This window comes from Lampris incognitus, chromosome 18, assembly GCF_029633865.1.
Source record: "Lampris incognitus isolate fLamInc1 chromosome 18, fLamInc1.hap2, whole genome shotgun sequence".
In the NCBI taxonomy this organism is placed as follows: Eukaryota; Metazoa; Chordata; class Actinopteri; order Lampriformes; family Lampridae; genus Lampris; species Lampris incognitus.
Genome location: NC_079228.1, coordinates 36,266,553 through 36,338,641, shown reverse-complemented (window position 1 = coordinate 36,338,641; position 72,089 = coordinate 36,266,553). Strand labels below are relative to the sequence as shown.

At 44.4% G+C, this 72,089-nt stretch overlaps 2 protein-coding genes across 2 annotated transcripts in view; both read left to right on the top strand.

Annotated features, from left to right (window-relative positions):
* enpp2l (ectonucleotide pyrophosphatase/phosphodiesterase 2-like) overlaps positions 1 to 21,258 on the top strand; it is a 56,223-nt gene extending 34,965 nt beyond the window's left edge. The window contains exons 17-25 of the mRNA XM_056298961.1: positions 1,661 to 1,748; positions 3,645 to 3,817; positions 5,944 to 6,004; positions 7,852 to 7,991; positions 8,455 to 8,596; positions 9,493 to 9,570; positions 15,428 to 15,560; positions 15,828 to 15,981; positions 18,390 to 21,258. Of these exons, the coding sequence (XP_056154936.1) occupies positions 1,661 to 1,748; positions 3,645 to 3,817; positions 5,944 to 6,004; positions 7,852 to 7,991; positions 8,455 to 8,596; positions 9,493 to 9,570; positions 15,428 to 15,560; positions 15,828 to 15,981; positions 18,390 to 18,560 (1,140 nt within the window). The 3' untranslated portion in view covers positions 18,561 to 21,258. The remainder of the gene's footprint in view (positions 1 to 1,660; positions 1,749 to 3,644; positions 3,818 to 5,943; positions 6,005 to 7,851; positions 7,992 to 8,454; positions 8,597 to 9,492; positions 9,571 to 15,427; positions 15,561 to 15,827; positions 15,982 to 18,389) is intronic.
* A 7,250-nt stretch (positions 21,259 to 28,508) lies between these two features.
* Positions 28,509 to 71,616, top strand: LOC130128297 (venom phosphodiesterase 1). The gene is made up of 25 exons (XM_056297937.1): positions 28,509 to 28,551; positions 31,786 to 31,873; positions 35,341 to 35,472; positions 35,582 to 35,707; positions 35,992 to 36,052; positions 37,089 to 37,186; positions 37,895 to 37,974; positions 39,077 to 39,196; positions 40,079 to 40,188; positions 44,377 to 44,442; positions 45,585 to 45,657; positions 50,845 to 50,953; positions 51,941 to 52,063; positions 53,026 to 53,057; positions 54,041 to 54,168; positions 54,787 to 54,856; positions 60,699 to 60,786; positions 61,663 to 61,835; positions 63,030 to 63,075; positions 65,065 to 65,219; positions 65,639 to 65,777; positions 67,819 to 67,896; positions 68,042 to 68,174; positions 69,664 to 69,820; positions 71,073 to 71,616. Exons 1-25 carry the CDS (start codon positions 28,516 to 28,518, stop codon positions 71,247 to 71,249), a joined length of 2,598 nt encoding a protein of 865 aa, XP_056153912.1. The 5' UTR covers positions 28,509 to 28,515; the 3' UTR covers positions 71,250 to 71,616.
* The last annotated feature ends 473 nt before the right edge of the window (positions 71,617 to 72,089 follow it).

Here is a 72,089-nt window from a genome sequence, read left to right as displayed (position 1 = left end):
GAAAGAAAAGAAAGCACTGGTGGCTGGACTTTACTGATATGTTCTGATCAATCAGTCAAACTTTATTTATACAGCACAAGTCATACATCAGATGCAACTCCAAGTGCTGAACATAAAATGAGGAAATAAGTAAGTTAAAAAAGAAAAAAACATGAAGATGAATAAATTAAATATAATAAAGCTAATAATAAAATAACAAAATAAAAGTAAAAGTGCATGCCAAAATAAACACACACCAGATCTTTTAAGTTTTCGTTTGAGGAGATCCTCAGTCTCTGCCACCCTCAGGTCCTCCACAGGCCGGGGCCATAGTGGCTAAAAGCAGCCTTGCCGTGGGTCTTAGATTGGACCCCAGGAGCATGCAAGAGATGACTACCGGAGGACCTGAGGGATCTAGTGGGTACATATCTTAAAACCATGTCAGACAAGTAGTCAGGAGCAAGACCATGTAGTGGTTTGTAGACCAATAAACGAATCTTAAAATCAATTCTACAACTGACAGGTAGCCAAAGCAGCGATTTTAAAATGGGTGTAATGTGTGCTCTCTCTGTGGTCCTGGTCAACACACGAGAAGCTGAATTTTGTGTAAGTTGGAGTTGATCTATGTCTTTTTTGGGAGACAAGGAAGGGGAGTATTACAATAGTCCAGCCTACTGGTGGTGAAAGTGTGCACTAGTGTGTCAGTATTGGCATGGGAGAGAAACGGATGCACTCTGTTAGTATTGTTTAAGTGATAAAAGGCAGATTTGATCTCATGCCAGATGTGGGCATTGAAAATTGAATTAGAATCTACGATGACATCTAGATTTTTGGCCTTGGCCCTGGGAAAGAGTCCAGTTTCATTCTCTGTGCCTCTGCTCCAATGATGAGTACCTCTCTAAAATACACTTATTGGGGGCACCAATGGGGCTTGTGTCATCAGGAAGACACAGCAATATAGAGTTGAGTGTCATTAGCGTGGCTTTTTGTTTTTAATATTTATTGTGTGTTATTTGTTTTTCTGCGGCACTGAGGTCCTTGTGAAATGTCATTTTGTTCCCTGGTATGTATGAGACATGCATATAAGGCAATGACAAATAAAAGCAGTCTAAGTCTAGGTTCATTTTTACAGCAGAGATTCAAGCAGCTACTGATATTGTCCTCTTTGACCATCTACCTAAATCCTCAGTAACGGATTTAGAAGGCTTTTTATAATTCTTTGTCACAATTTTGTCCAAAGAAGAATAAATCTCAATCCCAGGTATCTAAAATGTGAAACTTTTGGTAAACCTGAATAAACATGCCATGTGTCCTGGTGACACTGCCAAGGGGCAGCATATATAGACTGAGAAGGATTGGACCTAGGATCGAGCCTTGTGGTATGCCACAGTTTATATCATAGTTCTTAGAGGAGTGTTCTCTAACTGTAGGGTAATATTTAAGAATAATGACAGAGAGGCCAACACATTAAAAAAGTCTGTCTATGAGAATATTGTGGTTGACTGTATCAAAGGCTGCAGTAAGGACAAGGAGAACAAGGACGGAGAGTTTCTGGTGTCCAAGTTGATTCTCAGGTCATTCACAGCCTTGACCTAGGCCGTTTCTGTGCTGTGATGGCTGAAAACCTGACTGCAATTTTTCAATAATGCTGAACAATGTCTTTCTTTGTCTCGTGATGCAGACTATCTTCATGGGCCACGGACCGAGCTTTAAATTCCAGAAACTTGTGCCAGAGTTTGAAAACATCGAGCTCTATAACATCATGTGTGGTAGGAAGGCTTCAGTTTTCCTCTAATTGTGTTTTTGGTTTGAACAAATACACGCTTCAGGAAACACACAAAGGTCACATGTTGTTCTAGCCTTTAGCCTGGTATCCTATTCAACTTCCTTTTCCGCCAAATTTCATTCATCGAAGGTTCTGTGTGTTAGTCTGTTTAAGGCCTGACCTCCATTGTTTAGAGATGTGAAGAACCACAATTATTTAAAAAAGACAAAACAAACTAATTGAAATAGTTTGTCTTGTCTTGAGTAAAAATCAGTTTACTGTGATGGCTGTATAGTTTACTAAGACAGACAGCAACAGAGCCAGTCAGCCGGTCTGGCTCCTGTGTTTTAAAATGGACAAATCTGACTCATTTACTTTGTTTTAATCAGTACCACTCAGTAACACGTACTGATATTTACCAGTCACATTATATTTACCAGTCACGTTATGATATTTGCTAACCAGGTAATGATATTAGTCACATATATACTATATTAGTCATTTTATAATATCTACTAGTTACTAATTTCGCAAACTACTGGATGTATCGGCCTAAATTCTTTTGTGCACAGTTATGACTGTATGACGAAGAACCTCTCATGGTTGTGGTGCTTAAAAACCTTTGAAAAACGTTTGTTTTTGCTATGTCCACTCCCTCTCTTCATTCACTCTCTAGCTACTTGACCAACGCTGCTCTTGGTCTTTTCCATGCGAGGGTCCACCTAGCAGGCTGCACATTCACAATCTGACAGGCAAAACGTTTCATTTGGTAGAATTTTAAGCCTTAGCACTGCATATTAACAACCCCCCCCTATTTCCTGTTCAGTCAACTTGGGTGCTGCGTATGAGTCTATTAATGACAGAACCCCCCCCCACACACACACACACTTTTTTCTGGCCATGTGTGCGTGTATTTCCCTTCTCCCAGTAGGCAACAAAAGGATTTGTCACCAATTCCGAGCATCAGAGACAGGGAGATACACCTAGCAGAAATGTGCACTCTTGAGTGCACTCTTCTAGTAACTAGTCATGTTATGATATTTACCAGTTTTATTATGATATTTGCTAGTCATACCATTACATCTTCTGGTCGTATTATGTTATTAATGGAGGTTTCTTCCTATTTCTTCTCCGTTAAAGGGGTTTTTGAGAGTTGATCCTTATCCGATGCGAGGGTCTAAGGACAGGAATCAAATCAAATCAAATCAATTTTATTTGTATAGCTCAATATCACAAATTACAAATTTGCCTCAGTGGGCTTAGCAGCAACACAACATCCTGTCCTTAGACCCTCTCATCGGATAAGGAAAAACTCCCTAAAAAACCCCTTTAACAGGGAGCAAAAATAGGAAGAAACCTCAGGGAGAGCAACAGAGGAGGGATCTCTCTCCCAAGACGGACAGCGTGCAATGGATGTTGTGTTCATGCAATTTACATAACACAACATTGAAAGAGGATAACAGAATCATAATGGACATAACATTTATGAAGAACATGATGCGCAGGATGCACAGGAAGTTGTGTTGCTGTAAAGCCCCTTGAGGCAAATTTGTAATTTGTGATATTGGGCTATACAAATAAATTGACTTGACTTAACTAGTCATATTATGATGTTTACTAGTTATATTATGATGTTTACCAGTCATATTATGATGTTTACTGGGCATATTAGGATATTCCTTATTTGTTAGCAACTGTTAAGCTTTAGCCAAGCCGAAATAGTACACATAGTACCTTTTAGTTATTGTCTATTTACCGATGGTTAATCAACAGTTTACTGTTTGGTCTCATTTTCTGTGGTTTTGGTCTCACCACATGGCCCACGGTCCTGTTCACTCCGTAGCTTCTGTCCCTGTCCACACTCCCAAACAAACTACCTCCTCTGTGCCACGGCTTTCAGATTTGCTGGGGTTGAAGCCGGCGCCCAACAACGGGACCTACGGCAGTCTGAACGACATGCTCAGAGAGCCGCCCTACCAGCCCACCATGCCACAGGAAGTGACCCCACCATCGCCTGCGTCTGACGCGGAGGCCACCGTGACCCATGACCTGGGCTGTAGCTGTGATGATGAGGTCAGTGGAAAACAAAAGAAAAGATTTTGAAAAAAGTGAAATGAAGTTGAATACCACACTGTCTCAGTGAGAGAGACATTTTCGCACTGTTCCTCTCAGCTTCATATTCCACGCCCCAGTTTACATTAGCCTCAGACAACCAATGGCAGTTTAATATTGACATTTCTGTGACAATGTTAAATGTCCCATTAAACTGCATTTAGAGGATCATAAACTTCCACCATTTAAAGAGGTACGAAACACTTAAACGTGTTTTTTTTCCAGCTGTAAACTGGATGATATGACTCTATGGTGGTGAATTACATCAATGCTGGTGTTAATATTGACATTTCTTACCAAATTTACAAAAATCGGCATTTCACGGGTTGAAAATGGCTCAAAACGACATCTGCTGTTTTCGATCAACCCTGTTCCTTGCAAGTCCGATGCTGACGTTGACCGGTTGGGACTTAGTATCTACGTCATGAATTTTAAAAAAAAAAAGAAGAAGAATTTTTAGTGGAGGGGACCACGGCGACGTGCAGCAGCGACTCTGGACGCGTGCCGGGCCCTTTTTGCAGATCTCCCCAGCTACTCCTGCCTCACACAACCATGCCCCCACCCTGCCTCCCTCCTCAGCCCCTTGCCCACTTTTTAGCATTTTTTTTCTTTTTTAATTATGCAGTGGGTGGAGTTAGGCTCACACCCGGGGGAGAAATTACACTAACATTTTGTCTTGTCTTGACTGACAGCCAGTCGCTGCCCGCCGTTTTTATAATGTGGACATCAATACACTATTAGCTAGTAGCTTCAGTTTGGTGGAAGAAGATCTCTCATCTTCTCTCGATCTCATTCCGTTTATTGGAAATGTTTCTTCGTGCAGGTTAACATTACTAAAAATGATTGTATTTGTCATGAAGACAAAAACATTCTCATAAAAATAAATATCATTTGTGCATTTCTAGAGCATAGTGTTGAATAGATTTAAAAAATCCAGATAAAAGAAACAGCCAGCAATACTGGAAATACATTTTCATTTGTTTCATGGTACATTTAATATAATTTAATGTAATTGTTGTTTTATTGTTTTTAGTTTTTATTGCTTTTATTGTTTTTTTATTGAGTCATTGTGAGCTAGATATTGAGAATGACATACGCCGACGTGCAAAAAACTAATTGATTATTTAGGTTTATTAATTGAGCATTGGGGGGGGGCAGGAAATTATATGTATTAACTTCCTCCTGCTCCTTTTCAAACATATAATATTTGCTGAATTCTCAATTGGAAATTCTTTTGTTGAATTCTTTTGGTTTTATTTTTATCATTTGTTGCTTTTGTTTGTTTTATTTATGCATGGTCATTTTGTCTTATATTTTGCATGTTGGCAATAAAGACATTTGATTTGATTTGATTTGATTTGATTTGATAAAGGTTTCATGTTGCGATAAGTGCATAAATAATCTTTCATCTTTTTGGGTGTTTTTAAAAAAAATTATTTGTTAAATTTATTATGTAGCTCTATACGTACACACCACTTAATTATTACTGACGTCTGTCAAATTTATCATAATGTACAGCAGGATAATATGCAGTCATCTATTATCAGACAAATGTGATTCAGCATCAAAGAAACACCATGATAAACTGCTCTCAGATCAGTAAATCCCAGTTTTCAGATTTCAGAATAAAATCCTGGTTGCCGTGTGGTTTTTACCATGGCCACAGAGAATACTGGTCTCTGATTGGCTAGAGGGTGTGTGTTAAAACCATATAATACACACGTAGTTCAGCCCAAGGTTAATCTCTGTTCTAAGTTCCTACACTGGACACCAAGTCTCTATGTAACCATAACAGCACACCGTTCCATGTAACCGTAGCAACACTTGATTCAGCACCAAGACCAGTGAACATTCAAAACTGGTTTAGTGGCTAACGTTTGCTTCATAGCCGTTAAATTCTGAGTTTAAAACACTAAACCAAAGTAAGTGAATGTTTTTATTATAATTCTTCGGTAAGTTACCCTGGTATAAGTGCGATACTGTACACTCTGTGGAGGCGACCGCTTTCCTTTGCGTCATGTGCGTGCGTACCTTGTCGTGAAGGAGCCCTTAATGCTACGTATTTATTGTGTGCTTTTCTGTCGTAGAACAAAGTGGAGGGGGTGATGGAGATTTTCAGCCCTGCACCAGATGGAGTCTACTCCTACAGTATGTACACACCAAACCAGTCAGGATCTGAATTAACAATGATGAATGCTTTCCACTGTGAAACCTCTGTGCTGGATACTGCGCCAGTGTTACAAACTCCTACTTTTAATACATTTACAATTATTTTTACTCAATGTCAATTCACTCATTTAACAGATACTTTTATCCAAAGTGAGTTTCAACACAGTCGGTAGTTAACAGATAAATTGAAGTGTTTCCAACAAGTAGTAGTAGTACATTTGTTACATAGTAATTATGTCATAGTAGTACTATATGCAGTAGTAGTAATAGTAATAGTGGTAGTAGTACACTTGTTTCTAGACACCCAAAGCGCCTATATATATACTATTGATACTAGGATCCCAAGGATTCTATTGCTCACGCCATCTTGGTTGAACGTTTAAATAAGTGGGTTGGTATCTCAGGCTCTGCTTTCAGTTGGCTCTTGTCCTATCTGTCTAACAGGAAGTTTGAGGTTGCCATAGACAACTTTGTGTCCTCAACTGCCCCTATACTCTGTGGAGTTCTGCAGGGTTCAACCCTTGGTCCCATCCTTTTCTCAATTTACACGTTACCTCTTGGCAATCTGGTTAGCCAGTTCAGTTGCATCTCTCACCACTGCTATGTTGATGACATGCAGCTGTATTTATCAGTTAAGCCAAATGATATGGGTAATATTGGTACCCTTTATGACTGCCTTGCTGCTATTAAGGAATGTATGTCACTGTATCAGCCTTCTGGCCCCAATGTTAAACCCTCCTCAACAAATCTGGGTGTATACTTTGACCAAAATCTGAATTTTGACCTACACATAAAAGAGCTTTTTCCAACTCGAGAACATTGCAAAAATCAAATCAATGCTATCAACCAGAGATCTTGATTCACTAATCTATACACTAATTTTCTCATGCCTTGACTACTGCAGTGCTCTTTTCTCCTGTCTCAGCCAAGCAGCCCTGTCTCATCTGCAACTCATGCAAAACACTTGCAGCCAGCTGCTAACCAATACCAATCTCAGATCCCACATCACACCAATTCTCACATTTCTTCACTGGCTCCTAGTAAATTATAGAATAGACTTAAAGATTTTGCTTATCACATAGTATAAGGCCCTACATGGTCTTACCCCTTGATACATTTCCAAACTTTTTGGTTCCTTATTCCACCTCTAGGCCACTCGGATCTATCAACCAGGGTCTCTTATCTATGGCCCATTCCCTCCGCAAATCCAAGGGTGACTCTGCTTTTGCCGTAAGGGCCTTGTCCCTCCGGAACATTCTCCCCGCACTCTTAGATCAGTTGAGTCTGTAAGCAGCTTTAAAAAACTTCTCAAAACCCATCTCTACCGACTTGCCTTCCCCGGACCATAACAGCCTTACTGTTACTGGACTAGTACTAGTACTGCAGACAGTTGCTCATTGTTGACATCAGTTATATTGTACAAATAATTTTGTGTATTTTGACACAAAATGTTTAGTTAAAACATTTTAAAAAGTTTGACATTCTTAATTTAAGGACATTCTGCCTGAATCCATCTCCATTTGAACTTTTTAACTCGACACCAGTTCTGTGGGGGAAAAAACTGTTTGAATTTTAAGTTTGGATTTAAAGAATGACTAAAAACTGAGGATTTTACCTTTTCTTAGCTGCTTTTACTTCTCCAGATTCATACTCTCAAAATTAATTCCCCAAAAATGAGATTCAGTGGCATCAAATGTAATTTTTATTGAGTGTGTGTTTACCGCCCCGTCTTTCCTCACCTCAGTATAACTCAGTTCCGTTTCTGCCCCATGGTGTCATCATCATCGTCGTCATCATTTCTCCACCTTCAATCATGTTCCCCACAGACACCACCCAGCTGCCGTTCAGCCGGCCGGCGGTGATGTTTGAGACGCAGTACAACCTCCTCCATCACGTGGACTTTATCAGTGCCTACAGCAGGGAGCTGTCTATGCCTCTGTGGACCGCTTTCACACTGCACAAACAAGTGAGTGTGTTTGTTGTTGTTGTTGTTGTTGTTGTCGTCGGTAAGGGTGTATGTGTCGGTACACACGATATCCAGCCATGTAAACATCCAAACAGAAACTCGTTCAACAACGCCATTAAACATTCCGGCCTCGCTCCTGAAAGTCTCAACTCACGTATTTGTCATAACACGTAAACTCCAGCTTTATGAGGTGCAGCAGGTCACGTATCACTCTATCACACACAGACACACACACACACACACACACACCTGTTCTTGGTGAAAGAGACTTTTTGGAGACAGGCGAGCCTGGAGACTTTCAAAAACACTCAGATATTAATAATATGGACACACGGACACACACTCTCACTCATCTTTCCCTTTCAATCTTACCCCTCTCTTTCTCGTGTGTTTCACCCTTCACCTCCTCCCCTCTCTCCTCCATCTCTCCTCTCCGCTCGGGTCTGATGTCATGGTTTCTCAGGAGGTCACCAGCCCGGTGCCGGAGGTCTCTGCTGGAGGCGAATGTGTCCGGGCCGACCCCCGGGTGGCGCCGCGTCACAGCCAGAGCTGCAGGGCCTACGCCCAGAACCCCCATCTGACCCCCGGCTTCCTGTTCCCCCCCGGTGAGACGCACGCACCAGCGGGATGGCCCTCCACATGGAAGTCTAGTTCATCCAAGCAACATAAGAAATGGATAACACGGGCATACGGGTGGCGTGGCGGTCTATTCCAACACGGGGATCGCCGGTTCGAATCCCCGTGTTGCCTCTGGCTTGGTCGGGTGTCCCTACAGACACAATTGCCTGTGTCTGCAGGTGGGAAGCCGGATGTGGGTATGGGTCCTGGTCGCTGCTCTAGCACCTCCTCTGGTCGGTCGGGGTGCCTGTTCGGGGGGGGGAGGGGGAGCTGGGGGGAATAGCGTGATCCTCCCACGTACTACGTCCCCCCGGCGAAACTCCTCACTGTCAGGTGAAAAGAAGCGGCTGGCAACTCCACATGTATGGGAGGAGGCATGTGGTAGTCTGCAGCCCGCGCCGGATCGGCAGAGGGGGCGGAGCAGCGACCGGGACGGCTCGGAGGAGTGGGGTAATTGGCCGGATACAGTTGGGGAGAAAAAGGGGGGGAGAAGTGGTCTGTTGTCAGGGGGGTTATAGATTCAGCTTATAGATGCTGACCTGTCGATCCCCGTCTGTATTCAGCCCATGTTGGATGTAGCAGTGTTCAGACTACAGTCGCTTTATACATTTTTGGAGGAACACTTTTGAAATACTTTCCTCCTAGTCAGTGACGGCGTTACAAGTGGGACCACGTGTTGAGGTTTCGGTCGCGGGGAAGTGAGAAAATTAAACATCGAATATCGAATGGGAGGAAATTGTATTTTAAAAAGAAGTCTTAAGCTGCAGTCAGCTGCTCAGCAACTGTAAAACACCACAATAGATTTACTCTGTGTATTCATGTAGTGTGTGTGTGTGTGTGTGTGTGTGTGTGTGTGTGTGTGTGTGTGTGTGTGTTCATACAGCGCTGGCAGCCTCTGCTGAGTCCAGATATGATGCATCCCTCATCACCAATACCGTCCCCATGTACCCCGCCTTCAAGAGTAAGTATTCCTCCTCCTCCTCCTCCTCCTCTTCCTCACCTCCTGATGTGATGGACAGGTCGGATGTGTGTTAACAGATGTTACAGATGTGAGTAAAGAGAAACCACAACACGAATCTACTTCATCAGTAAAAGTTTGTACTTAGGCTGCGTTACGGTAGTGTATGACATAAGAACCATGTCTGTCTGTTATAAAGCTGGGTCAGTTCTGTCACATGCACATCACTGCGGTTTCTGCAGGTTACAACTCAGACAGAGACTGGTGGGGTGGACGGGGTAACATGGAGGGAGGGAGAAAGGCAGAAAATAGATAGAAGAGAGGGAAGAAAAGAGAGTGAAAAGAGGAGAGGAGACCAGTCTGATGAGGTCAGGACTGAGAGAAAGGACAGCCTGACACCCATTGTCTTCAATGAGACAGGCGCTCTCTGTCTGTCTGTCTGTCTGCCTGCCTGTGTGACTCTCTGCCTGCCTGCCGGCCTGCCTGTCTGTCTGTCTGTCTGCCTGCCTGCCTGCCTGTCTGTCTGCCTGCCTGTGTGACTCTCTGCCTGCCTGCCGGCCTGCCTGTCTGTCTGTCTGTCTGCCTGCCTGCCTGCCTGCCTGTCTGTCTGTCTGTCTGTGTGTCTGCCTGCCTGTCTGTCTGTCTGTGTGTCTGCCTGCCTGCCTGTCTGTCTGTCTGTGTGTCTGCCTGCCTGTCTGTCTGTCTGTGTGTCTGTCTGCCTGCCTGCCTGTCTGTCTGTCTGTCTGCCTGCCTGCCTGTCTGTCTGTCTGTGTGTCTGCCTGCCTGCCTGTGTGTCTGCCTGCCTGTCTGTCTGCCTGCCTGCCTGTGTGTCTGCCTGCCTGCCTGGCTGCCTGCCTGTGTTTCTGTTTGCCCGCCTGCCTGTGTGTCTGCCTGCCTGCCTGTGTGTCTGTCTGTCTGTTTCTTGGTAGACAGGCGGCCTATCAGGACAGCACACACATGCCACCTGTCTGTCTCTCTCACACACATCATTATGACGCACACACACACACACAAAGGCCAGACAGCTTATCTCACAGGACCCGTTCTCTCTCTTTATCCTCAGCTGCTCATATATTGAAGGAAATCCACATCCTTATTTGTCTCTCTCTCGCAAACACACACACACACACACACACACACACACACACACACACAGGTCAGGTGTGTGGTCAGATAAGCTTAGTGTTAAATGTCTTTTGCTTGTTGAGTTTGTCTCCTTGTGTCCGGTCGTCCCCGAGGAGGCTTCACTTCCAGAGTCTCTGAGAGGTTCTGATGAAGGTTCTGTGTCGTTATGGGTTCCGTTTACATGTGGCTGACGGTCTTGTTCACACCGGTTTGCAGTTGACTTCGGCTTTTTCTCAGTTAGACGAGTTGTTTTTTTCTCCAGCAACTAAACAAGAGAGTCAGAAATTAGCCAGTAGAGTTGTGTTTCATGGTCATCATCATTATTCTCTAGCGTTTGAGTCGTCCTGATGTGGCTGATTTCTGGCTTGTGTACATGTGGCGTTTAGTCGTGCCTACGAGCTACGTGTCTTGTTGTCTGTGTTGTCTGTGTGGGTGTTTCTGGTATTTGTGTTTTCGCTAGCTGCTCTGGTCTGTACAGCATTTTGGTCAATGTGGGTCGTTTTTAAATTTGTTCTATTAATAATAATAATATTAATAATAATAATAATAATCATGGTGGCATCCGGGTACGGTCTATTCCGTTGCTTACCAGCATTGGGGATCGGTGGTTTGAATCCCAGTGTTACCTCCGGCTTGGTTGGGCATCCCTACAGACACAATTGGCCGTGCCTGCAGGTGGGAAGCCGGATGTGGGTATGTGTCCTGGTCGCTGCACTAGCACCTCCTCTGGTCGGTTGGGGCGCCTGTTCAGGGGGAGGGGGAACTGAGGGGGGGGGGGGTAGCATGATCCTCATATGCGCTACGTCCCCCCGGTGAAACTCCTCCCCAGATCAGCAGATGGGGTGGAGCAGCGACCGGCACAGCTCGGAAGAGTGGGGTAATTGGCCGGGTACAATTGGGGAGAAAAGGGGGGGGGGGATATCCAAAATAAATAAATAAATGAACGAACGAATGAATGAATGAATGAATCAGCCAATCAACCAACCAATCAACCAATCAATCAATCAATCAATCAGTCAATCAATCATCATATCACAGCCAAAAATTTTGTGTGATGCCATACATGCACATCAGCTACTTCCCCAACATTAGCTGGATATATTTCAAGCGAATAACTAAATGTTTCAAAAGAAATCATGCTAATTAAGTTGTGTTTCCATCATCTGTTTAAATGAATAAAACCCTGGACGTAGTTTTACGTGGCCTCCATCATACGTCCATTCGTTAACACCCACCGGAAAGACGGACCAGATGAGATGATTAAACAGATGATTAAATTCTATTTGTGCATAATTTCTTAATTTGGCAAATGCGTTTAGTGTATGAACTCCTCATGGACAACAGCAAAAATCACCTCAAGCCAGCTTGTAAACTTTTTGCGATATTTTTTGGATTTATTGTTTTGTGAAATTTGCTGAATTTGATGTTTCCATTCAGCCTTAAGTTTCACGATCTTTCTGATCTGTTTACCTGTCCACAGGACCACATGGGTGAAGGTAATTTGTCTGCCATATAATCACATATGATCTACACCATGTTTATACTGAGTCTGTGTTGCTTGGAGAGATGCTTGAAGTCCATGCGTAGCAGAACAAAGGTGGTGCTATAAGGAGTCTTCTCCATGTGAGCTAATAAAGGCCTATTGTTCACTGCTAGCTGATAGCAGAGGAATGTGTGGGGCGCTGGGGAGTGTAGCGAGGTCTGCACACGGTAATTGGAAAAACGGACCGGTGACTTACGAGCTGAAAGATAAGGAGAAGAAGAAACACTGCCCCCTGGATTCCTGGAACAATACGCTGCTGTGAGCAGAGCTGTGGTATCAGTCAGGATAACAGCCCGGCAGTAGAGATGTGTAGAGGGAGGGCTCCTCCTATGAACAGGAATTAGGAAGACAGGTACCGGGTAGCATACCGTGTAACTTACGCTTGTTTACAATAAACACGACTCGGCAGTTTTACTGCAAGGTGTAGAAGGGCAGCGCTCTCAAAAGAGGGCACACCATGCTAGCCATGCTTTGTGTGCCATGCTTGCGAGCATTATTAAAGTGTGACAATACTGTAAGAGAGTTTTGTCTCGCTCATCATTTATTTATTTATCCCCCCCCCCTTTCTCCCCAATTGTACTTGGCCAATTACCCCACTCTTCCGAGCCATCCCAGTCGCTGCTCCACCCCCTCTGCTGATCCGGGGAGGGCTGCAGACTACCACATGCCTCCTCCGATTCATGTGGAGTCACCAGCTGCTTCTTTTCACCTGACAGTGAGGAGTTTCGCCGGGGGGGGGGACGTAACGTGTGGGAGGATCACGCTATTCTCCCTCCCCCTCGAACAGGCACCCTGCCTGACCAGAGGAACCGCTAGTTCAACGACCAGGACACATATTACCCACATCCGGCTTCCCACCCGCAGACACGGCCAATTGTGTCAGATCGCAACACCACCCCGGATGCCCCTCGCTCATCATTTATTGTCAGAGTGGAATTAGATATTTGCCACAACATGTCATTTAGGTTGTTTTCCCACAGCGAAGCTGAACAGGCCTGAATGTAGAAAGAAACCGTTTCTATATTGTTTCCATTAATGTACATTTTTGGTGTGGAATGGATCCAACCCATGTTAATTTCTGGATTTTCAGTGCCTTTTGAGAACTGTGCCAAATGCAGCCAGGTCATGGCAGTGGGTGGGGCTTGATGACGTCTGTGTTCATTTATTGGTTTAACATTCACGTCACATCCAATGACGCCACATCTGACAGTGTTGATATCCTACGACGCCATTATAAGATAAGATACTTTATTGTCATTGTGTACACACAACAAAATTTCATTTGGTGACTCTCGGACCAGCAACACTAGACAAGGTAAATTATTAAAAAAAACAAAAAAAAAAAACAAGATAAAAACAAGGACAACAAACAACATTTAGTATAAATAAGTGAGGTAGTAAAAATAAGTGAAATAGCAAAAATTATGATAAGACAATAAAAGATAGCAGCGGCTTTTAAAGTTCAAAATAGTGCATGGGGTTATTGCACAAGGTTGTCCATATTGCAGCGATTTTAGTACCAGTTGGTCCTCAGCAGCTATAGGCAGATGTGTGTGTGTGTGTGTGGGGGGGGGGGCATGATGGAGGCTACAGCTCTGGGGAAGAAGCTGTTCCTCAGCCTGCTAGTCTGGGTTTTGATGGTGCAGTATCTTTTCCTTGATGGCAAGGGAACGAACAGACTGTGACCTGGGTGTGTTGCATCTTTGCTGATGTTGCTGGCTTTCCTCTGTAGGCGGCCAACATACACAGCATCCAGGTTCGGGAGCACAGCTCCCACAATCCTCTGTGCTGTCTTTACCACCCGGGCCAAGTCCTTCCTGTTCTCTGCTGTGCAGCTGGCACACCACACTCTGACACATTAACAGAGGATGCTTTCTATTGTACTTCTGTAAAAGTTGACCAGCAGCTGAGAGGGGAGACCGGCTTGTTTAAGTTTCCTGAGGAAGAAAAGCCTCTGTTGTGCTTTCTTCACCAGGTGGGAGGTGTTGAGTGACCGTGTGAGTTCTCTGGTTATGTGGATTCCCAGGAATTTGATGTTATTCACAATATGCACCTCTTCACTGTTTATGTGCAGTGGGGGTTGGGTTGATTTTCCTGGCTCTCCTAAAGTCCACAATGATCTCCTTTGTTTTACTGGTGTTCAGGACCAGGTTATTGTCTGAACACCACCCATTCAGATGTGGGACCTCCTCTCTGTAGTGTGTCTCTTCGTTGTTGCTTATGAGTCCCGCTATAGTGCCGTCATCAGCAAACATCACTATAGTGTTGGAGGAGTGAATGGGGGTACAGTCGTGGGTGAAAAGGGTGAAGAGGGCTGGACTGAGCACACAGCCCTGTGGCACACCTGTGTTCAGGATGAAGTTTGAAGATGTATGGTTACCTATCCTGAGATTTTGTGGTCTGTGGGTGAGGAAGTCCATAATCCATGAACAGAGTGAGGTGGTTAATCCGAGGTTGCTGAGTTTGTGTACCAGTTTATGGGGGATTATTGTATTGATAGCGGAGCTGAAGTCAATAAAAAGCATCCTGACATATGCTCCCGGTGGGACAGGGCTGTATGAAGTGTAATCGAGACTGTGTCCTCCGTAGATCTGTTCCCCCGATAGACAAATTGGTGGCTGTCCAGATCTGTGGGGATGATGTCGTTGATGTGAGAGAGTGTAATCCTCTCAGAGCACTTCATAATAATTGGGGTCAGGGCAACTGGTGATAGTCATTGAGGCAGTTGACTGCTGTCTTCTTGGGTACAGGTACAATGGTGGTGGATTTAAGGTAGGCGGGGCCAACAGCCTGTCCCCACCTGTCCCTGTAAGGAGAGGTTGAAGATGTCGGTGAACACCCCTGTTAGTTGGTCAGCGCATGTCTTCAGTGTGCGGCCCAACACTCTGTCTGGTCCTGCCACTTTGGAGATATCGAGTCTCCTTAGACTGGATTTCACCTGATGGTGCTGTAGGACGAGTGCATGCTCCTCTTTGGGCAGGGTCATTTAGGCCCTCCCTTCAATAAGCTGCGTTTCAAAGTGTGCAAAGAACTGGTTAAGCATGTCGGGGAGTGCGCTGTCATGGGTGATGTGTGGGGTGCTTCTGTTTCTGTGGGACTTCCTGGTCCTGATTTCAGCTCCAGCACTTATGGAAACAGATGGATGAAGTGGGTATGTAGAGAGATTGATCCTCACGTTGTCTCCTCTGTTAGGAGTGTGGTCTTACCTCCAGAGGACACTGTTGAGACGTTACGCTGAGGAAAACAACGGGATCAATGTGCTGACCGGCCCCATCTTTGACTTGAACCACGACAGTCTCAGAGACACCACAGAGAAGATTCAGCAGTAAGGGTCAAATGTCAATCAAAACTCAATGAGTCCTGTGTTCATTAAACTGTACATCTGTCCATATATCTGTCTGCCTGTCTTTCTGTCTCTCATTCTGTCTGTCTTTGTGCCTTTCACTCTGTCTGTCTGTCTGTTGATTAGTTCCTCTTGCAGTCTTTCTGTCTGTGTCTGTTTGTTTGTCCAACTGTCTGTCTGTCTCACCCATTGCATCTTCTCAAACTAGTCCTCAGACCTGTGTTGTACTGTGTTGGTTCTGTTCTTCAGGTTTTCGGGATACGGTCCTCCCGTCCCGACTCATTTCTACACCGTGGTGACTTCCTGCCAGGAGGAGAACCAGACGGTGGAGGAGTGTGAGGGCCCCCTTCGCGTCTTCTCCTTCCTCCTCCCCCACAGACGGGACAACAGCGAGAGCTGCAATGTGAGTTCACAGACATTGGGGGGCAGTGTGGGTAGAGCCATCAGCACACCGCAGGCTGACCTTCAGGGTTCCATTGAAAAGAGTTTATCAACACAATCAGACGAATTTCCAAACTGAATACATCTCACACACTACTGTCGCAGAGACTGCTGCAGAGGTGAAGGATCAGCTCACAGTCATAAAGTCTGTTCAACAGATGCCCAGACAACAGATTTAATAAGTGCATTTGGAAAACAAGTGGTTTATGGTGCTGAACAAGGCTCTTTTCCTCATTAACAGACCAATTACTGGCCCATCACTCCGGCAGGTTTGGAGTGTTGGCAATGAGAATTAGTTTGATCCACACCAACGCAAAGTGTTGTGGTGTGTTGTGGTAGGAATTTTGTTGTAATTTTTAAAAAAAAACTTCAATGGTGATTTATTTCTTACTGCGTATTTATTGATTTGGAGAAGGCATATGACAGAGTACCGAGAGAGGAGTTGCGGTATTGTCTGAGAGCGAAGGGAGTGGCCGAAAATTACATCAGCATTATTCAGGACAAGTACAGGGACTGTAAGACCGTAGTTCAATGAGCAGTGAAAACAACAAACGAGTTTGAGGTAAAGGTAGGACTGCATCAAGGATCAGTGTTGAGCCCTTTCCTGTTTGTGATACTGATGGACAGCCTCACAGAACATCTTAATGATGTTTGCTGATGACATTGTGCTTGCAAATGAGGACAAGGAAAGGTTGAAAAGAGATCTTGAAGATTGGAGAGAACCGTTCGAGATTAGAGGACTAAAGATCAGCAGAACAAAGATTGAGTACCTGTGTATAAATGAGCAAGTAAAAAGTCCAGGATGGACCTTAGGAGGAGAGGATGTCCCAGAAGTTAATGAATTCAAATACTTAGGATCGACAATACAGACAGAAGGTGGTAGTAAGAAGTCAAGAAAAGGACACAATCTGGGTGGAATTCATGGAGAAAGGTAACTGGAGTACTTTTTGACAAAAGAATGGCATTGAGGGTAAAGGGCAAGGTATACACATCAATGGTTAGGCCTACCATGCTCTATGGTATGGAAGCAGTAACAACAGAGAGGCTAGAATCTGCATTACAAGTAGCAGAGATGAACATGTTGCGTTGGTCCTTGGGAGTGACTAGACCTGAAGAGAAATAAAGAAGTAGAAGTCATCTCAATCTTGCCCTCTTGCTTTGTCTCCAAACCATCCAACCTGAGCTGTCCCTCTAATATACTTGTTCCTAATCCTGTCCTTCTTCGTCACTCCCAACGAAAATCTTAGCCTCTTCAACTCTGCCACCTCCAGCTCCACCTCCTGTCATTTCGTCAGTGCCATCATCTCCAAACCATATAACATAGCTGGTCTCACTACCATCTTGTAAACCTTCCCTTTAACTCTTGCTTGTACCCTTCTGTCGCAAATCATTCCTGACACTCTTCTCCACCCACTCCACCCTGCCTGCACTCTCTTCTTCACCTCTCTTCTGCACTCCCCGTTACTTCGAACAGTTGACCCCAAGTATTTAAACTCATCCACCTTTGTCAATTCTACTCCTTGCATCCTCACCATTCCACTGTCCTCCCTCTCATTCACACATATGTATTCTGTCTTGCTCCAACTGACTTTCCATTCCTTTTCTCTTCAGTGCATACCTCCACCTCTCCAGGCTCTCCTCCACCTGCACCCTACTTTCACTACAGATCACAATGTCATCCGCGAACATCATAGTCCACAGAGACTCCTGCCTGATCTCGTCCGTCAACCTGTCCATCACCATTGCTAACAAGAAAGGGCTCAGAGCTGATCCTTAATGTAATCCCTCCTCCACCTTGAACCCATCCGTCATTCCTGCACATCTCACTACTGTCACACTTCCTTCATACAGATCCTGAACCAATCCTGCATACTTCTCTTCAACTCCCGACTTCCTCATACAATAGCACACCTCTCATGTCTCACGTCGCTCCATTCTGATTGGCTGACCCTCTTTTCATGACCCCATCGTGTCTTTTTGGCACAGTGGCGCAGTAGTTAGCGCTGTCGCCTCACAGCAAGAAGGTCCTGGGTTTGAACCCCGGGGTTGTCCAACCTTGGGGGTCATCCCAGGTCGTCCTCTGTGTGGATTTTGCATGTTCTTCCCATGTCTGCGGTGGGTTTTCTCCAAGTGCTCTGGTTTCCCCCACCATCAAAAAGACATGCATGTTAGGGTCAGTACTGCTGTCTGTTCCCCTGGCCAAGGCATGGCAAGACGAACTGGAGTTGGTCCCCGGGTGCTGCACGGCGGCTCCTCACTGCTCCTAGCTACACAGCTAGGATGGGTTAAATGCAGAGAAAGAATTTCCCTCATGGGGATCAATAAAGTATATCCAAAAAGAAGTGACTGTCAGTGTTTGTTTGTGTGCAGAGCGCCGAGGACGAGTCCATGTGGGTGGAGGATCTGCTGAAGCTCCACACGGCCCGTGTCCGAGATGTGGAGATCCTGACGGGCCTGGACTTTTACCGCTCCACCAACCTCACCTACACCGATGTCCTGACCCTCAAAACCTACCTGCACACCTTTGAGAGCGATGACTAGACTGCACACGCACACACACGCACACACACAAACACAATCACATACACACACACACACACACACACACACAGAATACACACGTGCACGCACGACCACATCGGTGCAGTGTTCCTCACATGCACACTTCAGGTCACGTGCACGCTCATGGCGAGACCTTTCCTCTCTCTTGTCTCCATATCTCCTTTTCTCTTTCCTCCCTCTCTCCAATCTCTCCCCTCCCCCTCCCTCCGTCCTGGCTAATCTTCTAGGTGTATATTTTTATACAATTTTATTTCATATTTATTTTGTAGCAGATTAACAGTAGCGCCATCCAGTTTTACAGCACTAATCCGATACGACTAATCTATCCCGAGAAACGAGTGCTGCCGCCATCGGCTGGATGTCACTTTATCCAAACACAATTCGGCGTGGAGAAAAAAAAAGAACAAAAAACAGCAACAGCGGTAAGCAGAAAGCCATTAATTTTGTTACCCACATTCACCTCGGTCCCCGGCGCCCCGCTTTCAGTAAGAAGTCTGAACTTGCTTTAGCTAAGCTAGACAGGACGAGTGGGTTCCGCCCGTCAGAAAGGCGAACGTACTTTGTGGGCCCCATTGAACCTTTGGCTTCTTTACAGCGCTTTATATAATGGTTATATATATTTTTTCTAGTGACTGGTTTCGAGGGAGATGGTGATGATGGTGGCTGATGGAGTATCATTTTTGGAGGAAAACCTGCTGTTTTCCCTCCAAAACATGCTATGTTTTCCTCAACATAATGAAGGCACCTAAACCAAGGAGGTGCGTGCCTCCTCGGTTTAGGTGTCTGATGCTAAAAAAAAAAAACCCTCACCTTTCCAATAATTGCATAAAAAACTACTTTGAATACTTCCACTCTGATTTGCCAGAACATGAGTGCTGCCTGCATTTACCCCAACAAAACAGCCTACAGCAGTAGCACTACAAGCTACCACACATGGAGCTAACTGGGGCCACCAGTCCCCTCTCATGGTTTGTTCTACTGGTGTTTCTTCTGCACAGCATAAAGTTCAAACAGCCTGAATGTAATGCCCCTTTTCCACTACGTGGTACCGGCTCGACTTGACTCGCCCTTTTTTCGTTCTCCGTTGCTGGAAAGTACTGGCATTTTGGTAACCTTTACCACTTTTCTGGTACCACCTTTGTCGAGGTTCCAAAAAGAAAAACTGGAGTGGGTACCCTGGGTGGGGGGGGGGTACTGTTACAGTAATGGAAAACAATGCTCGTCGAGTCGAGTCGAGTCAAGCTGAGCCGGTACCATGTAGTGGAAAAGGGGCACAAGTGTGACTGCAGCCGTACTCCATGGTGACTGCGTGAAGTCACTGTTTCCTTCCACCGTTCTGTCGATTCATGGTAGAATTTTTGGTAAAAACCGTAAACATCCTGGCATTTTTAGTACACTTGATTACAACGTACAAACATTTTAATGAAGAATATGGAAAATGGATACTATTTTGTATGTACTCTAGCTGTAGTATGAATATTCATACACGTACCAATGACAATGCAGATGTTTGAAATAAAAGGTGGTGCAGTGCTTACAAACAACCCGTTTGTATGATGACGTTCAGAAATTTCACAGTGTATGTCTTCCTGTTCCTTAACATCAGAAAACCGCATGTCTGAAAAGTCATGGTGGAGAAATCTAGTTGGGATTCTGGGTTGTCCCACTGCATTATTACTCATAGTTGGATGTGGGAAAGCTGGATGTTTGCAATAGAATGGAAGGCAGCACAAGAAACAGAGCATCACGAAGCCAACAGACATGGTCAGTCACTACGGTTCATATGAGGGGTGCTGCCGTCCCAGATAGCAAAGAATCTTTGGCCCATATCTGCAGTTCTCTTACGGTCCACATTTGGCCTTGAATGACGGTGTTGGCTCAGGGTGGGTGTGGCTGCCTCAACTCAGCCACAGGTCCAGGTGTGTGGGCCTCTTCTGACCCACACAGCATGTGCCTTAACTAAAGTCAAGCCTGGCTAAATAGAATTGGGCCACATCTGCCCCATGTAGTATGTGCTGTAACCCAAGTCGAGCCCAGTTCATTACATTTGGGCCATGTCTGGCCCACACAACACTTGCCGTAACCCAAGTCAGGCCCGGCTTATGACATTTGGGCCACGCTTGGCCCACGGAACAGTTGCCTGTGCCGTAACTGAGCCGTAAGTACCAAAAGTTCCCCAGATTAGGCCCAAATGTGTCTGCTATCTGGGGATACAGCATCCTGCAGATCCTGACAGGCTAGCTAGGACGTTAGCCTTGGTGGTGAAGGCTTGGCTTGAGTCAAGATCACACACTCCAGTCCTCATTACACAGCAAAATATGATACCAGTGGTGCTGCTCCGGAAAGATCTAGAAAGTCCAGCGCTATGCCAGCTGTTAAGCTAGCCGTTAGCGGGAGCAGACAACGAGCTGTGGGAACAGGCTGACACTACACCCACACACGAGTCCCAGTTGGTCAGAGTAAATAATTTCATAGTAGTTTTTACACTGCATATAAAAGTCCACATTTAGGGCAAAAAGACCCAACGTTTCAGCCCCGCTTATGTAACTGAAGATGGTGTTCAAACAGGTCCTCATATCCATCAAATGAGTCGGTTGAGCGGAGGCTGTCGAAACTGTTTTCTCTGTCCTGAATTGTTCATTAACTTGTGATCTGAATAAATTCTCATGATATTGTGGAGGGGCATTGGAGTCATTTGTTGATTTTTTTTCTCTGATGAAGTGTGTTTTTTTTAAACACTTTGGTTTTATTATTAGCCATGTTTCCATTAGAACATTTAGTATGGCATCAGAAACGCTTGCTGGAGACGACAAAATGTCATGAAAACATTTTTATGCTCACTAGAGGTGGTTTTTAATTTTGTAGATAAAGTTTATGCGTTAAATTGGCAATGGAAACATTTGTCAAATAAAAACTTAAAAAAAACCCCAAAGTGACATGATTTTTCTTCATCTTCCTGGTGTTGATGTTTGGACGAAGGACAAAAAAACTACATTTTGGGTTTTACTTGCTTAAACACCTCTGATGGCAACACAACTATCCATCCATCCATCCATCCATTATCCAAGCCGCTTATCTTGCTCTCAGGGTCGTGGGGATGCTGGAGCCTATCCCAGCAGTAATTGAGTGGCAGGCGGGGAGACACCCTGGACAGGTGGCCAGGCCAACACAGGGCCGACACACACACATTCATTCCTAGGGACAATTTAGTACCGCCAGTTCACCTGACCTGCATGTCTTTGGACTGTGGGAGGAAACCGGATCACCCGGAGGAAAACCACGCAAACATGGGGAGAACATGCAAACTCCACACAGAGGACGACACCCAAGGTTGGACTACCCCAGGGTTCAAACCCAGGACCTTTCTGTAAGGCGGCCGTGTTAACCACTGCACCAGTATTTTCAACCCATAAATTTGAAATTATTTACCTCATATGTTCACTAGATGTCCCAATATGAAAGGTCTCAATGTGTCCTTGATAGATGATCCAGGGATGGGCAATATGATCCAGAAAGGGCCAGTGTAACATTTACCATTGTATCCGGGTATTTTCTTGCCCGGTGCGGGATTCGATACGGGGTGTACTGCACTACAAGGCGACATCACTAACCGCTCGGCTGAAGGGTCAGACCCGTTAGCTAGGGGCTAACGTGTCTTATTAGTAGTTTACAGTCGTCACCCTCTCCCGGAAACGCGCCCTCGCGCTTTGTTATTCCCGCGCTCCGAAGAGACTTCTGAGGATCTGCACACTTCCGGATCCCACCGCTGCCACCAATGTAACCGGTTATTTTCTTGCCCGGTGCGGGATTCGATACGAGATGTACTGCACCACAAGGCGACATCACTAACCGCTCGGCTAAAGGGTCAGGTTCGTTAGCTAGGGGCTAACGTGTCTTATTAGTAGTTTACACCATTATTCACCAAAATGTGTTTAAAAACTAACGATATACAATGCCTTGAACATATTTATTTAATTTTTTTCTTTGTTTTTTTTTGTTGTCATTGTCCCCTGCATATTGCTTATTGTTTTTGTTTTTATTTATATGTTTACGTAAAGCGCTTTGAGTGGCTGCTGCGGCTAGAAAAGCGCTATATAAAATGCAACTTGATTGAATCAGTTTACATCTTTTAACGAAACTTGGAAGCATTTATCAAAACAAACAAAAAAAAAAAAAACAGAAGTCAAGGACGTTCTCTCGGAAGACGTTGAGCTGTCGTGTGTCATCCAGCTTCTGATGGCTCACTCCTCAGACCATTACAGGACTAATCCTCCTTAAAAATGTAAGCTACTGTAGCGAATTCGGGGGACAACGCAACCACAGGAACTGCCGCGGCCGGGAAGCGAACCCGCATCGCCCGCGCCGCAACCACAGAAACTGCCGCGGCCGGGAATCGAACCCGTATCGCCCGCACCGCAGGAGACGTCGCAACCACAGGAACTGCCGCGGCCGGGAAGCGAACCCGTATCGCCCGTACCGCAGGAGACGTCGCAACCACAGGAACTGCCGCGGCCGGGAAGCGAACCCGTATCGCCCGCACCGCAGGAGACATCGCTAACCGCTGGACTGCCAGCCAGCGGCCAGCACGTCTTTTTATCTATGCACGTTACACTATATAAACCATGTTAGTGCTGCATGATTAATCTAATCGCAATGGCGACGTCAGCCTGTGCAATAATATAACCGCAAAAGGCCGCGATTTGATTAAATAGTAGTAAAATGTGCGCGTGTGAACGTTTTTTGTGTGCAGCCTGTATATCTACGCCCGTAATTAAGAGATGACCAATCAGTCTCTGCTGAGGCAGTTGAACGTAAGCGATTCCATATAAGGTCTGTTAATAAGGTAACCGCTTCCTGCGAGCTTTTATTTTGTAATATCCCGTTCGTGTGCGTTATGGAGCTTTTATTTTGGCGCTTTTCCGGCAGAACGGAGAGCGTACGTTTGAAATTGACGTAACTACGCTAGTAAGGCAGGTAATATGGCGTTTCTCTGAAATATAAAGCTTTTGCGGTTTGAAAATTAAGTGCCTGTCTGGAATGGGAGCAAGATATTGTGAGATTTAATTTGTCTATGGCTCTGTGCAGTTACGTGTGATTTGGTCTATTCAACAGTGAAGCGGTTTTACGCGTATCGCCATCTTAACGCTCATGCTAACGTTAGCTCCCGCCAGTAAGGTTAAGATAAATGGCCGCGGTAGCGCTAGCCTTCTAGCTTTTCATGTGTGTGCCACAAGTTGTCGGTAAACATTTTGATTAATGCTCGCATGTGCGGTTAATATGGCATACGGGTAATGATTTTATGTTTGTCAAAGCTCATTTTATGCTATTTTTCTATTCTTTAGCTCTTACGGTGTTTCACGAAGGAAACGTGTAATGGAATGAAAAGTAAATTTGTGTTCAATATAGTAGGGCTGAGCATAAATAAAGGCGTCTGGAAACACCAGTACGCTTCACCATTGCCTGGCTGGGCTTCGCTATAGTAAGAGCTTGACCCATAACGGGCCGCGACAGAGGGTCTTCAGGGCATGCCTGATACTGCTTAGCCGCCACATGCTGTCCACTAGGATTCATCAAGCAGTACGTGTTCCTGCGCGTCGGCGCCTGATGGACTGGGAGGAGGGCAGCAGTCACATGGACTCGGTGCAATGCAACGGTCAAGTACAGTCACATTCGCTGACATTGACGGAGAACTGTGAGTATTACTCTAATACTGTAAAGTCTACAGTACTGCCAATAAGGTGGGCAACATATTCACATATGATAAGTGGACGCTTTATAATTAAGGACACTTACATTCTTGGACTTTGCATTTCACGTACTTTGAGAACTGCGTTTATTTTGGTATTTACGTTTGACATTTACAGTTATTTGAGTGTCTGTATGTTAATGCATCTGTGCTGGTTATATTCTACTGATGCTCTTATACTCTGTTTTGTGTTTCAGATACATTGAGTAAGGCATTTATTGTGGTATTTCCATTGACATTCACAGTTATTTGAACACCTTCATGTTAAGGCATCTGTGCTAGTTGGACTCATGCTCTGGTATTCTATATTTGCGCTGCTTACTTCAAGAGTTGATCATATTCACCAAGGGGGTTTTCTTCTAACCTAAGAATTTCAAATTTAATTGATAATGTCAGGGTCAGGTAGTGTGAAGGAGCTGGAAGATCAGATTGCTGGTGTCCAGCATAAAGTTCAAGATTTACAGAGTAAGGTCCACAGTGGGAGATTCATCTGAGAAACTACACCTGAAGGAAACAATTGAAGCTAAACAACAAGGTCTAACTGATCTCCACAGTAAGTTTCAGAAAGATAATGACCCACCTGAAGGTCCCTGACGCTCCGAATGTGCACGGAATTCTACAGAGAAGACGCGTGTGCTTCAAGGTGAAGCGGCCAAGAAAAGGTAGAAGAGGCTGCTCTCCATATATGAGCATTGGAAGCTCCAAGTACGCAAAGCAAGGGATCAACTGAAGACGTACATGCCGGAGAGTCACCTCTGGCCTCATAGTGAAGAACTTAAGAAAGGTAAGGACGACATAATGAACATGTATTTTGAAATTTGAGATCTTGCCACACCCTCCACTGATTTAAGAAGGTGAGTTGATACATGTGAATCAGTGACCACAGAAATCGTCAATATTGCCTATGGCAGAGCAATAGATGATGGAGAGTTTAGTGAGGGACAGGAAAGACGTCGCCTTCATGAACTGCTCCATCGTGACTATGCAAAGTCTGTCTATGAATCTGCCACTTCCCTGATAAGTCACAAGTCTGACCATCACCCCATGACTTCATCGATGGCAGCCAAGCGTGTGGATGCAGCAGCAAAACTAGCAGTGAAGGAAGCAAATTATGAGATGATGCTAGAGGAAGAAAGACAAAAGGAATCGATACCAGAGTTAGAGGAACAATGGAAAGCTCTAGAGGCACAAAAGCGCGAGTTGGGGCGATTGCAGGCAGAGAAGGAGTGCGGGCAGCTCAAGCCAGACTGAAAGTCTATGATAAGGAGACGGAACGCGAAGCTGCTGACTACATTAACAATGAAAAGAACGAAGAAGTAAAGAATGTGGCTGTAACTGCAGTCCCTCTATCCCATGTTCCAACACCGTCTCATACAGACGTTTCCTCTGTCGCTCATACAGACACAACACAGCATAGCCTTGAACAGGCTCCCTGTTCCAGAGCCATTTGTCCTCAATGGTGATCCAGTATGATTCATTGAAGGCAGCGTTTACCTCACTCATTGACCAAAGGGCAATCACTCAAGCTGAAAAACTACTATCTGAAGAAATATGTTAGCAGCCCAGCACACCAGGTTCTAGATGGCACTTTCTACTGAAATGATAATGAAGCCTACCAAGATACCTGGAACAAGCTAAATCGTCACTTTGGCCAGACATTCACCATTCAGAGAGCATTCAGAGAGAAGCTCACCAATTGGCCAAGGATTCAACCGAGGGATGCTGAAAGACTCAGAAACTAATCAGATTTTCTGAATGCCTGCCAAGATGCCATGCCTCATGTCAAGGGTCTTGACATAGTAAATGATTGTGAAGAGAATCAGAAGCTCGTTCATAAACTACCAGACTGGGCAGCGTCATGCTGGAACCGACAAGTCACACAAAGCCTAAGCGAGAAGCAAGAATTCCAAAGTTTCAAGGATTTTGCTTTATTTGTGTCAACTGAAGCTGAGATTACCTGCAATCCAATTATGTATTTTCATGCCCTTCGTTCATCAGACTCTACCTCTGAGAAGAGAAATCTTCAAGACCCGAAGAAAAACTAGGCCCGTGTTCTCACCACTCAAACAGTTGCAGACAACGAGAACCAAAGGACAGATCAGAAAAAGTCTAAGCCTCCATGTATTTTTGTCAGGATAATAGACACCAGCTTCATGCGTGTTCCGAGTTCACATATATGTTGTTGGTTGAGCGGCGGAACTACGTAACTGCTATGGATGCCTAAAAGCTGGCCACAGCACGAAAGACTATCGTCATCGTCACTTCTGTGACACCTGCAGAGGAAAGCATCCTACTCTCCTCCACGATGATAACTACAAAAGGGAAAGTTTCATCAGAAACGGGTAAATCAAGGTGCCACTGTAACGTCACCTAGTGTAGCAGGCGAAGGCTCATCCTACACATCGATGGTGATGTCAGTGTGGGTGTGTCATCTAAAAACAGTCCAACTGCTGAGAAACTTGTCTACACTCTACTCGACCCTCAAAGCAATACTACATTCATTGACCAAGAAGTGAGCAACAGTCTTAAGGCTGATAAGTATCCAGTGATGCTAAAGTTGACTACCATGAGTGGAAGGGACACAGTTCTCACAAGTGAGAGTGTTTCCAGCCTTCGTGTAAGGGGATACAGTTCTGCTGTTCAGGTTGATCTTCCGGTTGCCTACACAAAGGACTGCATACCTGTAAACCGCGCTCACATCTCTACTTGTGAGATGGCAAAACAATGGAGTCATCTCACAGAAATAGCAGATGAAATCCAACCACTGAAGGACTGAAGTGGGTCTTCTCATAGGCTACAACTGCTCCATAGCAATGGCACTAAGGCAGATCATTCTAGGAGGAGATGAAGAACCTTATACTGTCCGGACAGATTTACGATGGAGTATTGTGGGGCATTCATCACAAAACCATGCTTTGCTGAGCACAAGTCATCTGTGTCACAGAATTGCCGTTAAAGAGCTGCCTCCAGTAACTCCAGCTGATGCTATTCACATCCTAGAATCTGACTTCAAGGATGGCAGTGAAGACAGCAAAACAGTGTCACAAGATGATATCACATTTCTCAACAAGCTAGATGAGGGCATACAAAAAAATAAACATGGCCATTACGAAATGCCTCTGCCCTTCAAAGGTCAGACCCAGCTTGCCTGACAACAAAGACTCAACCATGATACACCACAATCACCTCAAAAGGACATTGCAACGGGACGGAAAATATAAGGAGCAGTATGTCAACTTCATGGAAGAGGTCATCAAAAAGGGAGCTGCAAAGCAGATCGAAGACAGTGGGAGTGAAAGTGAGAAATGGTATGTTCTCCATCATGGCATTCATCACCCGAAGAAGCTGGACAAATAAGTTTCAATTGCTCGGCCAGATACAAAGGAACCAGCTTGAATGACCACCCCCACTCTGGACCTGACATGTTGAACATGATGAACCGTATGTCAATAAACGTTGTGTCCAGATGAACGTATTCAACCTTCTTTGACATGGTGATTGGGTTTCTCTGGAAATCATCGTCTGCTTTATTTTATGAGCCATGGTTGATAAATTCGGAGCTCTGTGGTGCGGTTCTATCAATGGTGGTGTATTTAATTCTTGGTTACTCATTATTTTAATTTCCACAACCTCTCCACACCTTTTCTCAGGTGAGGTGGAGAAAAACCCGGCTGTCTTCACACAGAAAAGGGTTCAAAACGTGAGCTTATCTCACCATTCTGCCAATCAGTCACTTATCCTACACTGGTCCAGAGGTCACTCTCTCTCTCTCTCTCTCTCTCTCTCTCTCTCTCTCTCTCTCTCTCTCTCTCTCTCTCTCTCTACCGCTCTCTCACTCTACCTCTCACTACCGCTCTCAATTTACCTCTGTGTCTCTCTACCTTTCTCTCTCTCACGCTACCTCTCTCACTCCACCTCTCTCTCTCTCTACCGCTATATTGCACTCTACTTCTCTCACTCTGTCTCTTTTGGCCACTCTCTCTCTCTCTCTCTCTCTCTCTCTCTCTCTCTCTCTCTCTCTCTCTCTCTCTCTCTCTCTCTCTCTCTCTCCAAATACAAACGTGTGTTTCCTCAGTTTCCACTTTGTTCTGCAGTAAGGTGTACATTAGTGTGTGTGTGTGTGTGTGTGTGTGTGTTGGTGTGTGTTAGTACACTGAAGGTGAGAGGATTACTGCCCTAGTCTCAGCCATGGGTCTCGGGAAGGAGGCACAGAAAAAGATCATTGTAAGTACCTTTGTTTATTTCATCCTTTCATCACAGAGCTGGGAGTAGTGGGCTGTGTGTTAAAGCAGGCTGGCATCTCACGCAGGCCCTCAAACTCTTTCATACACTGACCCAGCTATGCAAATATTTTTTGACCTGGGAACATTTTTCCCACCAAATATTTTGTGCGGTAAAATGAGCAATAAATTGTCATTACAAAAGCAGAATAATTAAAAATCCTCTCTACAGTGTTCATCAGAGCAGTATTCCTCTTTTCAGTCTTCAGTCATAGCTGACTACTACTACTACTTTCGGCTGCTCCCGTTAGGGGTCGCCACAGCGGATCATCCGTTTCCATTTCTTCCTGTCTTCTGCGTCTTTCCTCTGTCACACCAGCCACCTGCATGTCTTCCCTCACCACATCCATAAACCTCCTCTTTGGCCTTCCTCTTCTCCTCTTCCCTGGCAGCTCCATATTCAGCATCCTTCTCCCAATATACTCAGCATCTCTCCTCCACACATTTCCAAGCCTCTTCAGTCATAGCTGACTGATGCCCAAATAAAACAGACATGTCAGCATTATTATTAATAATAATTATTATTATTATTAAACATTACCAGCTGATACATATCAATATAACTGCATCATGCACTCTATTTACTCTATTAATTGGTTCAAAAAGTAGGAAAATGTTTCTTTATATTATATATTTTATGCATAAATTTTATATATATACATTCTCCAAACAAAATGTGTGTATTGTGACATCTGGTGACCCAGCCGATGTACCTGAGGATGTCTTCATCCAGATGATCGCCATCCTGCACAATGAGGGAGCTCGTTTTCTGCATAGTTTATGAGTAAGAAGAGTAATATATTAAATTTTGTCATGTTAAGAGGAGAAGAAACTAGAAGATAAAACACAACCTAAATGTTATCATTCCCTGGTCTTAAAGGCTGCCACAGACCACCAAAAGACAGACCACCAGTCCGTCACACGACACACCAGATCTGATAAACCAGACTAGATCTGATAAACCAGACTAGATTAGGTCACTATACTATGGATATAACGTGTATATACGGTGATGTGAGACTAGATGTGTTGTGGGATTGTGGTTGTGGTAGTCTGGTGATAGAACTTAAATGTTATCATTCTCTGGGCTTAAAGGCTGCATTACAGTAAAGTGAGACCATTTTCTGAACTTACTCCACGGTTTTAGTTACAGGAACAGTGAATGTCTACCTGCTTGGTCATCATATCCACATTACTAATGATGATTTATCATCATTTACCGCTGTGTAAATATCTTATGAAAGAACCAATAGTCATCCACTAAATATCACCACATTTGATTGTTTAACACAATCCTGGAAAGTGAGAGGATGCCTGAGGGGTGGAGAAGAAGTGTACTGGTACCGGTTTTCAAGAATAAGGGTGATGTGCAGAACTGCAGCAACAACAGGTATAAAGTTGATCAGCCACAGCATGAAGATTTGGGAAAGAGTAATAGTAGAAGCTAGGTTAAGAGGAGAGGTGACGATTAGCAAGCAACAGTATGGTTTCATGCCACGAAAGAGCACCACAGATGTGATGCTTGCTTTGAGAGTGTTGATGGAGAAGTATAGAGAAGGCCAGAAGGAGTTACATTGTGGATTTAGAGAAAGTGTATGACAGGGTGCTGAGAGAGGAGGTCTGGTATTGTATGAGGAAGTCAGAAGTGGCAGAGAAGTATGTAGCAGTGGTGCAGGATATGTATGAGGGAAGTGTGACAGTGGTGAGATGTGCGGTTAGAATGGCAGATGGATTCAAGGTGGAGGTGGGATTACATCAAGGATCTGCTCTGAGCCCCTTTCTTGTTTGCAATGGTGATGGACAGGTTGACAGACGAGATCAGGCAGGAGTCTCCATGGACTATGATGTTTGCAGATGACATTGTGATCTGTAGCAAGAGTAGGGTGCAGGTTGAGGAGAACCTGGAGAGGTGGAGGTATGCACTGGAGAGAAGAGAAATGAAAATCAGTAGGAGCAAGACAGAATACCTATGCATGAATGAGAGGGAGGACAGTGGAATGGTGAGGATGCAGAGTAGACGTGACAAAGGTGTATGAGTTTAAATACTTGGGGTCAAACTGTCCAAAGTAATGGGGAGTGCAGAAGAGAGGTGAAGAAGAGAGTGAAGGCAAGGTGGAGGTGGGTGGAGAAGAGTGTCAGGAGTGATTTGTGACAGAAGGGTACCAGCAAGAGTTAAAGGGAAGGTTTACAAGATGGTTGTGAGACCAGCTATGTTGTATGGTTTGGAGACGGTGGTACTGATGAAAAGACAGGAGGCGGAGCTGGAGGTGGCAGAGTTGAAGGTGCTAAGATTTTCATTGGGAGTGACAAAGAAGGACAGGATTAGGAACGAGTATATTAGAGGGACAGCTCAGGTTGGACGGTTTGGAGACAAAGAAAGAGAAGCAAGATTGAGATGGTTTGGACATGTGTGGAGGAGAGATGCTGGGTATATTGGGAGAAGGATGCTGAATATGGAGCTGCCAGGGAAGAGGAGAAGAGGAAGGCCAAAGAGGAGGTTTATGGATGTGGTGAGGGAGGACATGCAGGTGGCTGGTGTGACAGAGGAAGATGCAGAGGACAGGAAGAAATGGAAACGGATGATCCACAGTGGCGACCCCTAACGGGAGGAGCCAAAAGTAGTAGTAGTAGTAGTCATCAGTCAGTATTAATCATCATGTGTGGTGTCGTCAGTGTAGCCTAGCTCAGATACACACACAGACAGACAGACAGACAGGACAGGTCACAGGAAGACACCACAGCAGCGATACTTTGCCTTGCAGACTATTGGGGAAATGAACAAGGGCATAAGATTATGCCTCAAATTATATGTGGCACAGACTCTGTCCATGTTGCTAAAGAAAAGTAATTCTAATATGGATTTTTATGTTGGTTAAGGTGGGTATAAACCAATTCTGAAATTGCAATGAATGAATGTGAAAACTGGCATCATTTGTTAGCTTAGCATTTCCGTGACCTGCTGTAACCTTTCTTAAATCACCTCCCCTCTCCCCCTTAACAGTCTGCTGACAAACAACCCCTCTCACCTGACCTCACCTGACCTGTGTGTCGCCTGCAGGGCTTAGGGGTTACGCAGTAGTTTTATAGCTGTTGTCATGTGCCTCACGTTAATGGCTGCACATTTACTGCAGAAAGAGACGCCTGAATTAGAAAATCTGTGTTGTGTGTGTGTGTGTAGATAGGAGTCTTGGCTGTATCTGTTGTGACCATCATCCTGGGTCTTGGTTTGGGTCTCGGTCTCCAGTTGGAGAAATGTCGCAACAAAGGTACTCTCTCTCTCTCTCTCTCTCTCTCTCTCACACACTCTCTCTCTCTCTCTCTCTCTCTCTCTCTCTCTCTCTCTCTCTCTCTCTCTCTCTCTCTCTCTCTCTCTCTCACGCTCTCTCTCTGTCTCTCTGTCACACACACACACACACACACACACTTCACATCAACAGACATACTGCTAAGTCCTTACAACATGACTTGTTCAAGATATTCTGTTTAAAGTGACAATCCCAAAGATTTGTATGCGGCCCCAACTATTAAATGAATACTGAATGAGTAAATGTTAATCCAACTATAATGATGACAGAGGAAGTCCATGTGAGGAATTAAAACGGTGGACTGGTAAAGTGGAAGGTTACCTTTACACGTGGTTGTTGGTTCGTGGATCTGCTTTACTTTTTAACTTTTAACAACTCCTTGAGACCATTTGATTATTTTAATTAATTTTATGGTTTGACTGTGCAGTTTTATGGACTTTTACCCAAATCATCTATTGTTGCACTGACGCAGCTGCACTCCTGGTGAGAGCTGTGTGGACTCAATCCTCAGCTGACAAAGCTAATGGCTAACTTCCACTTTCTTTTCTGTGAATTACCGATCAACCGGTTTAATATTTACTGTGCTCTGCGAGGAGCGCCTTAAAGCAAGAAATTACATTACTAACCTCAACGAGAATATTCGACGGCTGTCAGCTGAACTGTGGAAAAAAAAGGACTCTCTTTTATCTGGCTTTTTTGACACCGCAGCCACACAGTCCAAAACGATCTCAGTTATGAACTCAGCCATATCCAACACCATCCTCTGGGACCCATCATCTCGTTGTCAGCTCTCCTCCTGCTCCACTCCCACCTCACAGAGTACCTGGTCGGAGGTGATAGTCAGACGTGGCAAGACATAAAGACCCCGAACTGGCTCACTTCCGCCCATAAACCTCTCACGTCGTTTTACCATGCTATCGGCTGATGCCACGGTCCACCCTGTTGATGCCCCCCGTGGCTGATGCTCTTCCCGTGACTGATGTTGCTCCTTCCCATGTGGAACCAATCCCTGCTCCAGCTGGGACTACTCTTGCTGAGATGGCTGACCCGGCTGCTGCGGTAGCCGACCCACCTCACGCTGCCACTGCCACTGTGGGTCCTCTTGCATCGTCCTACATCATCCTCCTTGACATTCGGATAGGTCTCCCAGTCTCAATGCTGCTCCCTCAGACCAACAACATTCATCCCCTCCTAAGACTGTCCCTGACAGTGCTGTCAATCAGTCACCCACTCCTCTCTTCTCCCCTGTTGTGTCTGTCTGTCTTAATTCATTCAACTAGACCAATACACCTAACAAATTAAGTCATACTCGTGTCACAGACATATTCAACTCTTTGCTTTCTTTATCAGAAGAACTCCCAGCATACCATGCATCTTCTCATGACATCCTCACTATGGGTACTGACAGGTGTCAAACAGCTAACCAATACATGATATCCCCCTTTTCCTTGGAAAGTTAAAATTTACAAAACAGTTGTCAACGGTGGCATTGCAAAAAGTTTTTTTTTTCTGCCTACAGACATCTTACAAACCTGTGTCTTTCCAAGCAACTAATGCTTAAACATGTTTTAACATCAACCGTTGTCTACACATCGACATCACCCATACAGTTTATGCACAGATTAAGTTGTGATGTAATCAGACTTTCTGTCGGGTGGTCTTTTAACCCTTTGAGGTCTGGTTGTCTTCGTCATGCCTGGTGTGTTAGTGTGAGTGGGTACTGTCTGTGTCACAGTGGTGCGTGTATCAAAGTCCACTGTGCTGTCCTCCCTTCCCTTCATCTCCTCCTGCTCACAGAGTGACTCTGTTGGTCCATTGGTTCGGTATCTTTTAACAGATGTGTTTCTAGAGTAGTGTGCTACCTCTGGAGATTCTACAACTACTTGATTCCCTGTCTTATTTATGACTTTGTGGGGTGTCGCATTGAACGGGGTAGTGAGCTTGTCCACTTTTTCCTGACTTACTAGAACTGTATCACCTACGTCCACTTCTGAATACGGTGCTCTTCGCAGTTCATCTGTACAATGTGGACCTGCCCTTTTGTTCCGCGTCCCGGTCACGCACTTCAATGTCTGCATGCGACTCCGTGATCTCTGGCAACTTTCCTCTCATTTTGCATTTAAAGAGCAACTTGGCTGGGCTCTTCCTTGTCGTGGTGTGGTTAGTGCTCCTGTACACGGTCACATATGTTCTAAGCTCACATTTCCAATCGAGTCCTTCTGACTGAGCAATCCTGATCCTCTTCATCAAGGATGCATTTTGTCACTCAACTTCTCCATTAGCCTGAGCCCATTTTGCTGTTGTTCTCGGGTGTTTAATCTCGTTGTTCAAACAGATTTTATGTTTTATGTTTATGTTCATCCTTTACATGGTCCCCCTTGGTAACATCATACATTGTCATAGTCTCCACTTCCACTGCTACGTGACATCCAGCTCTACATCTCCATTAAATCCATCGCCACAGCAACTCATTCCACTCTGACCAACTGCCTCACTGAAATTAAATCATGGATGCAAGCCGACTTCCTCAAACTAAATTGTGCTAAATCTGACATGATCATCATCGGTCCCTATCCCAAATCACTTACCAAAACCAGTCACAACTTTTGCCTCACTATCGATAACTCCACTCGGTCTCCCTCCCCACACATCTGCAACCTCGGAATCATTTTTGACAGCAACCTCTCCTTTGAACACCATGACAATCAAATGACCAGAACTGCCCTTTTCCACCTAAAAAAACATAGCTCGTCACTCCCCTTCTCTGCTGCTGAAACTTTGATCCAAGCCTTCATCACATCTAGAGTTGACTATTGGAACAGCATTCTGTACGGCCCATCATCCAAAGTCCTAAGGAAACTCCAGTACATCCAGAACTCTGCTGCTTGCCTCACCCAGTCCTGCTCCACTACCATACTCCTTCCCACAGCCTTCACTCCTCCAGTGCCGACCTTCTGTCTCCACCAGACAGGACCAAGCACCAGACCTGGGGTGACAGAGCCTTCGCTGTAGCTGGCCCCTCCCGCTGGAAATCTCTCCCCAAACACATCAGAGACTGCACCGATCTGTCCACATTCAAATCATTAATCAATACTTGCCTTTTCAAAATTACCTTTAATGTGTGATTAATGTTGTGTGTTTTATGTTTTTCGTGTGTTGCTTTTATGTTCATTTTAACTTAAATAAAGCATCTGTATGAGAGATATGTTCATACCAACAGTTTTTGCTTGAGTCTAGTCTTGACTAATTTAAATTTTCTAGCACAACAAAATTTATATCGTTTTTTAGCTTTTCTCAGTTGTATCTTCAGATTTTGCATAGAAGTTGCTCAGTGGAAATGCAGCTTGTTCCTTGGGAGAAAGTCAGTGGTCAGACTGTGGTCTGTTGTGGACATTCATCAATCTGTGTCTCGTCTTGTTGTTTTCCAGTCACCCTTCAAACAACCTGCAGGAATCGATGCTACCAACCATTTGATGAGACACCAGGATGCAGATGTGATGCTCAGTGTGTGACCCACAACAACTGTTGCAATGACTTCCAGGACATCTGCCTCCAAGCCTGTGAGACATGTTATCTATCTATCTATCTATCCATCTATCCATCTATCCATCTATCCATCCATCCATCCATCCATCCATCCATCCATCCATCTATCTATCTGTGTTGCAGACCAGCAGTGGGGGTGCACCAGGTTGCGTTGTGGAGAGACTCGATTGCAGAATAGTCGCTGTCATTGTTCTGATGACTGTCTGACAAAAGGAGACTGCTGCACAAACTACAAACATGTCTGCCATGGTGAGGAGAGACCTCAGGAGACTTCTTTAGGATGTCTTGGATTCACGCCTCATTATCTTTCATCTTGAGCTAACTGAAATAAACTATGCAGTGATCTTGCATTCTTCCTTGTTTTGTACTGATCACAAACAAAACTGAAGCGATATTGATCCTGATGTTTATATGTTATCTGCAAGCTTTGTGTTTGTACAAAATCCTGAAATCCTAATAATGATTAAGAACATCTTTTCCTTTTTTGTTGTTTTGTTTGCTTTGCTTTTGTTTTGGGGATTTTTATGTTGTAGGAGAGAAAGAATGGGTGGAGGATGAGTGTGAGGACCTGTCAACCCCTCAGTGTCCAGAAAGGTGAGACTTTAATTGGAATTCCAAACAATATCAGCTCCTTCATCAGTTTATCACTTCTGATTCAGATGAGAGATTTGAATAGAACTCATTTAGACCAATTCAACCCATCAGAAGATTTTAAATTACAGCAACGCCAATCCACACACACGTACAACACATGCGACATTTCAATCGTGTCAGGCAGCAGCCTTTCCCCATCACCGTCATTGTCTTCATCATCTTCATCATCATGACCACCCTTGGTGTACTGCAAGGTTCACTTGTCGGCCCTTCTGGATTCCCAGTCAGGGTTGCCACACATCCCGGAACACCTGGAAATTTAGTCCATATTTTTCAGCCATGGAAAAGACCTGGGAAATGATAGAATTGATCAGATGTCCTGGAAATATGGTTGAGGGCATGGAAAATAGTAAAGTTGGCTACAAAATCATATTTTTCCTGCTGAGATGGCTTATTTCAGAGTATTTGTTTGCTGAGTTGACTTCAGCTGTTTTAAACAGTGCTTCACAGATAGAAAATACTAAATGTCACAAACTAGTCTTCTGGTTAATGAAAATAAATCTGAAATATGATTTACATTTCATAATTTCCATCCAGCTTTGGATAAAGCTATCCCCACATGTTCTCTTTAAATTCAGTCCAGGTATAATTTTTTGACATAAATGTAATTTTTTTGCATGTTTTAGTTGAAAAAAGTTTACGTTGTTTACATGTTTACTTGTTCATATGTTCGAAATAAATCATCATTCATTCATTCAAAAAAAGTGAAGTGTATACAGTTAGAAAACTTTTAAGTTCTATTTAATTGGCTTTTATGAAGATTTTGATTCAATGTGGAGAGTTGTCAGATAAAACACTTCCTGTTGAAAGAGTGTTGAAGGAAGTGGACAGATGGGCTGAAAGATGTTTACCTTGTAAAGTGGACGTCTCTCACAGTTCATCTCATCCGACACAGTTAAACCTCCGTCTCTGTAATTCCTGTTAATGTCTTTTTCTTGCTTTGTTTTGATTTGTGTTTCTTATTTTTTACCTTTAGCTTCAAACAGCAGCCTCTTCTCCTGATCTCTCTGGACGGACTGAGAGCCGAGTACCTGCGGACGTGGAAGTCTCTCATCCCGGTCCTGGACAAACTCAGTGAGTCTCCCCGTCTTCAAGTCTGTCTTTTGTTTTGGGGATTATATTTCAGCTTTATTCACTGCCAAGCAGCTGTGCACATCAGGGGAACCTGTCCTGTCCTGGTGGATTCTCAGCAGAAGGACTCAAAGACATGAAGACAGTCTTTCAAGAGTATTTAATGTCTCGTGTAAGAGAGGATGTAAGAATTGTTGAATATGTAAATGATAAGTGAATATAGGGATGATATGTGTGTGTGTTCTTAATACCCAGTGTATAAAGCAGGAACCAACAACAGGTCAGCTGTACATATGTACTGGGTCTCTGCTGTACACTATTTACACATTTACAATGGAAAGGTGAAGTTTTCCCCCCATCTCCGCTCAAAAAGGTGACATGTTGACATCAGAAACACTATTTCCTTTTTCAATCATCCTGCAAAGTGGCTGCTAACAATGAAGAGAGATGCAATTAATAATGATTAATACGCATCACGTAAAAGGGATTTTTTTTAGAGAATTCTGTGTGTGTGTGTGTGTGTGTGTGTGATGGATTCATGTGGTATCTGTGTCATGTCTATGTGTGTGTTGTCATTAGAAGACAACCACAATGGCATTTCAGAGGGGGAATTACACATTCCTTCACATCACAGTAAGTTGTGAATGAGTCGGTGCTGTCGATGAGTCATGTGACCTGATGTCACCTGACATTGTTTTCCTTCTGATGCAGGAAGGTGTGGGACCTCCGCTCCATACATGCAAGCAGCTTTCCCCAGCAAGACCTTCCCCAACCACTATGCAATAGCTACGGTACACACACACACACACACACACACACACACACACACACACACACACACACACACACACCACCACACCACACCACACACACACACACTGGCAAGGCTTTTCTTCATCACTTCGTCTTCATATGAGAACAGTCTTGGTGATATAGTCATATAGGAACAGTCTTGGTGGTATAGTCCAGTGTGTTTCCCAACCCAGTCCTCAAGGAACCCCTATCCTGCAGATTTTCTTTGCAACCCTGAATAGGTATCTGTTTGTAGTTATTCAACCAATCAGCAATGAGTTATGTCAGATGTTGCACACCTTGCATAACTAAGTGCTGTGAGATGATTGGTTGAGTAAGTACAAGCAGGGCTACCTATGCAGGGTTACAATGAAAATCTGCAAGATAGGTGTTCCTTGAGAACTGGGTTGGGAAACGCTGGTATAGTAATATAGGAACAGTCTTGGTGGTATAGTCATATAGGAACAGTCTTGGTGATATAGTCATACAGGAACAGTCTTGGTGATATAGTCATATAGGAACAGTCTTGGTGATATAGTCATACAGGAACAGTCTTGGTGATATAGTAGTCATATGAGAACAGTCTTGGTGATATAGTCATACAGGAACAGTCTTGGTGATATAGTCATATGAGAACAGTCTTGTTGATATAGTCATATAGGAACAGTCTTGGTGGTTTGGACACAAAAAAGAATCAGCAGTATCTCAGTGGTTGGCTACTTCTGTCCTCTCCTCCCCCTGTTCTTTTTCTTTCTTTCTGTCTTTCCTTCCCCTTTTCTCTGCTCCTTCTTTGTCTGATGCTGTCTGTCTTTTGCTTTTTGCTCTGTTCCCCTCCCTCTCCCATTTCAATTCAATTCCATTTATTTCAGTTCAACTCGATTCAATGATACTTCATTGGCATGGTACAATAATTGTGTTGTAGTAGAAAATTACAAGGTAAAAATATCAGAACAATAACAGATGTATGATAATTGTAGTATTTATAGTGTAGTTCGTTAACTGCTCATTTCTCTTAAAGCGTGACAACATTTGACATATTTTGCAGGTAATTGTGAAGCTTGATTTATTACACAGGTGTCTCTGTGTGTGTGTCTCTCTCAGGGTCTGTACCCGGAGTCTAATGGTTTGGTTGATAACACCATGTATGACCCGGTGTTTGATGCCTCCTTCAGCCTGTCCAATTCAGAGAAGGACAACCCACGCTGGTACATGGGACAGCCGGTGAGACGTTTACCATGCTAATGCTAACTCACCGCCGTAAAGAAAGAGAGGAAATCAAATTATTACCTTATGTTAACAACCAGAAAAACAAGCGAAACAAAAAACAAGAACAAGCACAGACAGTCCAGTCCATACATTTTAACACCAGCTGAAAATGACATCTAACCAAACGTGACATGGTTTAATGTGCAGCTAGCTTGTAGCGACAGGACAGTTTTCAGCCTGACAAGCATCAATAAGTAATACCCAACATCATCATTAACAATGATGCATATTTCTCAGATGTACAGTCAGTGTATATCAAAGTCAAAACCTGTATTTTTTTTGTCATTACCAGGACAAAACTGATCTTCGCCTCTTAATACCACTGCAGACTGACGTGCTTCAGTAGAAAGAACAACTGACGAAAGTACTGACGTAGCAGTTATGATACGTAATGAGAAACAAGCTACTCAGTAGTCATCAGCGCCTCCTTTGGGGTGCTTCTAACAAAAGCTTAGAAAAGAAAACTGTCAAATCATTAAAATGATAAAACCTGGTATTCATACTAATGAAGAAACTTTGATGAACATGAAATTGAAAGTTTGCTAAATACACCCAATATACCCATAAATATTACACTGATCTAACCAAAGTATCAGTAAATGGCTATTTCATCTTTAAAAAAAACTTTCGTCGGAAGTCTCTCTTATGTAATTAAAAACTAAGAAAGAAAATCAATACATAGATAGTTAGATAGATAGATAGATTATATGATACCTATTGTCATGTTTCCCAGCAGAGAACAGTAATGAGACTTCTGTTATTTCTGCCATCCATCCTGTCAGTACTAAGCTTTGTTAAGTGAATGTAAATGAGGTCAGTGTGTTTCCTCTCTGGTAGATTTGGCACACGGCACAGTACCAGGGCCTGAAAACAGGAACCTTTTTTTGGCCCGGATCAGATGTCAAGATCAATGGAAGCTTCCCTGACATCTTCATCCCATACGACGGGTAAGATACGGATATTGGAAAGGTAAAGTCAGGGTGACAGAACCAAAACGGAGGTCACAGGAAAGTCAAACAGGGTCTGGATTGATTCTGGAAAGTTACCAGCTTTATTGAGTTTCCATAGACTTCAATGTTACAATGTTAGAATGCTACAATTTCATTTAGTAGACACTTTTATCCAAAGCGACATCTGAGAGTTAATACAACACAAGCAAGGATCTAGTCAGGAGGCGACAATGCAAGTGCCAAAAAACTAGGTTCAAGTCCGATAGGACATACATAGGTGTCAACAGGCAGCGCACAAAGGCAATGCATGGGGTGCATAGAAGCTTTTTTTTTTAATTTTAAAAATTGTATTAACAACATCAGGTGTGGAGGTGTTTGTGAAAAAGCTGGGTGTATAGCTTCTTCTTAAAGGTGGAGAAGGACTCAGTGGATTAAATGGAGTTGGGTAACTTGTTCCACCACCGGGGAATTACAGAAGAGAAGAGTCTGGCCAGTGGCTTAGGGCCCCATTGTGGTGAAAGTACCAGGCAACTTTCATTGGCAAAGCGTAGTGAGCAGGACTGAGTGTAGACCTGAATGAGGGATTTCAGGTAGGCAGGAGCCATTTTAGTTGCTGTTATGTAAGTGAGCATTAAGGTTTTGAATTTGATGCGGGCAGCAACTGGGAGCCAGTGGAGGGATATGAACAGCAGAGTGACATGTGCTGTTTTGGGTTGGTTGAAGACCAGACGTGCTGCCGCATTCTGGATCATTTGCAGAGGTTTGAAAGTGCATGCAGGGAGACCTGCCAGTAAGGAGTGGCAGTAGTCAATGTGTGATATTACAAGAGCCTATACCAGTAGTTGTGCTGCATGCTCTGACAGGTAGGGTCTAATTTTCCTGAAGTTGTTAAGGGCAAATCTGAATGACCGAGCAACCAAGGCTACGTGAACCTTAAAGGTTAGTTGGTCATCAGACATGACGCCCAAGGTTCAGGCAGACTTTGTGGGCATGAGTTCGGTTGATCCGAGCCGGATATTGATCTGTTGTTGTAAGGATGGACTGGCTGGTATGACAAGGAGCTCAGTCTTAAATAGGTTAAGCTGAAGGTGGCATTCTTTCATCCGTGCAGAGGTATCAGCAAGGCATGACGATATCTGTGCCGAGACTGTGAGGTCATCTGGCTGGAATGATAGGAAGAGCTGGGTATCATCAGCATAGCAATGGTATGAGAAATCATGGGAGCAGATGATTGCACCAAGTGAGGTGGTGTATATTGAGAAGAGAAGGGGACTGAGCACTGACCCTTGAGGTACCCCTGTGGCTAAGCCATGCAGTTTGGACACTTCTCCCCTCCAAGATACTTTAAAAGATCTCCCCGAGACGTAGGACATGAACCAGCGGAGGGCAGATCCTGAGATGCCAAGCTCAGTGAGTGTTGAGAAGAGGATTTGGTGGTTACCCGTGTCAAAGGCAGCTGACAGATCTAGCAGCAATAAACCTGAGGATGGACCAGCAGCTCTAGGCAAACGCAATGATTCCATTACCGACAGCAGTGCAGTCTCGGTAGAATGATCCCTCTTAAAGCCAGACTAATTAGGATCGTACAGATTGTTCTCAGAAAGGAATTCAGAGACTTGGTTAAAGACTGTGTGCTAAAGTATTTTGGATAGAAAGGGTAGGAGTGAAACCGGTCTGTAGTTTTCAACCTGGGCTGGGTTGAGTCTAGGTTTTTTGAGCAGCGGGGTGACCCGAGCTTGCTTAAATGCATGGGGAAAACACCCGTTATAAGCGAGGAGTTTATTATCTGTGTGACTGGGGGGGGTAAGTGTGGGGGAAATGGTCTGTAGGAGGTTTGATGGTATCGGGTCCGGCGAACAGGTAGTGGGGCAAGAGTCCAGCAGGAGCTTGGAGACTTCCTCCTCAGTCAGGGGGGAGAATAAGGTGAGTGAGGCACTGTTAGCTGGCAGCGGCAGACAGAGTTGGTCAGGCTCAGAGAACTAGGTACTGATAGCAGAAACCTTATCAGTAAAGTATGAGGCGAACATGTCTGGAGTGAGCAGAGTGGAGGTCAGAGGTGGAGGCAGATTGAGAAGTGAGTTAAATGCAGAAATTTTTTTTTGAGAATCAGTGGCGCCACAGATCTTATTTTGATAGTAAGTGGTCTTAATTGTTTTTAAACTTGAGGAAAATTATGCTAGGAGATGCTGATACTCACCGAGGTCAGTGGACTCTTGTTGTACGCCATTTTCTCTCTGCTGCTCTGAGCCCAGCCCTTTGCTCTCTGATGACCTCAGTGAGCCATGGACTGCCAGGGGGGTTTACGAAGGCTTTGGATGCTTGGGGGCAGAGATTGTTAAGAGAGGAGGCTAGTAAGGAACAGAGTATCTGTAGCCTCGTTGACAAGGAGTGAAGAGAATTCATTATGAGGAGGCAGGGAAAGCCAAGACCTCATTGGAGAGCTGGGTCAGTGTAAGGGACCGGATGTTTCGGCCGAAGGAGACCATTTGTGGAGGAACATAAGGGTCTTCCAGTAAGGAGGCCGTGAGTTGAATAAAGAAGTGGTCTGACAGATGTAGGCGGGTGACAATCAGATTTGCTGTGGAGTAGTTCCGAGTCAAATCAGATCAAGAGTATTGCCCGCTTTGTCCGTGGGAGGGGTGGGGACCTGTTTGAAGTCAAAAGAGGACAGAAGAGACAGGAAGTCAGTTGCTTGGATTTTGTCAATAAGGATATTCATGTCTCCCACTGTCAACTATGGAACAAAATGTCCTTAAAAGAACTTTAAACCCACTTTACTTAAGCTCTGAAAATATACCAAAGTACTGTGTATGTGTATTAAGAAGGGGCACTTCATAGTAAAAGTAAACCACTTCAGTTCACCATAAGTGTAAAACAAGAGCAGCTGTAACAAATCCCTTTTCTCAGTGGCACTCTAGCAGCGTTTTATAACGGATGGGGAAGTTTCTTCCTTCATTTGAAAAGCATCTCTGTCATCCATCTGCCAGTCACAAGACTTTTCTCTGTTCTTTAGTGTCTGATTCCCACCTCGAACTTCACCTGTGGCTCATGACAAACCACCTTTCCACAGATGTGAAATGGAAAAAACCAACTTGTTCAACATGCTGTCTGGTCACGTGTGTCTTTGTGGGACAAAGTACAAATAATAACGCATAAATGAGTGAGACACGTTTTGCAACAGAGATGTGTCAGCGTTTCATGTGGGAAATGTTGCTGTCGTGTGAAATCTATCTACGTGTCTCTGACTCAGTGTGGCTATACGTGGAGAACACTGAGATATCTGTGAAGCAGCGGCACCATGAAGATGCCATGGCTGCTATTACACTCACACCGCAAATATTCCCATCAGAGTAATTCCTGCAATAAAAGTCAAGTCAATTTTATTTGTATAGCCCAATATCACAAATTACAAATTTGCCTCAGTGGGCTTAACAGCAATACAACTTCCTGTCCTTAGACCCTCTCATCGGATAAGGAACAACTCCCTAAAAAAAAAACCTTTAACAGGGAGAAAAAATAGGAAGAAACCTCAAGGAGAGCAACAGAGGAGGGATCTCTCTCCCAAGACAGACAATGTGCAATGGATGTTGTGTTTACACAATTTACACAATACAACACTGAAAGGGGATAAACAGAATTATAATGGAATGAACAAAGAACAACCATAAAATCCTTACAGCGGATGATGCTGACACTATATTGCCATAATTCACATATCTGTGATAAGGAATAATGTTAATATCTATCATTTTAATCAGCCTTTATTGGAGGTTAAACTTTAAAGTACCGTAGTTCTCAACCTCCTTCCATTACATTGAACTACTCGTTTCGTCCGATTACAACCCCTGCTGACATGTACAACTTTTATTTTACTTCAGGAAACCTGAAATATTACACATTACACCTTCGATAAATGTAAATCAAACAGAAATAAAACGTGTGTGATCCAACTTCCCAAAACAAACTACAAGTCAGATCAAACTAGAAACACCAAAACGAGTCATCCAGCTTTCCTTAATGAGGAGATCTGTTCATTATTTTGATCTGGGACATCTGAAGAGGAGAGAGAAGACAAAGGAGCAATGTGAAGAGATGAAACTCGGTGAAACTCTTTTCATTCAGGCTCCTGCTATTTCAGCAAAAACATCTGTTGTGGGTTTTCATCACTGCTGTTTTTCATTCTAGTAAAGTCCCGTTTGAAGAGAGAGTTTTCACCGTACTGAAGTGGCTCCAACTTCCAGATGACAAAAGGTGGAATCATTAGATGACGCACACAAAAAAATCCTCATATTTCACAGATTGACTTATGATTTGTTCAGTTTGAATACGCAGGAAATTATTGGCTGTGTCTGAAGGCTCTGCTATGTACTACATACTAATAGAATACACTGCTTACTAATAGTACTAGATACAGTTTAATACTTACATCCATTAAAACACATTTAATATGCGTGCGTCATAAATCCATTATACTGTCGCTTAGCCAGCAGAAGTGACAGCAAGTTGATACAGCTCACACAACCTACATCTCCATGGTAACAGCATGGTAACAACATGGTAACAATCTATATCTCCATGGTACCAACCTATATCTCCAATGGTAACCACAATTGTCTTTGTTCTAGAATAATTACTAGTCAGTTCGTATTAGATTTTTCAGTATAAATAGTACACGTCCTGGCATATTCTGATTTTGATTCTGATTTTTAGTATACTGTATTTTTCTGTGCGGTGGCGCAGTGGTTAGCACAGTCACCTCACAGCAAGAAGGTCCTTGGTTCGAGCCCCGGGGTAGGCCAACCGTGGTGGGTCGTCCCGGGTCGTCTTCTGTGTGGAGTTAGCATGTTCTCCCCGTGTCTGCGTGGGTTTCCTCCGGGGGCCCTGGTTTCCTCCCACAGTCCAAAGACATGTAGGTCAGGTGAATTGGCCGTACTAAATTGCCCCTATGAATGTGTGTGTGCGTGCGTGTGTGCGTGTGTGATGGCCTGGCAGCTTGTCTAGGGTGTCCCCCCACCTGTTGCCCAATGACTGCTGGGATAGGCTCCAGCATCCCCGTGACCCTGAGAGCAGGATAAGCGGTTAAGATAATGGATGGATGGATGTACTTTTCTATACTATGAATATTTTTAATGTAGTATACTAAAAATAGGTACTGTGGCATAGTATGGGTATTTGGACACAGCTATTTTGGTGGTGTTGACGTAAAGTTATTTTTTAAATTCATGTCTTTTTTTTTTTTTTTTTTTTGTGTAGTTTCAGTCTTTTGTTCCATAGACAAACTGTATGAATTTAACCCCTTAAAACTCTTGATTTGTTCAGTAAGGAACTTTACACCAAGGCAATTTGACCTGTTTTGAGTTTTAATAATAAAGATGGCTGCCCTCCTTCTCCAGGCCTGATTTCTTCACTTTGTATTTGGAGGAACCAGACAAATCCGGTCACAAATTCGGTCCGGTCAGTGGAGGGGTAAGTTAAACTGAATCAATGAGGGATGGATGGATCAGTGGTTATGTAAAAGCTACCTTTCTTTCTCTTATTTCTTTTATGTATTCTTTTATTATTTTTCTTTCCTCTCTTCTCTTCATTTTCTCCTCTTACCTCTGAAGCACTTTGTAAAATCAAAGAAGCAACCATTCACGTAAACCTAACCCTCATACACACACACGCACACACACACACGTCTCCTTTGCAGATAGCAGAAATTGTTTATCGCCATCATCATCATCGTTATCATTCCAGCTTGCTAAGGATCTCCAGTAAACTGGCGTGGCTATCACCACACCATGGGGCCTCTTAAGTCGTAACAGATTTAAGAGGAAATGGCTTTGAAAAATGATTTCCATTGTAAAGTAATCCTGGTTCACTAAACAATAATAAAACATAGTTTACTGCCAGATGATAATAAAACATAATTCAACATAATGACAGGCTGAGGGTGGAAGGATTTACGAGTACTGTGGGTGAACTTGGACTGCTGTAGATAAAGAAAGACTAAATCAAAGTTCGAGTAGATGTGAAGAGCAGATATGCATGGATTGTACATTCACTTCGATTGGCTGAGTATAAACACCTACACACACACACACACATACACACATTCTCATATATATGTGTGTCACAGTGAACAGTGCCTTGCTCAGGGACACGAGTCGTCGTTGTGTGCAGGGATTTGAGTGGTCAGCCAAAAACGCTTTGACCTTCATAACCATTGTCTTTCTTGAAAAACAGCACAGATATTTTCAGATATTTTGGTGTATTTGGTTCCTTACAAGTCAACAAGACGTTATTTCCAAGGAAAATAGATCTTCATCATTTGGGTTGTGAGGGTCACAACACGGTGGAAACAACATGGCCACTGCAATGTTCTGCGTTATTCAATGTCCCTCTTAACATGACAATGATGTCATAACCTGGTTACAAGCACAGGAGATAAAATTAACATATCTTTAATTAAAAGAAGCCCTGAGAGGACAGCTGTGACATGGCTTATACACACACACACACACACACACACACACACACACACACCTTGTGGTGGAGAAGCTCTTGTTTCCTCAGTAATTAGATTCCTCAGTAATTACACAGAGGGATAGAGTTTTGCCAGGATTTGAGCAAATGCCTGTATGGTGCACACATGATTCCACGGAGAAGCTCTTGCATGGTCCTGAGATCCCTGAGAGCAATGCCGTCTGGAGCTATGCTCCTGGTAGGGTCACCCATGGCGGTAAGGTTAAGGGGGAGGTCCCTGACAAAGAGCAATCCAACCAAGACCTCAATGGTGGAATAGGTGGAGGATTATGGCTGACTTTAGGGAAGCATCACAACGGCTGGGAAGGCGGATCAAGGGTGCAGTAGAAATCGCCTCCAGTCATCTTGGACTCCATGCCACTGTATGCTGACCCAGATCTGCCAAGGACTGTTTGGCTGTCTGTGCACCAATGTCCTCACGTTAAACAAAGACACACAGGAATCCTCCACAAAGGGAATCCACCCTAACATCCTGGATTAAGTCCTATGATGACCGGTAAGTGGCAACAGGGGCAGAATTGTGAGATCTGGAAGCCCATAGTCATGAGCCAGAACATCAGGGGGTGGGTGCTAGATTCAGTCGCTGGGCTCTTGGAACGAGGGGGAAAGAGCCCTTCGGTAGCTGCACCCACGATTGAGGAACCCTCTTTAGAATCCACTGTACTTACCCCCACAAGGAGAAGGGGCTAGAAAAAGCGCTCTAAAAATAGCCTGCCTCAAACCTCCTGACTGGATTACTGCATCCAGAGGGATCACCACATGCGGTCAGAAACACAGACACATCAACTTTGGAGCCTGGAATGTGTGCACACTAATAGATAATAGATAATGTAATCAGTGACAGACCAGAGAGGAGAACCGTGATCGTTGCTAGAGAACTGTCAAGATGCTGGATTGATATAGCTGCCATTTCTGAAACCCGACAGACAGACAAAGGAAAACTGAAGGAGGAGAAAGGTGGCTACACTTTCTTATGGAAAGAAAAAGCTGATGATGAGCCCAGGATCCATGGCGTTGGATTTGCTATCAGGAACCAGATCATCAGCCACCTGTCTGAACTTCCTGTGGTGATCAATGAACATGTCATGACCATCCGTCTGGTGCTTGCCAGCAACCAGATGGCAACAATTGTGAGTGCCTATGCCCCTACTTTAGACTCTGTACAGGAAGTAAAAGAGTCCCTCTACGCCTGCTTAGATGAGACACTATCAAGAATCTCCAAGGCGGATAAGATTATTCTCATAGGAGACTTCAATGCCAGCGTCATCCAGGATCAACACCTCTGGAAGGGCACTGTAGGAAAGGAAGGCATCGGGAACATCAACTCCAATGGTGTTCTGCATCTTAGCAAATGTTCTCAATATTACCTCACCATCATTATCTGTTTCACCAGAAAAACAAATTTAAGGCATCTTGGAGACACCCCCACTAACAGTGGCATCTCCTTGACTTTGTCATTGTACAAACCAGGGACTGCCATGATATGAACATCATGAGGGCCATGATCGATGCAGATGACTGCTGGACAGATCATCGCCTCATCCGCTCCATGATTTCCATCAAATTCAAGAGGAAGACGGCAGTTCAAAAGCAGATCCAGCCAATACTGAACCTTGAAAGCCTGAATGAAACTGCCACTCACCAGTGATTTCAGGCATCTCTTGGGGAAACCCTCCAACAGGAATAACCCGTTGACATTGAGAAGCACTGGACCTTGCTCAAATCCACCATCATCGACACCTGCAAAACCTTCCTTGGATACAAGTTCAGAAAACATCAGGACTGGTTTGATAGGAATTACACAGAGATAGAACAACTCATCTCCAAGAAAATAAAAGCCTTTCTTGCCTGGCAAAATTATGTAACCTGCAAGGCTGAAAGAGTGCCTCACTCCAGAGCCAAGCAGACATCCTGAGACAGGTAAGGGAGCTTAAGAACTCTTGGTGGACAGAAAAAGCTCTGGAAATCCAGTGACTGGCAGACTCGGGTGAAACCAGAGGCTTTTTCAGTGCTACTAAGTTGTGTATGGTCCAAGCAACCACGGCTTAAACCCCCTGCGCTCAAAGGATGAGCAGGAGCTGCTGAAATACAACAAATCCTTTAACACCCGATGAAAGGAGCACTTCAAGGAACTCCTCAACCGTAACAGCACAGCTGAACCAGACATTGCCAGCTACATTCCCCAGAGTTCCATCAGAGAAGACATTGGGGAACCTCCCACCATGACAGAGGTTCAAGATGCCATCAGGAGACTTAAGAACAACAAGGCTGCCACTCCAGATGGGATCCCAACTGAGATCTTAAAGGAAGGTGGAGCAGAGCTCCTGTACCACATCCCCGCCCTCCTCATCAAGGTCTGTGAAACAGAAGAACTTCCTTCAGAGTTCAGGGATGCTCTAATAGGGGCCATATTCAAGAAAGGGGACAAGGAGGAATGTGGGAACTACAGGGGTATCTCACTCCTGTAAACAACAGGCAAAGTCCTCGCTCGTGTCCTTGCAAACCGACGGCTACTGCTGGCTGAGGAAGTATTCCCAGAATCTAAGTATGGCTTCTGCCCATCCACAAGTACAGCAGACATGATATTTACAGCACGCCAACTCCAGGAAAAATGCTGTGAACAAAGGCAGTCTTTTACGTGGCTTTCATAGACCTGACAAAGGCTTTTGACTCAGTAGACCGCCAGGCTCTGTGGAACATACTATCAAGATATGGCTGCCCTGACAAATACATCAAAATATTGAGGCTTCTACATGACGGCATGTCAGTCACAGTGCTCAGAAACAGCAGCTCTGAGTCAGAGCTGTGGAAACAAGGGTCAAACAGGGATGCATCGTCACACTCACGCTGTTTGCCATCTTTATTGCTGCCATACTCCATCTCATTGGTGAAGAGCTGCCACAGGGATCAAAATCCTATACAGAACTGACAGCAGAAACTTCAACCTTAATAGGTTTAGGTTCAAGGCCAAGGTCAAATTCTGCAACACCACCATCATGGAGCTTCAGTATGCAGACAACAACTCAATCACAGCTCACATTGCAGAACACCTCCAGGACATTCTGAATACCTTTGACAAGGCATACAGAGCCCTGGGTCTAGCAATAAACATCAAGAAGACCCAGGTCCTATATCAACCTCCACCCAACCAGCCATCCGCCCAGCCCACCATTAAAGTAGACAACAAAATTATTGAAAATGTTGATCACTTCCCCTACCTCGGCAGCCTTCTCTCCTCAAAAGCGGACATCAACTCTGAGGGTCAACCGTTGCCTGAGTTGTGCTAGTGGCGCTTACGCCAGACTCAGGAAAAGAGTCTTTGAAGACCCAGATCTAACAGCCCAAACAAAACTCTTGGTCTACAGAGCTGTTGTTCTCCCCGCCCTGCTGTATGGAACAGAGTTATGGGCCACCTACAGCAGGCACCTGAGTGCTCTGGAACAATACCACCAAAGATCCTTATGAAAGATGCTGAGGATCAGCTGGAAGGACAGACGCACCAACAACTGCGTTCTGGAAGAAGCCAACATGGCTAGCATCACCACCACAATAATGCAGCACCAACCTCCATGGACAGGCCATATCATCTGCACATCCAACACACATCTCCCCAAACAGATCCTGAACTTCAGCTGAAGAAAGGTCAGCGAGCTCCTGGCGGGCAAAAGAAATGTTTCAAGGACAATATCAAGACCAGTCTGAAGAAATTCATCACATCACACCATCACACCACACCACACCACACTACATCACATTGAGCAACTGGGAATGCATTGCACTGGATAGGTGCTCCCGGAAGAAATCCGCACAGGAAGGAGCTGCACGTCATGAAAGGAAACTCCACTGTGCTGCAGAGAAAAAGCGACAGCACCGCAAGGAGAGAGAGAAAAAGGCTCAACCACCACTTTCCCGTCCACACTGCACCAAAGTATGTGGATCACGGATCAGCCTCGACAGCCATCTGAAAACCCACAAGTAGACAACCCAATGTAGAGGACAATCATACTCTCTCTGAGTGACTGCCAATGATGATGCTGATGATGGGTGTGTGTGTGTGTGTGTGTGTGTGTGTGTGTGTGTGTGTGTGTGTGTGTGTGTGTGTGTTTAATGTTCTCTCTCTCACAGCTGATTGAAGCCATCGTGGGAGTGGATCAGACCATCCGTCAGTTGATGAACGGCCTGAAGCAGATTAATCTTCATCGCTGCCTCAACATCCTCATCGTTGCAGACCACGGTAATGTAATGCCAGACAACTGACCCTCAAAACTTTAATCTGTCATATAAAGAGGCTTTAAACAGAAAAGAGACATTTATTTCTGGCCACAGCTCAATATGTTTGGTTTGTGGCAGTGAACTTATGATTATCATGTATGTTTAGTTATGCAGCACCTCTTTCTCTTCATGACAGCTTTAAAGTGTGAACACTGAAACATAGAAGGAGATACAGATGGCAAGCATTGGAAAATAAAACAACACAAAATAAAATAAAATGAAAACATGAAAACCCAGGAGATGATGAAACGAGCAATATATAACAGTCTTGCATGTGAAAGTGCTGTAATGTAACGAATTACAGGAAAGGAAGTCGTCAAAAGTCCTTTTCATGTACTTCATCAGCAAATTTTGTTTTCTCACATGAATTTTCATTCTTGAAGGCAACATTATGTCATGATGGGGAGATGACATCTGTACTTTAACACTGCAGTATTATAGTTACAACCCTGAAGGTTTATGAGCAAATACATATTTTTTAATGCTTTCTGTTAATATCCAAATGAACATGTTTGTAGTTGCTCATTTTAAGCTACTGTAGGGTCGGACTTTCTCGAAGACGATGATTTGGCACATCCGCTTCCTTTTATTTTGAAGTATCAACTAAATGTGTATAGATAAGGTGAAGATGAATTTGGGGTTAATCATAGAAGATCCTTACCAACAGATAGTACAACATCAATAAGTAAAACTCAGGTTCAACGAAGTTTTATTGTTCATTTCTGACACAACAGCCCTCCTACTCAGACAACACTCACCTCACCACTACCTACATAGGACACACACTGGTCCTGTAACACCTACATAGGACACACACTGGTCCAGTAACACCTACATAGGACACATACTGGTCCAGTAACACCTACATAAGACACACACTGGTCCAGTAAAACCAGGAGATTCAGGACTGTAGCTTTAAGCTAATTGTAATGACCTGACCCGATTCCAGGCATGGAGGAAACCAACTGTGACAGGATGGAGGTTCTCCAGGACCTGGTGGGTGACGTCAGGAAGTACTGGGTGAACGAGGGTTCATTTGGACGGATCAGAGCCAAGAACAAGAACGATGTCTGTGAGTCACTGCTAGGGCTGTAGCTAATCTGGTGATGATTATGATTTGTCGACTAATCTTGACAATTATCACGATGATAATTCAGCTTTCAGCCTGAGTTGCTGGTTATAATAGGCGTGTGCTGTCTGTCGATCAACAAAATAATGACAACATGGAAAATGGAGGAAAGTCTAGTGAGGCTCTCCTCCAGGGTCCCTCTTCATCTTTAAGAAGAAGCTAAAGACCCAGCTCTTTCTCGAACACCTCCACACCTGATGGTGTTAAAAAAAAATCGCTTCTGTGCACCCTATGCACTGGCTGTTGACACCTATATGTCCTATCGGACTTGAACCTAGTTTTTTTGGCACTTTCTTGCGTTGTCGCCTCCTGACTAGATCCTTGCTTGTGTTGTATTAACTCTGAGATGTATGTCGCTTTTGATAAAAGCGTCTGCTAAATGACATTGTAATTGTAAATTTAATGGGGGATGCTGGTTTTTACTGAACAGCTCAGACAGTGAAGGTGGACTTTACTGTCCGTCAGCTGGCCTGCGGCTTCATGTGAAGTGTGCTGACGACGAAAAATACTTTTCCCACACGTCGGCTCTTATTTTGAGTATTTAACCTAGAAAAACAACGGTGTGTGAAGACCTGACGCCCACAAACAAGAATCCCTCCACATTCATGTATCTGTGGCTCTTCTTCTCCATGTTATCTAGCCGCCGTGACACGTCCCTTGCATCAGATGAAACACGAGACGACAAATACGTAAACTGAAATGAGGGCAGATTTAGGAAATGCTGAGTAGGAATTACTGCTGGCGTAGAGGAAGATGTTGTGTTGACTTGACAGATGCAGCTCTGCAGCCCACAGGGACAGACTAGATGTTGGACGTTCATATTGTCATAAGTTTGTCGGGCACATCACGAAAAGAAAAACTGATCGTGTTTTGTTTTTTTTTTCTCTTCTTTTCTTGTTTGACAGTGGACTCGGCTGGGCTCGTAGCTAACATGACCGTAAGTAACTCAACCTAAAGAAACCCTCACATGGTAAAGGTGCAATCCGTGATTCAACCAAAGGGTTGCCCCACTGCCAAAAAACTGCCACCACTCCCAGATTGATTGACAGGTCTCTTAATACAAGGACTAACAGTAAACAACAACTAAATAAGTTTCTAATGTTTTCTGATGCTGTAAGAGGTTTGTTCACATCTAATGGTTGTAAAGATTGGAGTCAAACAGACCCACATTTTCTGTTACCATCAGCTGAGAAAGACACAACATGATTAATTTACATTTGCACCTCAAACTCTTCAAATATATGTAGTAATATACCTCATTTTCATGTGGTCAAAAGGTACAGGTTACGCCTTTAAGTTCGTCCCATTAGAGGGGTTTAAATTTAAAATGAGAGTGATGTAGCATTACCACCATGTGAAAAATGTGCTAACTACGACAAAATATGAACTTGCATATAAGTCAGCCTCAGTATGATAGTCTTTGTCTTTCAAGTTATTAACTAGCTATTGGCTTAATTTAAAAAATGATAACATCATAGTCTGTCATGTTTCATTGGATGTCTTCATTTTTGCTTTTCAATATTGAGCAGTGAATTAAAATAACTTCTGTTTCTGAGATCCTCTGCTTCCTTCTACTCCAAAACTTGTTTGGTTTTGAAGTCAAGCGTCTCATGTCGTCTCATGTCATCTTATGTCACCTCATGTAGTCTCATGTCATCTCATGTCACCTCATGTCACCTCATGTAGTCTCATGTTATGTCACCTCATGTCCTCTCACGTCGCCTCATGTCATCTCATGTCATGTCATCTCATATTACCTCATGTCACCTCATGTCCTCTCCTGTCCTCTCATGTCGCCTCGTGTCATCTCGTGTCACCTCATGTCACCTCATATCTCATGTCATTTCATCTCATGTCGCCTCATGTCACCTCATGTCATCTCATGTCACCTCGTGCCGCCTCATGTCTTGTTGAATCTAGTGTAGGAAACCAGACCAGAAGATCAAGCCATACCTGAAGGCAAACCTACCAAAACGCCTCCATTATGCCAGCAGCCGACGCATCGAAGATGTCACCGTGTTGGTCACCCCAAAGTGGCTGTTTGAGAGGTACAACGGCAGTCATCTTAAAGTCTACAGTAATAATAATCATAATAATTTCTCGCTTTTCAAGAAGATTAAACCACAAAGTGATTCATAATGTGTATAAAAATACCCACTGCGTACTAGACCTGATTTCAACATGCTGGCTAATGTTAGCACTCATCTAGTGCAGAATATATTCAGCTAAATGTAGCCCACTTTTAGACCAAGCTGTTCAATCTATCATAACGTAATTGTATATTAACAACTTTACCTGTCTAAACTACACAACAAAAGTCTGTTTTATGCTGGAGTAGAGCTTTTTAATTACTTTTGTTTTACTAGTCGCTATTTCGCTCTCCGGCTAAGGGATTTAGTCATCTGCTAGACTTGTGAACCCAGTTTAGCAGGTCTGAAGTTGACATGCAGTATTGAAATTAAACCTTTAACGGCCTATCAGAATAGAAAGCCGGCTGTACCGGTGGTACCTGGGGACCAGATTGAGAACTGCAGCTCCTTCAACAGTTTAGCCTCAGTGTAGTGCCAGACGTGTCACAGATCCAAATCCAGGGTGAGGTGTGAGTACAACGAGTATCATTTTATCATTTGCCTTTCATCTTAATTAGCATTAGTTCTGTTTCCCAGATATCCAGGATCGCTGCGGTTTTGCTCTGGAGGAGCTCACGGCTACGACAATGATGTTGAAAGCATGCATGTGAGGAGATGTTTCTCTATTTTACCTATCTATATGCTCCTCTCCTTTCTTCTCTTCTCTTTTTATTTACTGAACAACAGCAGTTAATCTACAACCTCATCTTGTGTAAAATATCTAACTTAATCACTGATATGCAGAGTTACCAGATCTGTTGGTTTCCTGCTCAATTAGGCTACTTTAAATTGGAGTCATTGGTTAAAAATTAATTATCACAGTCACTGGATTTTGGGACAATTGCCACCAAAGAAAGAAAGCCTCAGAGGAAAATAATAGTCAAAATATATCAGATTAACTTGTTTGGAATTAATGTGTGTGAGTGTGTGTGTGTGAGAGAGTGTGAGAGGGGAGTGGAGTGCTGTGAACACAAGCAGAGCTGGAGAAACAGGAGGAGTATCAGTGGCAGGTCAACGGGGAAGATCAGGAAAGAAATATTACAAAAACTGGGAAAAGTTGTGAATTAAACTGATTCCCACAAACGATCAAACAGTAAAACAGAAAAGAGAGTCCACTAATGGAAACCATGTTGTTCATTCTGAAATGGAGAGGTCTCTATTATGGCATAAAGATGTTCTTTCATTGGTGTCATATACACCTATTGCACCCCTCCTCCTCTCTTTCTCTCTTGTTAATTTATAGTTCAAAGAAATTACTAGTTATACGGGTTCTCTGACCTCCATTCCATTATTATTATTAATTATTATTATTATGATAAGCTTGCAACAGGCATGGGTGTAAGTCCATGAATACTGGGATGGCATCCAGGGCTTGACCTGTGCCCCTGTCCATAGGTTTAGTGGTTGTGTCAGGAAGGGCATTGTAAAATTTTGCCAAATTAGTATGTGGATTGACAAGACCATACCAGATCTGTCCAGGCCCGAGTAAACAACGACCGCCATCGGTGCTGTGTCCTCACAGGATGTAAACTATAAAATCTGCTCTGGCGACCTTGGAGAAACAGGGAACAAGCCGAAAGAAGAAGAAGAATTATTATTATTATAAAGGCCACACAAAGAAAAGAGCATCCTTAGCATTTAGGCATTGAGTAATGTGAAAGTATGCTTTCCAGGCAGTGGGTATATTTTGGCTTGTTTTGGAGCTTTTTTTGCTGGACATGTTGTCATGAATACACTGCCAACATGAGACAAAGAACAGCATACACGCACATGAACAACTGATCAGGGTTAACCGAAACCTGTAAAATATTAGGATCTCGATCTGTTATTAGACCCCAGTGCAGAAAACAGCAGACGGAAACCAGGTTGAAACAATACTTCAGTCTACTTGACTTATGAAACAAAAGCAGGAACAAGCAAAAAGGTGTCTTTATGCATGCTCAATAATTCACATAAGGAAATCACCGGAAAAAAAACAGAACAAAAAGGTGGTATACCAAAAATTAAAAATTTCTAAACTTTGAAAAGGTATAAACAAAAGGGGAGGTCTTAAAGATGTTAACTCAAACCACAACAGAAAACTACTTACAAGGCAAGGACAACTATTAATCTCAAAGGGCGTAGTAAGCGTAGTCATGAAAGGTGTAGTAATCATGGCAAAGCAACTGAAAACTGAGCTAGGGAGGTGTGCCAAATTAAGTCTAAAAGGTGAAGGTGTACGAGGTGACAATAATACGTAGTCATTAGTCGTGGGGCGTTAAGAATCGATGGATGACATCTACTGGTATCCCACGGTAATGTATCCCACAGTTGTGACAGAGCCCCCCTTCAATGGAGGGCTCCACCCAACCCAGCAGGTGCATCGGGGTGAAGACTGTGGTAGTTCCTATATGAGACGGGTCCGGGATGTTGCAACAGGAAACCCACAATCTCTCATCCGGACCGTACCCCTCCCAGCCCACCAGGTACTGGCGCCCTTCGCCCACCCAATAACGAGTGGAGGTGGTGGACTGTGTAGGCAAGACCCCCCTTGATGAGGCAGAGGTGGAGGTTGAGAGGAGGAGGCTAGGGCACTAGAAACAATGGGTTTCAGCAGAGAGACTTGGAATGTGGGGGGGGGGGACAACTGCCCACATGGAGCAAGGCAGTTGAAGCTGGTTGGTCACCGGGTTGATCCGGCATATGGCCATGAAAGGTCCAATGAAGGGGGAGCCAGATTCCAGAACTCCACCTGGAGGTGGAGGTTGAGTGGGGACAGCCACATCTGCTGGTTGGGGAGAACATAGGCACTGGACAGTGCCTGCACCCTTGCTGAGGCCTGTTGGAGAGCCTTGAGCACCACGGTTCAGGAGCACTGACAGCCCTTGACATGAGTCTGTGTGGAGGGCACCTCCACCTCACTCTTCTTCTCAAGAAATAGGGGCGGCAGGTACCCATGCTGGCACAGTCCAGTGGAAGCATAGAGGAGGTTGTTATTGGCGTATTCAGCTCACTCCAGGTTACGACTCCATGATGCGGGATTGAAAGAGGCATAGCACCTTAGTATTCCCTCAAGATCCTGGTTGATCCTTGTCTTCCTGTTTGGCTGGGAATGGTACCCAGAGGACAGGCTGACGGAGGCACCAAGGTGATAGGCAAATCCCTGCAAAACTTGGAGGCAAACTGAGGACCCCTGTCTGACATGATGTTCTTAGGCAGGCCATGGAGACAGAAGACATGTTGGGCCACTAATTAGGCCATCTCCTGAGCCGACGGAAGTTTGGGAAGGGGAATGAATTGGGCACCTTTAGAAAAGTGGTCCACAACCACCAGAATAGTGGTGAAATCGTCTGACTGTGGACAACCCGACACAAATTGTAGGGCGATGTGGGACCAGGGGCGTTTGGGAATGGGCAGAGGGTGAAGTAGGCCAGCTGGAGATTGACAAAGGGTTGTGCTCTGGGCGCAGTCTACGCAAGTGACGATGAAGGACCATGTGTCTTGTCTCCACTGTGGGCCACCATAATCTGCTCCTCAGAAACTCAAGGGTTCTGGTGGCACCAGGGTGGCTTGTGAAATCCAAGGCATGGGTCACTTGGAGAAGCTGAGGAGGCATGTCTTTGGGATGTAGAGGCGATTGGGGGGTCCATCTCCAGCATCAGGCTCACGACAGAGCCCCTCTTACTGCCTCTTTGATGCCCAATGTCACTGGAGCCACGGTGAGAGGACTGGGGATGATGAGTTCGGGTGCTCGTACCACGTGGGGTCGAACTGCTGGGAGAGTGTTACTGCTTTAAGAGTCTTGGCTCCAAAATGGTAGGATATGGTGAAATTAAAGCAGGAGAAGAAGAAACCCCATCTGGCCTGGCAAGAGATGAGGTGCTTGGCTGTGTTCATGTGGGCCAGATTTTTGTGATCCAATGAAGGGGTGGAGGGCTCCCTCCAGCCAGTGCCTCCATTCATTAAGAGCCAATTTAATAGCCAGCAGTTCCCTGTTCCCCACATCATAGTTCTGTTTGGCCGGGGCTAGGCATTGGGAAGAGAATGCACAGGGGTGCAGGGGTGTGTCTTTTGGTTGGAGGAAGTACATTGGGACAGCACTGCCTGACGGCCCAGTCAGAGGCATCCATCTTGACCACAAAGGGTAGGGAGGGTATCTGGATGAATCAGGACTGGTGTGGAGGAGAGACCGTGTTTTAATTTGTTGAAGGCACTCCGTTCCTCTGGTGGCCAGGAGAATGGAGTCGTCCCCTTTTGGGTGAGAGCGGTCAGGGGATCAGCTCGAGCACTGAAGTGCCTAATAAAGCACCAATAAAAATTGGTGAACTCTAAAAACCGTTCCATCTGTTTTGCCAAGGTAGGTCAAGGCCAGTCCAGCACTGCCCATACTTTCGCTGGACCCATCCTCAAATCCACCTTGGATATGATAAACCCCCTGGAAGGAGATGGTATCCACATGGAATTGGCACTTTTCTGCCTTCAAAAATAGGTGGTGCTGGAGGTGCTGGAGAACCTTTGCAGACATGTTGTTAATGCTCGGGGAGATTCTTGGGGGGAAAAAATATATCATCCAGGTAGACAAAAACAAAAATGTTCAACATATCCTTCAGGACACTGTAAACAAAGGTCTGGAAAAGAGCAGGTGCATTAGTGAGCCCAAAGGACATGACCAGGTACTCGTAGTGTCCGTGGTGGGTGTTGAAGATGATATACGTGGTCATGACCAGGGATTCAGGCCATGAGAGGGAAAAGAGTCTTCCCCGTAGAGGGGTGGTGCCCGGGAGGAGGTCAATGGCACAATCACAGAATCTTTGAGGAGGCAACTTACTGGCCCACTGTTACTCCCTGATATCCCAGTTAACAGGAGGAACCAGGTGAAGGTCAGATTTAGCTCCTGTAGAGGTGTTCTGGGGCTGAGGTCTGGATGCTGTGATGAGGGAAGTATTTTGCCATAACGCCATCAATTAGGGGGTTATGGTTAAAAGCCAAGGATGACCAAGAACAAGGGGGGCATCTGGAGAGTCAACTAAATAAAGTTGTATAATTTCTGTGTGGTTCTGTCCTACCTGGAGCAGAATGAGGATGGTGCACTGTATAATATGGCCCAACCCGAGAGGTCTACCATCCAGTGCAGTGACGGAGATGGAGGACTGTAATGTCAAAAGGGGAACACCTCACTGATGGGCAAGGTTCCCACTGATGGACCTTCAGGGCTGCTTTGACGATGCAGGTATCTGGATGGACCGGGCAGTGGCTGAAACCGTCTCTGGTCCTACGCTCACTCCTGGATACGGTTGTCCATATCGACACGTTAATAAGGGCATCGAGGTTGTCGGGGAGGTATCTGGCAGCGAGCTTGTCCTTCATGGACTTTGACAGGCTCTGGACAAAATGGGCGCATAGAGGAGTTTCCTCCCATCTGGTAAAACTTACCAGGGTATGGAATTGGATGGCATATTCAATACTGTGAGGTCATCCTGCCGGTGGAGGATAGGCAAGCCCTCGCCTCATAGTTTGACCTGGTCTTGTGTACTGTCACAGGCCAGCATCTGACAGTTCCATTCAAAAGGTAGCCGATGTGAGAACCTGGTCTGTGAGGTGCATGGTTAGGTAGGCGGCTCTCACCTCATCTGAACAAAGGGAGAGGAGCCTGAAGATGAGGGAGCACAGGGACAGGAACTCTCTGCACCCCTCAGGTCCGCCATTGTAGTGTTCTGGAGAAGAAATGCAAGGCTCGCACTGGGGTTGAGGGTTAGGCTCAGTGTCCACCGGAGTGTGTGTCCTGGTGGAGGCTTCAGCTGTCTGTTGCTGGGAACTTGCCAGCTGCTAGAAAGTGACTGACATCTCTCGCAGCGAATGTCTGATGGCCTGCAGGTCCTGGTCTTGGCTGGAGAGGGTTGACAGGCTCTGCAGTCATTTTTTGACTTATAGAACAAAAGCAGGAACAAACAAAAGAGTGGTATGCAAAACAACTAGGGATATCTACACTTTGAAAGGTATAAACAAAAATAACTCAAACCACAACGGAAAAACTAGCAAGTAAACCGGAACTTCTAAGGGCATAGTAAGCATAGCCATGAAAGGCATAGTAACCGAGCTAAGAGAGTGAGGGGTTTAAATAAAGGTGAAAACAGGTGTACCAAATTAACTCTTAATAGTTGAAGTTGTACCAGATGATAATAATACATAGTGATTTGTAACAGGGTGTGAAGAATGAGTGAAGGGTGCACTGGTATCCCAGGGTAACGGATCCCACAGTCGTATCAGGAAAATCATTGAATAATAAATGATTTGATATCCCCGGTTTCTTCTGTGGGCCTTTCCTCTTTTTGACTTTCTTTTACTGGTTTTGATTTTTTTTTCCAGTTCACCCTACTACTCATCTCTAAAACTTAACAAGTTTGAGACTGAAGTATAATGGAAGAACAGGATCTTCCACCTGATTTTAAATAATTTATTTTTATCTTCAGGCCATGTTTGTCAGCTACGGTCCAAAGTTTCTGAAGCAAACAGAAACCGAGCCTTTCTCCAACACTGAGCTCTACAACCTCATGTGTGGTGAGTAGATGTTTATTCCCCTTATTTCAGTGCACACTTTTAAACAGCAGTTTTCCATCCAAATGCTTATTCACCAGTCATAATGATACACATTACCTGACTGAAAAGAAGCAGGAAGAAATGACGTAGATTCACTACCCCTTCTTTTAAAACAAAATAAGTAGCATTAATGTAAATGCCAATCCAGTAGTCCTGTCTTTTACAACCTTTTGCAACAAAAATAATCACAAGAACACAATAGCATATAACAATACATACTAGTATCTAACAGCTAGAGCTAGACATTACTCATCCAGGTTACATCGTTCGATTGTTTATTATACGCACGTTATATAACATTATTTGAACATCTGTAGAACCGGCATTGTCTATGGTTCTTTCCAACCTGAGACCAAAGTGGTTCCTTCCAACCTGAGACCAAAACAATTTTTCTTGTCTGTTGCGTTTGCCATGGATCCCTGTCAGAAGTACACCTATCATGCATTTTAGGTCCAAATCTGTCACTTCAATTCAGTGTTATTAAATCATGTTAAAATTCAACTATTTCAGATATATGTAAAGGGTTCATGACAACACTGTCCTGGATTCATGTTTTTTGTTAATTCTTGAAGGCCCAGTTCAGTGTAAATCATCTCTTCCAATCTCACTGTAGTTTTTAAAAGGTTTGTTAATGTAACGCTACATAAAATATCACAACTGCAGTTGTAGTGAAAATGTGACTGTAAAGCCCCTTGATAAACTCTCCCCCTGGTTGTCAACATAATTAAACCATTTCAGACAACCAATCACTTTCTGTATCAGCTTCTGATACAGATGTTATAGAGCGTTTTTATTTATTCAATTTAAATTCTAATTTTAAATGTCTCTCCCTTCCAGATGTGCTGGAGATCTCTCCGGCAGAGAATAACGGCACTCATGGCAGCATGAACCATGTTCTGAGGAAACCTTTCTACCGCCCGGTCCACCCAGCTGAGCAGAGCCACCCGGACCAATGTCCTCTGCTGTCGCTGCGGCCCACAGACCAGCTGGGATGCTCCTGTCCTGCCCTGGTAGGCCATTGCTAACCTGTCGACACGCAGCAAACACGCAATACAACAATAGACCAGATTAGTGAAGATCAATTTCCTTGTTCAACATGATGACTACTGAACCACATTTTATTTTTTAACTCTGCATTTTTTTCAGTTGAATTCTATTGTTTCCAAATACAGTGTAATGTATATGTACGTATGATCATGAAACTAATCCTAACATGCAAAATACTAAAATCAGCAGTCAATAGACGGACACTGATGTGGATGAAATGTTACCCAAACAGAGAAAAGAGACCCAATGACCAGTGAGATACTATAGTTAAATTTACATTATCTTTACAGTATTTCTTTTACATGAAAGTATTTCAGAATACTTTGATAAATATTTATAGAAACTTTGTGTGTCTTTACAAACAGCAGCAGTAGGTATGGTAGTCTTTAGACCAATGACACTAATGTGGTGCTCATCAGCTGCTGCCCATAACCCTGACTGCCATCAACACCAAATTAATAATAATAATTATAATACATTTTATTAGTATAGTGCTTTTAAAGATACACCAACACGCTTAAGATAAGAAATACATACAAGCTTGAGAAGACACACCACCCGAAAAAGGGCGAGAGAGAGTTTTTTATGTATATACATATATATATGATCACTGCACCATTGCACTTTATCACCTCTTATTTCTCCTGTATAAGTCAATCCTTGTGTATATATGTGAAGATTGTTGTGTTGTATTGTTGTTATTCAATGTTAAGTACACTGAGAGAGCCACGAAACCAGAGTCACATTCTATGTATGTGTAAAGCTACATGCCCAGTAAACATGATTCTGATTCTGACAACTTTTGGAGTTGATACTAAGATCTTAGTAAAGACACTATAACACACAAACCAAGTGACAGATTTACAAATGGCTGGAGCAACCCTGTGCTGTATTTGAAAATATATAAACATGCACATAGGCTATCACTCCTACTGTTCAACACTATTTATTTATTTATTTGGCGAGTTCAAAGTCCTTGTGCCAAGTAGTTGTCTCCTAATATGCTGTATGGTGGGTGACTAATTTTAACACACACACACACACATTTAGAGCAAAACACATATACTATATTCCTAACAGTTAACATACTGTACATTGTCAAGATGAGATGTACTGTGGTAGCATGTAAAGAGCGTTTTCTGTTTGTGTGTCCTCAGAGTGGCAATGCCATAAACAGCCGTCTGAATCTTACAGCGATTGAAGGTAAGGACCTGTGATGTTTAATTTACTTTATATGCTGACGTTTGTCATTTCAAATACATGGTCCTCAGGCATGCTTGATTCAGCTACTTTCTTCCTTTCCTGGAAAACTGATTTTTAAACACACCATGAAGCTTCTTAAAGACCTCCTGCGGTGTAAATCAAGTGTTTAACCTTGTTAACATGTCCATGTGGTGTTAGGATGATGTTACAAGACATCAGGAGCAGAATCAGCAGTCACCGCCATGGCTGAGCAGGTCTGCTGTGAGACTGCAGTGTACCAGGGACAGCCTCAAAACACCTGATGCAGATAGTCAGGGTTTCATACGGCACAACCTAAGGAACCAGTCCTCTTAGTGGACGGGGTGATGCTTTACATATCATTATGTGCACCCGCTTCGGCGACACAAGCCAGAGGAGAAGCGGTGTAGCTACTTATCGTAATTTTCACCACCTTCAAAGCGATGGCAGAGACATGTTTTGTTTTCGGCTGCAACTTTAAAAAAGGAGAAACAGTGAGCCTTCATTTAGTTATACTAAATGATAAAGTGTTGTTATACTGAAATGACCCAGTCACTAGCCAGTGTATTCTTAGTGCCGGTCCCAAACCCGGATAAATGGGGAGGACTGCGTCAGGAAGGGCATCCAGCATAAAACCTTTGCCAAATCAAATATGTGGGTCATAAATCAGATTTCCATACTGGATCGGTCGAGGCCCAGGTTACGAATGACCACCACCGGTACTGTTGACCAGCAGGGTGCCGGTGGAAACTGCTACTGTTGGGTGAAGGAGGAGAGGGGGAAGGCATGTCCAGAGATAGCGGGAGAGGAGGAAGAGTAGAGTGTGGAGGTGAGAGTCAGAACTTTGAATGTTGGCTCAGGTTGGATGGTGTGGAGACAAAGCAAGAGAGGCAAGATTGAGATGGTTTTGGACATGTGTGGAGGAGAGATGCTGGGTAAATTGGGAAAAGGATGCTGAATATGGAGCTGCCAGGGAAGAGGAAAAGAGGAAAGCCAAAGAGGAGGTTTATGGATGTGGTGAGAGAAGACATGCAGGTGGCTGGCGTGACAGAGGAAGATGCAGACGACAGGAAGAGATGAGTGTTAAGGGGTGCAGTGCATTATTCAGCAGAACTGATTTGGCTCCCTAGTAATGCACCCCCTACTATTTCAGCTTAGGTCATTTTCAAATGTATGAAATTCCCATTTGATTCGTAGAGCTCCAGAAATAAAGTTACAGTGTGGAAGTGTTTTTCGGCAGAGGTGAAGCTCCCGCGAGGTGGATGCAATTCCCAGCGGGTAGGCAGAAGATGGTGTAACACCGATTCTCGTACATGTATAGCTGAATTACTCCTATATTAGGGGTCTGCAAGCCTGTCAGGTCCCGATGGGTCCTGACATGCTGAGTCGATTTGGGTCGGGCCCAGGCTCATATATGTGTAGAGCACACATAAGCCACTGTATGAAATGTTGTTATTGATTATATTATACATATTATACATATGCATGTACATGTGCATTACATGTGACAGTTGACCATGTCGTGTGTGTGTGTGTGTGTGTGTGTGTGTGTGTGTGTGTGTGTGTGTGTGTGTGTGTGTGTGTGTCAGAGGGAGCTTAGAGTTATATTGGTGTCGGGTTCGGGCTGAAAAGTTGCAGACTTTGTCGGGCTGGAGTTTTTGGCCCGTGCAGGGTTCTGTCCTATACTGCCACTTGCTGAGCAGCCGGGGGTGGGGTAGATTTGAATTGAGGGTATAGATAATTTGCATATTCATAGATTCTGGAGTTTTTAATGAGGGACAAGAAGTAGATGTGATTCTAAGGATTTTAACAAGATGATTGAACTTATTCTGCAGAAAAAACACATTTATTATATTAGACAGAGCATGTTATAAAATGTGACTGCAAGGGTCTTTAGGACACCGGCTAGAACCAGCAGAGATGTCATCAGTTCTTTCTGAGTAATACAATTTCTTCTTCTGGGCCTTTCAGTGGCTGCCGTTGAGAAGAAACATACCCCTTTTGGCCGCCCAATAGTACTGCAGCCTGATGAGCGCTACTGTGTCCTCCATCACCAGGGCTTCATCAGCGCCTACAGCCAGGGGTCCCACATGCCCCTCTGGAGCTCCTTCACCATCGACAAGCCGGTAAAACCACACAAAAAAAGACAGCAAAGGACACACTGTTGTAACGTGCACTAGTCTCCTACTGTGTTGTACTTTTACCTTTTAATGTCACATTCCATGTGGGAAGCACATCAACACTTTATCATTGTATTGGCAAACATACACAGCTAAAAGTTCACCGAAGTGAAACTCCACGTGAACCAAAGATGTCCGTTTGCTTTGCCACTGGAAGTGGAAGTTTTATTTGCCCCCTCGCTCACATAGAATGGAAGTTAACAGGAGGTGACTGTTCGCCAGTGTTAATTTCACACATGTGACCGTACGCTTACTGTCATACAGTACTACACATGTTCTGTTGAACATGAATAAACAAGTAAATTGACTAGAAGTGGTTCTGGTTCTGGTTCTGACAGCCTGTTTCATGTGTCTCATCCTAACAGACAGATCTGGATCCGCTGCCGGCGGTGACTGCAGACTGTCTGAGAGCTGATGTCAGAGTCCCCCCGACTCTCAGCCCCCGATGTGACCACTACCCTCCCACCACCCACAACCTCACACTCGCCTTTCTCTACCCGCCAAGTACGCTTAGCTAGTTTTTTAGCCCAGTACACACACACACACACACGCACGCACCAATTACCCCACTCTTCCGAGCTGTCCTGGTTGCTGCTCCACCCCTCTGCCCATCCGGGGAGGGCTGTAGACTACCACATGCCTTCTCCGATACATGTGGAGTCACCAGCTGCTTCTTTTCACCTGACAGTGAGGAGTTTCACCAGCAGGGGGATGTGCTACTTCCCCCTGACTGTTGCTCTGGGGGTGATAACCGGAGGACAGACTGACTGTAACACCCAGGGCTGAGCAGAATGATCTCCAAACCTGGGATATAAACTGGGGTCCTCTGTCGGATACAATATACCGGGATCCCATGCAGACAGAAGGTGTCGGTGACAAGGAAGTCAAGAAGGTGTCCCTGGAGGACAAGAGTTTGGGCAGGGGAATGAAATGGGCGGATTTAGAAAATTGTTCTAGTATGCTGAGGATGACAGTATGATCCTGGGATTGGGGGGAGGCCGGTGACAAAGTACAGGGCTATGTGCAACCATGTATGGCTGGGTACAGGTAGGGGACGGAATAGACCAGAGGGGGATTTGGTGGAGGACTTACATTGGGTACAGACCAAGCAGACTGCGATAAAGTCCCGTGTGTCCTTCTCCATGGTGGCCCACCAGAAATGCTGACGGAGGAAGGAGAGGGTCCGGTTCACTCCCAAATGGCAGGACAGTTTACTTGAGTGGCCCCACTGGAGGAAGTCAGAGGGTGTTGATGGGTCCATTGCCCGTGTCTGGCTGGGTCTCTTGGGCTCGGCAGATGCAGCACTCGAGGTCCCACAACACCGCAGCCATGATGCACGAGGGGGGCAGGGTGGGTCCAGACTGCGCCGATTCCGGCAGATCAGTCACATCCGCTCCTAGACTGCCCTGTGCCTCTGGCCTCCTAAAGTATTGGCCTGTTGTGGAAAAAGACACTGGGGCGGATCCGTTTCGCGGATCTTCGCCAGTTGCTGTGATACATTTGGCCCGGATCTGGCCCAGTTTCGTTTTGCTGTCTGGGGAGACAGGGGCTAGGCGGAGCAGGCAGGATGAGCAGGCACTACAGTCTGGCATGGTGTATGTGGCAAGGCTGTGTTGGTAAGGAGTTGAGCTGGTCACCGTTGATAAGATGCAGGTGGCGGACCTCTGCTCTGCTTGCAGCACGCCTGTCTCCAGTCCTGAGCACACACACAGGCAACAGGGGGAGAAACCAGGGTAGGGGGAGTGGCAATAGATAAGAGAGACAATTAGGGAGAGTGGGATGAAGCAGGTTTATCCAGGGGGCACAGGGGCGGATGTAACACCCTTGAGTGTAATATCGCAATTATACAATGGTTACCAACAAAATAATACGATATCAAAATGTAATTCCCTCTCACAATAAAACGTTTTGCTCTCCATCTCCCTGGAAAATACATGGGGTATGACTAATACCTGGAAAACCATCAGTCATATCAGTATACTCCTATGTAATGAAAGCTAGTTTGTTACTCCAGCAAGTAGGCCGGCCCTTAGTAACACCCTAGAAACAATGTCTAGTCCCTGTTGAGTCAGCCAGCCAGCGTCAGCTCATGCTTTCTAAAGATTTTGGGATTTCCCAACCTGAGTAAATGTCACACATATAAACAAAAAACTGGCTTGCTAGCTCAATTGTGTTGTCACTAAGATGTCTGCTGAACATTTTTTTTTTCCATGGACAGATTTAGCTACTACGTCCGCGAACTTCACAAGCATTTTTAAGCTAGTAGCGGCGATGGCGGAGTAATATTTATAGTGATGAGGTACTTTTGATTTGAGCACGGTAGGTGTGCTGTCATGCTGATTTGATCATGTTCTAAATGTCTAGTTGACCAATCAGATTGCTTGGTCAGAACTAGTACCTGTTATACAAAAGTTATATAGAGCCGGTCATTTTGACCTGAACAGTGAATAAACTCATGACGGCCGTGCTCCTATTGATTGTTCCATGAGGTTACCACATCTAATAATCTGTTACGTGTGTGTGTGTGTGTGTGTGTTGTCTCCAGATCTGAACACAACTGCTGAGGAGCAGTTTGACGCCTTGCTGATGAGTAACGTGGTACCGATGTACCCTCAGTTTCAGAGTAAGCTCCCTGCTGACTTCTCCATCTCTTCTGCTGGATGATGTGATGGTGTGAGTAACATGTCTGCCCCCTCCTCTCTCCACTTTTACGTCTGTCCTCCCCCTGGCGCTCCTCCTCGTCTCCCACCTCTCCTTTCGTCTTCCAGAGATCTGGAATTTCTTGCACAACACCCTTCTGAAGAAATATGCAGCTCTTTACAACTCCATCTCTGTTGTGACCGGCCCAGCGTTTGACTACAACTTTGACGGGAAGTATGACACATTGGATCAGATCAAGCAGTAAGTCTGGCTTCCCGGTACGAAAATGCATATATGCATATGAATAGTAAAATTTTAAATGACCACTTGTGTTTTTGCATGTTTTATCCCAGACACCAACCCAAACCCAATTCGTCCCACGCTTTCAGCTGCATTATCCTGCAACCATCACATAACTTTTCCCTAAACATAAAGCTGACTAAATGTTCAGTGTGATGGATTATCTCAAGCATAGATAGGATAGGCTCTGGTATTCTGCGACCCGAATTCGGATAAGCGGCTTGGAAAATGGATGGAAGTTTCAGGTATCTACAGCTGAAATGAGTGGAATTCAGTGGCTAGATGGTGAGAAGTAAAGTATACGCCATGTACAGTAAAGGGAATAAAACATGCATAAAACAACAGTATAGTCATTAATCGAGGTCTGTTTGGCTCATAAGCAATAACAACTCTGAACGATCAATACTGATCATAGTATTGATAATTCAGATTAAGATGAGATAACCTTTATTGATCCCGTAGGGGAAATTCAGGCATAGATAGTGACAAAGGCAAAAAGCAGCAACAGCATCACATCAACATCACATCAGCATCACATCAGCATCACATCAACATCACATCAGCATCACATCAGCATCACATCAACATCACATCAGCATCACATATACATCACATTAACATCACATCAGCATCACATCAGCGTCACATCAGCATCACATCAGCGTCACATCAGCATCACATCAGCGTCACATCAGCATCACATCAGCATCACATCAGCATCACATCAACATCACATCAGCATCACATCAGCATCACATCAACATCACATCAGCATCACATATACATCACATTAACATCACATCAGCATCACATCAGCGTCACATCAGCATCACATCAGCGTCACATCAGCATCACATCAGCGTCACATCAGCATCACATCATATCAACATCACATCAGCATCACATCAGCGTCACAATATCACAACAGCATCACATCACATCAACAGGGTAACAGGCAGGTATATAGCCTGTATCAGATATTAAATATCAACAGTATATTGTCAAAACAAGAATAATCACACGTCAATGCCAAGCAGCCGCAATGCATTGTAATTAATTGTGTAAATTCTAAAATCAATATTTGAATATTTCAGGACAGTAAACAGGATCAGATCAGGTCAGGATCAGATCTATACTAAAACCCTAATACGGAAGAGAAACAGCCAAAACCTCAGTAGCATAACATAAGAAAAGATAAATTGGTTATTTCTGAATGAATTTTACAATTGTGTTGCTATAAATCCAAAGGTGGCCTGGGTCAATGTGGCCAGTGACCAGTCCATCCATTGCTAATAAGAGAAAAGAATATGAGGGTTAAAGGTCATTAGAGGGCGTATTGTAAGAGGGATGCAGGTCGGAGGTTGTGTGTGTGTGTGTGTGTGTGTGTGTGTGTGTGTGTGTGTGTGTGTGTGTGTGTGCACAGACAAATCACTTGTGTGTGTGGCTTCAGGTTTGTCCCGGGTACCAAGATTCCCATCCCGACTCATTACTATGCAGTGCTGACTAGCTGCAGAGATTCCTCCCAGCCGGCAAGCGAATGTGTTGGTGAGCTGCAGACCGTCTCCTTCCTGCTGCCTCACCGAGCCGACAATTCAGAGAGCTGCAAAGTAAGAAGGGGGGGGGGGTTGACCTCTGAAGCAAAGTGTCGTGTAGATAGATCTCCGTATGTAAAATCCCACATCTGTCCATATTCCAACTCATCTGCTAAACGTATTAGCTTCACGAAGCCAGCCTAAATATCACAAATTCAGCTCAGTTTGTTATCATCTGTCTGGAAAGAGTCCGTTGACAATCAGTTGAGTCTGGCAATTAGAGGCCAGACCAGTCTTCATCAGGAGGAAGATCTCATGATTCCTAAAGAAGAACACTATGGATAAAACAAGTAGCATCTGTATGTTCCCTATATAGCCATCTGTCTTCCTAGCATCTTTGTGGTTTTCTTTATGTTTGCACATATCATTTATCCAGCGGCACGGTGGCGCAGTGGTTAGTGCGGTTGCCTCACAGCAAGAAGGTTCTGGGTTCGAGCCCCAGGGTACTCCAACCTTGGGGGTCGTCCCGGGTCGTCCTATGTGTGGAGTTTGCATGTTCTCCCTGTGTCTGCGTGGGTTTCCTCCGGGTACTCGGGTTTCCTCACACAGTCCAAAGTCAGGTGAATCGGCCATAATAAATTGCCCCTAGGTATGAATGTGTCTTTCTGTGTCTGCCCTGTGTGATGGCCTGGTGGCCTGTCCAGGGTGTCTCACCGCCTGCCGCCCAATGATTGCTGGGATAGGCTCCAGCATCCCCACGACCCTGAGAGCAAGATAAGCGGTTCGGATAATGGATGGGTGGATATCATTCATCCATTCATTTTCCAAGCAGCTTATCCTAATTAGGGTCACGGGGTGCCAGAGCCTATCCCAGCGCTCACTTGGCAGAAGGGGAGGGGGGGACACCCGGGACAGGTCACCAGTCATTCGCAGGGCCGACACAGACAGACACATTCATGCACACATTCACACCTAGGGGCAATGTTGTATTTCCGATTCACCTGACTTTGGACTGTGGGAGGAAACCGGAGCTCTTGGCGGAAACAACACACTTTTCCTATACGCAAGGAGCTTCCTATTTCGTTTATTTTCTAAAAATCGTGTTTAACAATCACAGTATGCAAAGTGCAGATGCTGTTCCCATCATACATTCGGAGCTGAGCATATTGCCATTGACTGGCATTCTAAATTGTTAGCTTGCTAATGCCAGATTCTACCCGTCTCCCGTTGGTTTGGTGTAGAAAGTAATGCCAACCACTGCTCTGACATAACTGGTTGCAGAGTTAGCGGCAGCTAATTTTGCCGTTTTGTTTTTCCACCCCGACAGAGCGAAGAGACTGAAGCCAATTGGGTGGAAGACCACATGTGGTTCCACCAGTCACGTGTCCGAGATGTGGAATGGCTCACAGGGTTGGACTTCTATCAGGGAAGCGCTCTGCCAATCCCAGAACTTCTAAGGATGAAGACCCTCCCCACTGCTGCCATTCACAGGAAATATGAATGAGTCAACATGAGGGGGTAGTAAGCAAAAATGATTATACTTATTTATGAAAAATTGGAGAAAGTCATTTACCCAGTGTTTCTATTTCATTTCTCTACAAAATGGAGTATACAAGTCTGTTAAAGTGATTATGTTTTTAAAACCAACAAATAGCATGACCTATCCTTTTAAAGAGTACCATGGAGTGTTTTCAATTTGTGTGCTACTAATCGTTTTTTAAGTGTAAATATTTTTTTTTACAAATGGCAGAGGTTTGGAACAAACCTTTTTATTGTAATAAAGAGAAAAGGTAGATTGATTAGCGATGGCAAGGGCGTACATAATTATTTATGTAAAAAAATATTCTTAACCTACCTACATAAATAAAGAATTAAATTCAAAACTTAAATTTAAAGCCCTCGGGATTCTTTAAAGTTATGATTTCATGCTGAGCACTTACAATCTTCTACTACTACTACTACTACTAATACTACTACTACTTTCGGCTGCTCCCATTAGAGGTCGCCACAGCAGATCATCTGTTTCCATTTCTTCCTGTTCTCTGCATCTTCCTCTGTCACACCAGCCACCTGCATGTCCTCTCTCACCACATCCATAAATCTCCTCTTTGGCCTTCCTCTTTTCCTCTTGGCTGGCAGCTCCATATTTAGCATCCTTCTCCCAATATACCCAGCATCTCTCCTCCACACATGTCCAAACCATCTCAATCTTGCCTCTCTTGCTTTGTCTCCAAACCGTCCAACCTGAGCTGTCCCTCTAATATACTCGTTCCTAATCCTGTCCTTCTTCATCACTCACAATGAAAATTTTAGCATCTTCAACTCTGCCACCTCCAGCTCCACC

What these genes read in the sequence shown, in the direction of transcription:
- LOC130128297 (XM_056297937.1), top strand. Translation starts at nt 28,516, where the DNA reads ATGGGTCTCGGGAAGGAGGCACAGAAAAAGATCATT. An exon ending in GGAGAAATGTCGCAACAAAG is followed by an intron (nt 31,874 to 35,340) that starts GTACTCTCTCTC and finishes GTTGTTTTCCAG; the next exon opens with TCACCCTTCAAACAACCTGC. An exon ending in CCTTCACCATCGACAAGCCG is followed by an intron (nt 65,220 to 65,638) that starts GTAAAACCACAC and finishes TCATCCTAACAG; the next exon opens with ACAGATCTGGATCCGCTGCC.